This window comes from Macrobrachium nipponense, chromosome 5 (assembly GCF_015104395.2).
Source record: "Macrobrachium nipponense isolate FS-2020 chromosome 5, ASM1510439v2, whole genome shotgun sequence".
In the NCBI taxonomy this organism is placed as follows: Eukaryota; Metazoa; Arthropoda; class Malacostraca; order Decapoda; family Palaemonidae; genus Macrobrachium; species Macrobrachium nipponense.
The window spans coordinates 84,198,489-84,270,577 of NC_061107.1; positions in this window are offsets into that span (position 1 = coordinate 84,198,489).

Sequence of the window (72,089 nt, forward strand, 5' to 3'; positions counted from 1 at the left end):
CGAACCTCAAGCTCCCTTGCTATGTGGCCCCCAACCTGGACCCTCTGGCTTACGCCACAGATGCCATGTCCATAGACTGGAATCAATGGAGGAAGATATACATCTTCCCTCCAGTGAATCTTCTATTGAAAGTCCTGAGCAAACTCAGGACATTCAAGGGACAAGTAGCCCTAGTAGCTCTGGAGTGGCTTAAGAGCAATTGGTATCCTCTCCTCCTAAAACTGGGTCTCCGACCTCGACGGATCCCCAATCCAAAACTGTCCCAGTCAGTACAAATGAGGACTGTGTTCGCTTCCTCAGGAACTCTCAAAACCCTAACTTTATGGACTTCATGAAGTTTGCGGCTAAGAGAGATGCAAATATTGATCCCCAGAATATCCTTTTCTTAGAATCGGATAAGAGGGAATCAACTTTACGCCAGTACCATGCTGCTGTTAAGAAACTGGCAAATTTCCTGAAGGAAACAAACGCTCGAACCATGACAGTTAATCTAGCTATATCCTTCTTCAGATCCCTGTTTGAAAAGGGTCTAGCAGCTAGCACTATTACCACTAATAAGTCAGCTTTAAAGAAAATCTTCCAGTTTGGTTTTAAGGTAGACTTAACAGACTCCTATTTTTCATCTATTCCTAAAGCCTGTGCTAGGCTCAGACCTTCAGAAAGGCCGAGCTCAATTTCATGGTTCTTGAATGATGTTCTCAAACTGGCTTCAGATACTGACAACGATTCATGCAACTATATAATGTTGTTAAGGAAAACATTATGTTTATTAAGCCTGGCCTCAGGAGCCAGAATATCAGAACTGTCAGCTCTTTCCAGAGCATCTGGACATATAGAATTTCTCCCCTCAGGAGAAGTCCTATTATCTCCAGATCGTAGCTTTTTGGCAAAAAATGACGATCCCTTAACGAGATGGGCCGCCTGGAAGGTCCTTCCTCTTCCACAAGACCCTTCTCTTTGTCCAGTGACGACCTTACGAGCCTATCTGTCCAGGACATCATCTAGATCCTCAAGCCCCCTCTTTATGAGGGAGAAAGGTGGCACTATTTCAATAAAAGGGATTAGACAACAAATCCTGTATTTTATTAAACAAGCTAACCCTGATTCATTCCCTAGAGCCCATGACATCAGGGCAGTGGCCACCTCTATTAATTACTTCCAGCATATGAATTTCGATGAATTAAAGAAGTACACGGGCTGGAAATCGCCGACAGTCTTTAAACGTCACTACTTAAAATCCTTGGAATCTCTTAAATTTCCGGCAGTGGCAGCGGGAAACATAGTTTCCCCTGACACTGCCCAGTAGTCGTAGTCGAAGATCCAGATCTCCTTTCTATCTGCCTCACTAACATTTCCCCTAACCTTACCGTCAGGTTCAATTGTGTTTTGAGCCTTAGCTGCCTAAGAAGGCTACATATAGTGGTCTGCCCCTTATTTTTATGCTAGGGGCACCCACACTTGTAAATATTGTTACTAACTGTAATCATTTGGTGTTGTCCTCCCTTATTCTTTTGCTAGGGAGGCACACTCATATGTATTATAAGATATTCATTCAATTGACTTCAGAACTGGAGAGTTAGCCTCACACAATCTAGTTTAAGTTATCATAAGTTAGTTTAAGTGTACTTCTAAGTCCAATTTTATGTTCTAAACTAACATTTGTTACATTAGGTTAAGCTAAACCTTAGTTATGATAACTTTGTAAATATTTAAACTTGATTATATTCATTTATTTTCTTTTCTTTTTGTTTTATTGAGACCTTATTTTTATTCTTCCAATCTTGTGCTAATTCTCTGGTACTATTTCACGAAGCGACACGAACTGAGCTCAGAAAAGGGATTTTGACGAAGGAAAAATCTATTTCTGGGCAAGGGTTAGTGTCGCCCAGTGAAATCCCCCCCGTGTTTCTCCCACCCTTGCGACCAAGATTGGCCCCTAACTTCAAGGATGGCCACGAGAGGCGCTGCGGTCGGCGTGGGAGGGTGTGTAGTAGTAGTTGCTGGCGCCGGCCGTGTGTCAGCTCTCTCAGGGAGGGGGATTTTGATGAAGGAGAATTCTAAATGACAAGAGGTTCGTGGTAGTGGTCTCACTCGCCCCAGTACCATACCGACACCCTCTTTTTATTTAGGGTGAGCGAGTCAGTTATTCTGACATCCGCCTATTTTTATTTTTTCTCTGGTAATGTAGTATCATTTACCTAGAAATAATGAACTCCTCGCCCAGAAATAGATTTTTCCTTCATCAAAATCCCTTTTTTGACAAGAGGATAATACAGCAATAGGGCAGTTGATGCATTCTTATGCAATACCAGCTTGAATGAAGAGCAATGGAAGAATTTTACAATGGATTTCTATGCTTTCAGAATGTACAGGAAGAAAAACCCACATCAGAGGTTATATTTTCATTCTTTGGTTAGCAGGACTACTCAAAAGGTTATTTACATATATTAACAAAAATTTAAGCCAAGGATATGAGTGCAACTTTAAATGAGAAGGGAACTTTAGCATCGTGGAGTGCTGAGCCTTGTTTACGAATGACCACTAGTACTATTATTTAAACTATTAGATTGGCCAAAACAGTTTGTCTTCTATACTAAGTTTACATTTTACTCAAATTGCAGTTTTTTAATAATTCATGAATGGATAAACTAAAAAAGATAAAGATGGACAAAAAAACTAGCTGCTGGCCTAAGTTTGTACATTTACATAAAGTATGTTTAACTGTTTGAGTTTATCTACATAGTGTGTGTATACAGGCTAGGGTCATGTGGGCTATTAAAAAAATATTCGCAGGACAAGTCAGTATGAACAACTCAAAGAAGAGATAAAATTACTTCAAAATGGCATCCTTCTCAGTTTAAGGAATACTGAAGACCAATGTGTCATATTTGATCTGTTATAAAATTCTGCTCTTTACCAAAGATGATGGGTTTTAGAGATGCTAAATAATCACTAACAAGAATTGCTGTTTTGCCAGCATTTGCTTTTTCTTTAAAGACTACATGAGCAGGAATCCAACCTATATTAACATTTATCTGTAGATTCATATATGTATTATGATGAATGAAAACTTTATCTATTGGACACAAAAATACTTTAAGAGGATTCTCAAGTACTGCTATGGTCACTGAAATGCGTGTGTGTGTTTTGACTACATAAAATGCAGACAGTTCTATGGTGAAAACAGGATCTTTTTGGGAACAGAGAATGGGTTGGTGTGAACCTCTAAGTCTTAGTATACGTTCCAATGTGTGATATTTCTGATATTCAGGTGTTTATGTAGTACATACATCTGGCTTCCATAATTTAAAAGCTCTGGTTGCATGAGATATTTTTTTAACATCTTCTATGAACGTTTCTATTCCAAAGTTCAAGTGTGTGTGTCAAAAGATTATCCCTCATTTTTATTCCTAAGTTCAGGTGTTTATCAAAGATAATTCCTTGTTTATATTCCAAATTTTAAGTGTGTATCAAAGATTAATTTTTTGTTTTTTTATTCATCACCACGCTGCATGACCTACTCGGTCCCAATGGTTGGCCTATGGCCTAGACCTGGTACTTCATCCTAATCCTTTGGGCCAGCCCTATGAGAAGTGATAGTCAGCTCAGTGGTCTGGTTAAACTGTTTTAATATCAATAATTCTATTACAAAGCTCAAGTGTGTATCAAAGACTACCATTTTTTCTACAGCTATTGGATACATACTGACACCTAGCCATCTACTATCATTACGGCAATGTCAGGAATTTGCTGGCCATACTTCAAGGCAGTGCTAAAATATACAACAGCATACATATAAAGGAATTAATTTTAATTCAGCTTGGTAACTGGTTCACATTACTGATTTCTTGGAGAAATACTATGCCCCTTACAACACTTCCTCATATTACAACATGGGTTATTTTCTCCTTGTCCATTATATGACAATTTAACACTGAAACTATTTATTTGTCCTTTTATTACTTCCTCCCTAAATTATGCTGATGGTAGATTGTATGTTACTTTTAATTTTTTTTATACAGTATGTTGAACTTATACTTTCTATGAAATCAATAACTTGGGGGTCACAAGGTTCTGAGAGAAGATAAATTCATGACAAAAGGCAAATGTCCAAATAGTAAGAGCAGATATATATTGTCTATCCATGTACATTGCTGAATACCAGATTCAGAAACTGTAATATCTCTTTGATGCTCCACATCGACAAGTTTTAGGGAAGTGCAAAGGAAAAGCAAAATTAAAGTTTTAAAATATGGAAAAAATTTTGTACTGAATAAAGAGACAGAGAGATAGGAGAGTTATCATCCATGGAAAAGGAAGACTCACTTACATTTAGTAACATGATCTTTTTGTTAAATATTTATTAAGTCATCCACTTTGTAACAAAACATAAGGCTTATATAAGGCAACATTTGCTCTCATAAAAATAGAAACATTTTCAATTATGGAATGAAGATGGTAAAATTTAAACTTCTGGTAAAGCATTAATTTGTTCTATTATATTAACAGAGACCTATAAATCTGACAGAATAGAAAAGAATGGAATATGACAAATTTTTAACCAATTTGTATTTTCATAACTAACAAACTTGAGGTCTTAACATTATGATAATACTAGCGCCAAGCTGGAAACCGGTAGAATTAAAAATAAACTTGTGAGATCCAGGGACTATTGGCATCTATACCAGGTCACAGGGTATGTAGCACCCAGAATGCCCTTCGCGTCCCGTGACCCGACAGCTACTCTTCCAACCCAGTTTAGACTGCTAGAGGGGTGGTTAGAGGTGGGCCTTTATCTGTCAAGACCTCAGGTTTGTTAGTTATGAAAAATACAAATTGGTTAAAAATGTCAATTGTTCATATACGAAACAAACCTTCTGTCTTAACATTAGGATAGACTTACTTATTGGTGGGAGGTAAGTCTCTATAACTGACTGGGAGTTTGCCACCTTTATCCATTTCGAAAGGTAGGTGTATTCTAAGACAATGGACTATTAACCCTTGAACCAAAGATATATGAGAATCTATTGGTTCCCTCTCTGGGTGTTCCTACAATGCCATGGTTTATTACATTACGGAAGATGGAGAACTCCATTCTCATAAACCACTCCTGTACCCTGTATCTGAATCTATTATCACCCCTCTCTTTCCCTATTACTGAGAGGAGTGTGTTGCCACTGAAAAGTACATGTACTATATTCTAGATTATCTTTACAGTATGGTTGACCACCTCACCTGCATCTAGTCCGTTCCAGCTCATGATGGTACTCTCCTTCATACTGCCCGTAGGTAAAGGAGTAGAAAGAAAGTAGTAAAGAAGAAAGACCAGTCATCTCATTCGTTCTACTTTCATACCTCCATCTTAGACTAGACACAAACTGACCTGCCAAGGGTACTGGATGAGCTATACCACTTGCTGGGCCGCCACCAATACACCCAAGGAAAAAGTATCCAAGGATCTATGGGCAACATCTTTTAAATAAAAAGAAGTGAAAGTTGTTTGGCGTTGCCAAATTCCAGCTTTCAAAATTCTCTCCACAGACATATTCTTCATGAATGCCAAAGAAGTGCTCAAGCCCCTGATGTCATGAGCTCTGGTCCTCTCTCGGCTATTTGAAATTCTGTCTTCTGTCATGTATGCATTCCTGATTGTTTCTCTCAGCCAAAACGATATGGTGTTCCTGGACACTTCCGTTTTGTTCCATCCTATACTTACAAACAGCCTCCGGCACCCCGACCTAAGATGCCTTGTCCTTCTTACGTACTCTCTTAGTACTCTGACGGGACACAGAGGCATTTCTTCCTTGTCATTGTCGAAAAATTCTGCCAGAGAAGGTATGGAAAAGGAGTCGAATCTGCCATCCACTACTGACGGGTTTTGAGTTTTGGTTATGAATTCTGGGACAAACTCGAATACCATTGATTTCCAACCTCTCGAATGCTTTACCACATATGACAGACCATGCAGTTCCCCCACCCTTTTGCTTGAGGCTAGGGCCAATAAGAAGCCTGTCTTCAGGGTCAGGCTCCTATCTGTGGACTGTCTTAATGGCTCGTAGGGGGGTTTTGTAAGACTACTCAGTACCATGGTCAAATCCCAATCTGGGGCTTTTAGTTCCTGTGGCAAACAGGACTGCTCAAAACTCTTCATTAACATAGCCAACTCCCACGAAGACGAAATGTCCACACCTTCCATGCGTAAGACTGAGGCTAGAGCAGCCCTGTACCCCTTAACAGCAGATACAGACATATGCCTTTCTGTCCTGAGATATATCAGAAAATCTGCTAATTGTTGAATAGTGGTTCCGAGTGGAGACAAGTTCCCTCTACGACACCAATCACAGTACACTGACCATTTTCCTTGGTAGACTGCTGCAGATGACCTTCTGATATTTCCTGCCATCTGAGTTGCTGCTTTCTGAGAAAAGCCTCTCACTCGCAGGAGATACTTGACAGTCTCCATCCGTTGTTCCACAGAGGTAACTCTCTCAGCACGTCTATTAGGAGTCCCAACAGATCCGGAAACCATTCTGCCTTTGGCCATAAAGGCACTACCAGAGTCATTTTGAGGTTCTGAGACCGCATTACATTGTTCAGAACCTGACGGATTAAACAAAATGGAGGATATGCGTAAACGTCCAGATTGTCCCATGGGTGTTGTAGCGCATCTTCTGCTACTGCCTCTACGTCTGGGACTAATGAACAATACACTTCCAACTTTTTGTTGTACCTGGTTGCAAATAGGTCTATGATCGGCCTTTCCCACAATATGAGCATTCTGTCCATTACTTGTTGATGCAAAGACCACTCCGTTCCCAGGATCTGATCCCTCCGGCTCAACTTGTCGGCCACCATGTTTCTTTTTCCTGGGATATATCTGGCCCTGATGTCTACTAAGTTGTCTACAGCCCACTGATGAAGTTGAACTGTCATCATGTGCAACTGCCGAGATACGAGGCCTCCTTGCTTGTTTATGTAAGCTACTATGTACTATGGTGTTGTCTGACATCAATACCACTGATTGCCCCTTCACCCTCTCCCAGAATTCCTGAAGTGCCAGAAACACTGCTTTTAACTCTAACACGTTTATATGGAGTTCTCTGTCCTCGCAACTCCATTTTGCTGAAGTCATCAGCTCCTCCATGTGGGCTCCCTAACCTTCGAGTGACGCATCTGAGAACAGCAAGAGGTCCAGGGAGGGTTGCTGAAGGGGAACTCCCACTGTCAGATTGTTGTCCCGCACCCACCACAGTAGGTTTTTCCTCACCTCTGTCAACAAGGGAATTTGCTCTTATGGGTGATCTACTGTTGGCGACCAAAACTCCTTCATCCTCAATTGCAGAGATCAAAGGTGTAGCCTCCATTGTGGTACCAGCTTCTCCAGAAAGGCATTCCCCACTTGTTTGCATTGCTCTACCCTCTGGTCTGCTGGGAACACTTTGGCTTTTACTGTGTCTATAATCATACCCAGATACACCAGCCGTTGACTTGGATCCAACTTCGACTTCTCCTGATTTATCACAATGCCTAGGCTGTGACAAAACTGCAGAAGGGTCACCCTGTCCCAAAGTAATTTTTCTCTGGACTTTGCTATCACCAGCCAGTCATCTAGGTATCTTATTAGCCTGATCCCCTGAGCATGCGTCCATGTCAACACGAGAGTGAATACTCTTGTAAAAACTTGAGGAGACATTGTCAACCCGAAGCACAGGACTCTGAATTGGAAAACTTTCTCTGCAAGACTGAAGTGGAGAAATTTCCTGGAAGACTGATGGACTGGGATCTGAAAGTATGCGTCCTTCAAGTCAATTGTCAGCATAAAGTCCTTGACCTGACTGCTTGTAGAACCGTCTTTGGGGTCTCCATCCTGAATCTGGTTTTTCTTATATAAACAGATTCAATGTTGACAGATCTATTACTGTCCTCCAATCCCCATTGGCTTTAGGGACAAGGAAAATGTGGCTGTAAAACCCCTTTAACAGAATCGATACTTGTTCCACAGCCCCTTTTTCCATCATCTTCTTCACTTCCTCTTGCAGAATATAAGCCTTCTGAGGTTCCTGAGCGTAAGCAAGGTGCGGTAATGGTTGTTCTGTCAGGGGTGGGGTTACTTCGAATGGAATCAAATAACCGACTCTGAGAACATCCACCACCCACTCCTCTACTCCAAATTCCTGCCAAACCTTTCAGTGATTCGCCAGGCAACCCCCATTGGTGTGGCTGAGTGATGAGAGGCGCCCATCCTATCATCTTGAACCTCTCCCCCTTCCCCTAATACCCCTTCCTCTGTTGTCTCTATTGTGAAAGAGCAGATGAGCTAACTTCTTTGGGGAAGAGGGTCTTGTTGCTCTATTAGAGATGTTATGTCTCACTGGCTTCTTACAAGGTATTTGCTGCTACCTCACCTCAATAGGATTAGCTTGACTTCCAGATGGTTTCCTAACTGCCTGCTGTACTAATCTGTCTTTAGTGTCCATCCTTCTTCTATCTATAGCCTCTTCCAGTATGCCCTCTGGCAAGAGCAATTGAGACTCTAGGATATCCCCATTCCTCATTGCTAGCAGGGAATCCAAATCAACAGTGCGGCTTAATCTAGTCAAAGCTGCATCTCTCCTCATCAACAGGATATTTGCCCAAACATTGGCACTTAAATCTGTCAAGTACGCAATTGCTTTGGAACCTGATTGTAGCAATCTGATAAACATTGACTCATCCACTACTTTTCTCGTTACTTCTGAGGATGCAATTTTTGCCACTGCTGTTGACAAAAGGTCTAACCAAGAAGCAGTCTGAAAGACAGAAGAAGCTGTTGCTTTCAATGTAGCAGCCTCCTGACAAGTCATCGAAGGGCATTCCAGCTTAGCTTGATCCAAGATTAATCCAGGTCTTAACCTTACCACATTTGGGTTAATTTGTCTAGATAGCAAAGGAACCATTGGTGTCATATAATATTTCCTATGTTTCATCATTGGGGGGGAAATACTAAACTTAAATAATCTATTCGATCTTAAGGAATTATCCCTTCCAGCAATCCGTGCATTTACATGCGTAAAATAACAATTTGTTGAAAATTGTATTGTTCCTAACTATACAAACCTGAGGTCCTTTAACAATAGGAATATACTTTCGGCGTAGCTGGAATTACGGCCGTTGAATCTTGAACAAGGTAGTTAGGCAGTAACTACCGTGGGCCTGCCCGGATGTAAACACTTCATTTTGCCTTTCAGCCCAGGTTCAGATTAAGGGGTGGCATGAGGTGGGCATATTTGTTAAAGAACCTCAGGTTTGTATACTAGTTAGGAAAAATATAATTTTCGACAAATTGTTATTTGTTCCGATACGTAATACAAACCTTTCAGTCCTGTAACAATAGGATGACTCACTGATTGGTGGGAGGAATCTGAGTGAGCCTCTAGAACTGACTGGAGTTCTGCGCACCTAGGCTACTCCTCCTGGTCGTAAGAGCGAGGAGGAGTGCCCTGCTGCCTCTGACAGCTTGATCGGAGTATAGGGGCTGCGTGATCAAGTCAGACTTCTGGGCCTTTTCGAAATGAGTGAGGGATCGTGACTCATCCAAAAAAGGGCTGTGAAGAATATTGGCGTCGGAGCCATTAATGCAAAGTTCTGGGAAGGGTTTGCATTATTGTCAGTCTCCTTCCTCCCCTTGCTAGAGGAAGGAGTGGGATTGCTTCTATGATTCTGATAAGATACATAAAAAGGATGCTTATGTATAGGCTTACCGCATCAATCGTCCGACCAGCCAGTGTGAGTTCGAGTTCTATCCTCAACCCGAAGGACGAGGAATGGAGAGACGAGGCGTGGAAGGGGGAGAGCCAGTCACTCTCGTATCCTTCTTACCTCTACAACTGCACACACCATGGACGAGATGCAACTTGTCATGTCGAGGAGCTGGGTAAGCAAACACATCTTCCAAGCATCCACCACTGGTCCAGGGAAATGAGGTTCCAAGGACCTTTGGGCAGTCCCGGAAGGAAAGAAGGGTATGGTCGCGATGACCTATCCATCTTTCTGTCCGACATATTCTTCAGAGTGATGTCCAGTACCCATACTGGTCTATCAGTCTGCAGCAAAGTGTCTCGCGGTCTCACATCCCACTGCAGCAAAGTGTCTCGCGGTCTCGCATCCCATTGCAACGAAGTGTCCCGCGGTCTTGTATCCCACTGCAGTGAAGTGTCTCGCGGTCTCATACCCCACTGCGGCGAAGTCTCTTCGTCTCCGTAGTGGATAAAGACACAGACACTCCATGGTGGGTGTCGATGGTCATGGGTACCGGAACACGCTTGTAGGACGAAGTAATAACTGATCTGGAACAACCAATACAAAGTCCACAGCATAGTTCGTGACGGTCTCGGACAATTCGACAGCTGTCCAAGTATCCGAGGCGTAGTCACGTGACCCTCCCCTTTTGAAGGGTTAGGCCGAGAGACCATAAAAATCATCTATCTGTTGCCATCGAAGGTGAGATGGTGATTCTATCAAGGCATGTGCCCAACAGGAAAAAGTCAATTGCCTTCTAGAGACCAAGGTCCTGATGGCAAGACAGTTCTCATAGTAGTTGAATCTCAACTAAGACGAAGGTGATAGGTGAATGCAGACCTACGTCTTCACAGCTGAATCGAGAGAAGTAACTCTCAAGATTCTGAACGTAGAAAAGTCTTGCCGATGACACCAACCCACGAAGATGGCTTAATCCCTGTGATTTACAAAGGACTGAAAACACTAAACCGCTACTTCATTGCTGTTCAGTGAGAAGTCGGAGTTGCAATGAAAGCGGAGCGCTTTTCAGTAATGAAAACACAGGGATTGTACTGCCTGAAGAACCGCTTCTCATGGGCTGAATCATCATCATCATCATCTTCCCAGCTTTATCCAGGGAGGACATCTATATTACTTGGAAGTAGAGCTGGCAGGGCGGGGAACAGGCGATGTCTTCCGTTATACATCTACAATTCGGGGTGAACAATGAACAATTGCACACCTACGAATACAAGATATATTTAGAAGACGAGCTCAGATGTCCGAAGAAATCATTCCGCATTATCGCAGCGGCAGGTGCGATGCAGCGGGAGACTAGGCTACAGACTTCTGTTACCGTGCGGTAAATAGAAAGATGATAGCGAGTCTATTGAGATATCTCTGCCTGAAAATTCTCACAATCTCCAAGGCGATGCAGTAGAGATGGTCATTCACGTATGTGAGAATTCCAGCCAACCAGACCTAAGTCTGTGATTGCCGGGCAGAGATTCGGTTCGGTATCAACCATTGCAGAGGAGAGACATAATCCGACCGTGCTATCTCAGAGAGCCAGCTGGTACTGGGCTGTGGCAGGCAGCCCATACACTAATAGCTCTCACTCACTCGTCATCCTGAGTTGCCAGGTAATCCATTCCAAGAAGGAATGTGTTCGGCTAGAACCACTGAGCGCAAAAACATACTCTCGAGCATTTGCATTTAATCGAAACGGATTTCGGTGAATGCAAACGATGAGGTGGTGCTGTTGTAACAATACCATAAGTATCTCAAAATCGAAGCTGGTAACTCTTGGGAGGTTTGCAGGGCAGTCCCGAATTGCAGTTCAATTAAGAAGATACTATTCGTCTCAGTCACAACCCATAGAGTTAACTACGGTATGTGCCTACACCTCAGACAATTCAACTGATAACATAAGCATGTCGCGAGGGCAATCTATGTAGTATATTTGTAGGTTCCTGTACATAGACCTCCATCCTAAATTCTCTTCCATTCAAGGAACAAGAATAAGGACTGGAAGCCGACACCATTCTCTAACGAGAGAGCGAAGGAGAAGTTTTCCCGAAGGATGACTTCTATGGTGAACACAGGATACCGAAGACGATAGTTCAAGCCGAACTGGATGTTCCCACCCGTTCTTCTCTATCCCGGGGTTGGCCGCCTACTGAGGCGACGGACCGTAAGGTCCATCTAGAATGAGCCCCTCCAAGATATTCTTCCTTCAGCAGCAGTGCTTTTCTCGAACGCTAGAAATTCCAGAAATTCGAGCATTCGGCGAGATTCCCGATTATTGTAGTAGGAATTATCTGGGATTTTCGTCTTGCCCACTCTGGACCGTGGTTTCGCCCAAGTGTTAGCAGATCGTAGAAGACCAGAACACTCGGAGAGTGCTAGAAATTTCTAAGAATTCTAAGCACTCGGCAAAACCCCCACCAAATTGATCAGACGATCATCGGGTGGTGGTCCTCCCGATTCCCGTAGAAATCGAGGATGGGGCAAGTTCCTTCCTCAACGACGGGGACTTAGCCGGTCCCCCAAGGAACGCAGTCCCCAATGTGGAATCCTACGGAGAATGCTCTGCAGCATCCCTCCCCTTCCCTTCGCAGCCATAGGGAGAGAGGGAATAGGGGAGGAAGATTGGATACTCGCTCGCCTTCCCAGCAGAACTAGCAGTTGGAGAAGCGAGTACGAGCAGCCATCACCGTGCTGATGGCCACTCAGTCTAGGAAAACATTACCGTCTGGAGAAAACGTTTTCCCGAGGAGGGCTACGAACTCGTACTGTTGGCTAAATGTCTGCCGCCACCGTGACCGTCGTCTGGGTGGGGCTGAGCGAGCACCTGACAGGAGAGAGCCGATGCCGTCCTCCGACGCGTCCCAGTCCTCGTCGAGGTCGAAACCTCTCAAGAGGACCGAAGGGGGAGCCCACCCCAGTCTCTGAGTGCATGGTCCAGACGGACCATCACGTGAACGGCGGTGATGGTCCCTCCAAGTCTGGGAAGCGTCATTCGTCCTCACCAGCCCCCCACGATCTCCTCTAACCACTTGAGCGAGGATCTGTTGGTCCCAAGACCGAACCAGGCTCGTGGCCGGAAGTGCATTCCTCACGGACAATCCTGTTCGCCTCGTTCCTCCCGGTGAAGCCTGAGGAGGTTGAAGGGACAGGTGAGGGAGACCTGATGCTCCTACCCTGCCTACTAGCAGAACCAGTAGGCTGGGAGGACTGCAGGCGATCACCAACCCACGGTGGCGATCGAGCTGCAGGTCTGGACCAGCGGTCTTCTTGTGGAGAAACGCTGGACCAAGAACGGAGCGACGGTCTCTTCAGGAGAGCTGCTGGCGATCGGGCTGCACTGGTCGAGCGGCTAGACCGAGAGCAGGGGCGACAGTCCCGAGTGTCAGAAGAGCTGCTGCTGGTTCCCCCATCCGTCTGGTCCCGGTGGGAGCGGCGGTCAGGGGACCGGCAGAGTCCGCTGTCACGGTGGGAGAGAGAGGAGTGCGCCCCTTGAGATCACTCCTCATCGCCTCGCTCTTCCCGGTGTAGCCTGAGGAAGTTGAAGGGATAGGAGAGGTAGGCCTGACGCTCCCCGCTCACCCACCGGCAGAACCGGCATGCTGGGGGGGGGGGGGCTGCAGACGCTCGCCAACCGCGGTGGTGATTGATCTGCAGGCCTGGTTGAGCGGCTCTCCCGGGGAGAGCGGTTGGACCGAGAACCGCGGCGACGGTCCCGAGCGTCAGAAGAGCTGCTGCTGGTCCCCCTCTCTGCCCAGTACCGGTAGGAGCAGCGGTCAGGGGACCGGCAGAGTCCGCTGTCGCGGTGGGAGCGAGGCCTGTCCTCACAGCGCGTCACGTCGCTTGGACCAGCCGAGGCCTGTCCTCACATCGCATCACGCCACTTGGACCAGCTGAGGCTGTTCCAGGTGACCGAGGGGACCGCTTCCTTGCCTCAGCCCGCGGCTGGTCCAGGCGACCGAGGGGACTGCTTCCTTGCCTCAGCCGTGGCTGGTCTGGGACCGTTGCGTCAACCCTGGGTACCAGCAACTCGCCACGAGAGCGATCGCTGGCCTGGTGGGAGTCACCTGGGCGACTCCCACCAGTCTTCCGCTCTGTGCCTGGATCCTGGCACCGAGCGAACTCGGTTGCCTGGGTATTGGCTGCACGGTCACCAGCAGGTGACCGTACACTCGATACCTCTCGCGAACGAGAGGCCGAGACGGTACCTGGCGTCGAGGCAGAACCTCTAGCGCCAGGAGATGGTGTTAGCCGGTATCCCTCCAGTCCCAGTCATCTTCTTCCTTGCGGAAGGAGAGACGGGCCCCATCTCCGAAGGAACAGGAGGACCAGCGGAAGCCCCAACTGTCCCACCGCAGTGGGACAGACCCTTAGAGGTCTCTGAGTGAGACTTATTAGGGGGGGAGGAGGCTACCTTCTTCTTCTTCGGCTGGGGGGACTCAAAAGTCAAAGGGGAAGAGGCAGCAGAAGACGACAGCGACACCTTCCTCTTCTTCCTGGACTTCCTCTTCGCCAGTTTCGCAGGACAACAGACAGGTCCTCCATTCAGGACGGAGTTGGGGCAGTTGCCGAAGCAACACGGCCCAACTGCACCTGTCCAGAGGGACCTGTGGGAGTAGCAGTGGAAAGAACGCTTCCTCAAGGAGGGCTACGAAACTTCTACCTGGCAGGTGAAGCGTCTGCCACCCCCGAGACTGGTCGGTCGCGCGAACGCGACCGTCGTCTTTGTGGGGCTGTCTCTGAAAGAAAAGGATTAATCAAAAGAGGGCTGGATGGCCTGCCTCCACCGGTCTCTGCGTACATGGACTCACAGGAACGTCACGTCAACCCTGGGCACCGGACGATCGCTGGCCTGGCGAGTCACCCGAGCGACTCCTACTATCTTCCATTCCGTGCCTGGGTCCTGACATGGGGAGCGAACTCCGCAGTCTGGACCCTGGCTGCACAGTCACCTACACTGTACACTCGGTAACACTTGCAAGCGGGCGGCCAAGATGGTTCCCGGTCTGGAGGTGGAACCTTCGGAACCGGGAGAGGAAATACCAGCGGTGGCCGGTACCTTCATGGTCCCCGTCTGCTTCCTCCACGAGGAAGGAGAGATGGGCCCCGTTCCCGAAGGAACGGGAGGACCAGCGGAAGACCCACCAGAGCGAGACAGACCCTTAGAAGTCCCGTGACGAGACTTCTTGGGGGGGGGGGGGGGGAGACCACCTTCTCTTACGGCAAAGCCTTAAAAGTTGAAGGGGGGGAGGTATGAAGATATGAAGATCTCAAAGAGGAGGATGACGACACTTGACGAGCTCTCTTCCTCTTCGGTTTCTTCTTCTGCCAGACTTCTACCATCAGGAGTAGATAACCTCACAGGGCAGCGCGACAGCTTCATCCAGTGACATAACTCCCGGGTAGTAGTGGTAATGAAAATGATTATCAGCATGGGATCAGTACACACATTCGAGCTTCGGTACGCAACATGCTACGAGTCATAGGTATAATTCCAAGGTTAGGATAACTAACACGAAGAGCATCCAACCAATACTGCTGAAAACACAATCACCACTAGTCTGTAAAATAAGGAGAAAAAAAATATATTAAAGTAATGAGGATACTCCTCACACATCCAAGGGCGCCGCCCTCCGAAGTGAGAGGAGATCCCCTAACATCAGCACACCGCACGCCCATCCTCCTACCTTCTTCCAATGTTAAGTGAAAGGAAGAAGAAGAGAAATTACCATAACAACAAAACACAGACAAACCTTTGAAGTTCCTTGGTAATTCCCACGCGTAAGCGTAATTTCCGGATGAATACATGTTCCGTTACAGGATCAATATCACTTACGTTAAATACATGTCTCATCCTCACGATAAATACATATCTCGTCCTCATGCAGGTCTGAGCCAGTGTTAAAGGGCGAAAGAATGTAAATAATATATTGGCATACCTTAGCCACCGGCTCTTAACACAAGTAGAGGGGCGGTTACAAAGGCTATCACAAAAAGTGGGTTTGTATATTAATTGAAAACCAAAGGACAAACCTTTGTTTAGTATTAATATCAAACACCGTATATGCATAATTATTTAAATACAAAAAATAAACCAAAAGGATCCCACCGGGAAAAGATCAACGACCAGTCAGCCGGAGCTCACAAACACACGTCTTCATCGGAAGACAGCCGAAAGTAAAGTGGAGTGTTTACATCCGGGCAGGCTACACGGTAGTTACTGCCTAACCACCTTGTTCACGATTCAACGGCCATAATTCCAGCTACGCCGAAAGTATATTCCTATTGTTAAAGGACCGAAAGGTTTGTATTACATATCGGAACAAACAGACTCTGCATGACTTGAGCATGGTAATTCATACGATACCTTTCATAGCCTTGTTCAGTTTGCCGTGGTTGGTGCGTGGAACAGTGGATGAAGTTTTATGGGAAAGGCCAGTACAAAAGAAAGGAGACGACTCCATCTTTAGATGACCAAGTGTCATCGGCTTCTTTTGTATCGACAATACAACAGACTGCTCCATATGTTTTGTTGCCTGCTTTTTATATTTCCCATACTCCTTCAGTTTCTTCTAGCGATTCGTTATTGGAAATGACAGGAGGGGTTTTAGGTAATTTTATGCATAATTACGCTTCGTCATTCCCGGTAGGGAAAGGGGAGCATCACCATCTTTGTTCCAGGTGTTGGCTCCCGATGGGCAAAGAATGGAAGGAATGTGGTCAGTGTTAAGCCTACCAGGCGTACCAGCCTTGGAGGGTTTGCTGTCTCATTATATGGCATCACGATTCCAACAGGGCCCGACAACGTTGAATGTTCCTCATCTGCCTGGCCTGCATTTTATGGGAGCTAATGCCACGGCAACGACAACATCAATGTTTCCGGGAATGCAGAAAAGTTGGAGGTAGTTTTGCAGCACACACAGAGCTGCCAGCAGCAGCCGCTCAGTCTCTCCCTACAAGAGTGGTGACGTCACAACCTGCGTCACACACTGACATGGCAGATGCGATGATGTCACAGCCTACTGCTTCTCTATCTACTTCATTGCCTCCTGAGCCAAATACGCTTTCTGACTCGTTGGTACACACAGTCATGAAGAAATTACAAGCTCTAGAGGAGAGGATAGTTAAGAAAGACAAAAAGAAAATATGTGAGTGAATCATCTTCTTCCTCTTTTTCCTCTAGCTCAGCGTCATCGCAAAGTTCGATGACGTCACTGCGTGTACCAGTCAAGCGTTGGAGGATATGGGACTTCGTGACTGATCCTCGGACCAAGAGGAGAAGAGTGAATTCTTCTTCTTTGAGCCAGGACTGTCACATCCCGGTCAGCAACAAAGTAAAGAAGACAGTGGCTGGTAAGCTTAACGCTAACGGACGAAGTCGTTTACAGGCGTCCGAACGAGCGAAAGCATCCACGGTTGCTGGGATAGCGGCCGCCACGGAGATGCCAGCAGAGACTGCCGTTGGTAACATCAACGATGAGTGGGAAGAGTTCAACAAGGAATAAAGAACAGATACCAGTTTCGCCTGTAAGACCTTTTTAAGATACAGAGAAAGGATGATAGAGCTCCCATTAAAAGGTCAAATTGCGAGCAGAGAAAGAGTTAGGCTGCCTCATTCTCCTACTGACTATTCGAGATCTAGCTGTCAGCGGGCATCAGAGATCAAAGATGCTGCGGTCGTAGGGTTGGACGGCCATGACGCATCCGGACACTTGTCAGCGGATAGGAGTGAGCTAGCTTCTCCTGTGGCTGAACACAGTAAGTTAGAACTGGAGGAAGGAGAAAACCAGGAGTTTTTGGCTTCGTATGCGGAGGTGTTTGATTTGATTCATCAATTCAATAACCTTTCCGGGAGCACGGACACACCTGCCAGTATGCTTCCTCCGGGGATTGACATAGTGTTTAAAATGGCAATTTGTCGAAAATTGCATTTTTCCTAACTATACAAACCTGAAGTCCTTTACATATAGTCCCACCTCATGCCACCCCTCACTCTGCATTTTTTTGCATGGGCCTAAAGCAAAAGTGATTCTACACCTCTCAGGCGCGCGGCGCGTGCACTGTCGGACAAGCAGTTAACTACCGTTCTCCCCTTGTTCGAAGCTTACGACCGTTCCAGCTGCCGCTAGCTACTTCCTATTGTTAAAGGACTTCAGGTTTGTATAGTTAGGAAAAATGCAATTTTCGACAAATTGCCATTTGTTCCAACACGAATACAAACCCTCGGTCCTTTAACAATAGGAAGACTCACTTCTTGGTGGGAGGAATCTGAGTCTTTTTGGTGAACAGACTGGTGTTCGTCCAACCTTGGAATGCCTCCCTGGTCGTAAGAGCGAGGGAGGGATCCAAGCCTCTGTCCGATTGATCGGGGTGTGCACAACAGGATCAATGGTCAGACCTCTGGGCCAAGTAATAAGAGAGAGGCAAGCGTATCTCTTCGTACCAGCAAGCAAGAACTTGTTCCTGTTTGCAAGAGGCAACATAAAGTATGGGTTTGTCTCAAGCTGGCATCCACTTCCTCCCCCTTGTTGGAGGAAGTGGTGGATATATGCTCCTATCCCTGGTGAAAGGGATAGGATGGGGCTCTGTTGAGTAGCTCACCTGCATCTCATCCTTGTCCAGCAGGGTGACGACCGTGTCCCTCTACCCACAGGTAGAGGGGAGGAAAAAGATGGGAAGAGGAGCCAGTCACACTCTCATTCACTCATCCATTCTTACAGTCACACCAGGACTCAATGCTGTTCAGCCTGCGAGGGTCTGGGTTTGCTACACAATGTGTTGAGCAGCCACCACGGGTCCCAAGGAAAAAGATCCAAGGACCTGTGGGCAAAATCCCGAAGGTAGAAGGAGGTGCATGTGGTCTGGTTGGACCAGACCCCTGCCTTCAGTACCTGCGCCACGGAGAAGTTCTTGCAGACAAAGCAGCATCTCCTTCGCATCGAAGGCAAAGTCCATTAGGGGGGGGATTGTGAAGGACTCTAACCGATCGTCAGGGACCGAAGGGTTCCGAGTCTTCGCTATGAAGTTGTACGAAATCGAGCGTCACGGATCCCCATCCCCTGGATGCTTGACTTCGCAGGAAAAGTCATGCAGTTCCCTCAGAGGAAAAGAAGGGAATAGTTGCATGACCTATCCCTCTTCACGACTTCGGTGATGTCCAGTACCCATACTGGTCTGTCCGTCTGCAACGAAGAGTCGCATTCTCCTATCCCCATGCAGCGAAGTTCTCGGTAGTGGATAGGACACCGACACTCCATGGTGGGTGTCGATGGTATGGGTACTGTGACAAGCTATTAAGACGAAGTAATGATTGCTCTGTAACAACCGAACTAAGTCCACAGCGTAGTTCGTAACTGACTCGGCAAGTTGTCCAAGCATCCGAGTAAGTCACGTGACCTTCGCCCTTTAACCTCTTCATTACCGAAAGTTTGTTTGGAGGTAGGCGGGTACCACCATTCAAGTCTACTACACCGCCCCGGGTGCATAAAGGTGGTACGAAGAGTACCACCAAAACTCCTCTTTTCAGATAGGGACTTCCAATCATTCTGTAATTTCGGTTTGAAGAGTTTGGAGCAAAATAAACAGTATGACACGATGCCAGACGTATGATGAACCCAAAAAAATATTATTACTGCTTATAGTAGTGTGTAGGTGACAGATGAACTGCGTCTCAACAAAAAATCACAAAACCAGACAAGCGTAAACATGTAATAACTTCTACCCAAGTATAAAACCAGTTGCATGATCATTTACTGTATTTATTTATTTATTCACTTATTACATTTTACAAATAAAAGATATGAACACCAGATAAATTGAAGGTAAAAATAAAGCCATATAGTAACTTTATATATAAAAAACCAAACCAGAGAAAAAGCGAAAAAGCAATTTTTTCTGAGGACAAGAAACTTGAAAAATTAGTTTAGATACCCCTAAAGTTGTTTTCTGTGATGAAACTAATCTTAGAAAACGTAGAAAACGACATCGACCAATTTTTGAGAGATATACTACTATAAAATTTGCGATTTCTTAGTTGTTGCTCTTTTTTTTGTCATTACGTGCTTATTTACTGTTCTAGTTTGATAATACTTTATGTGCATGTTCCAGGTGGATATACCAATATTCTGTAAGACCGAATTTCTATTCAAGACTGTAGTTTTCTCACCGACCACCAGTGTCCCTTGTACAAGGGACACTGAGTTTCACATTTTTTTTCATAAAATCATTTATTTTCCCTGTAGGATGATAAAACTCACATAAAATATGTGTTATTATAGCGCTAATAATACCTGATAATTTCATTAGCCTGTCTTGATTAGTGTATTTTTGGCAAATATTTTTACGATCGGCACCCCTCCAAACTGGAGCCTACACTTCACTACCGAGAGATTTGGTTCGGCAGCGAACGCAATGTTTACATTCTGCTCAACCACCCGGTAAAGAAGGGGTTAAAGGGTTATGCCGAGAAACCAAACAAATAGTGTATTTGTTTGTCACAGATGCCGGACGGTGAGGTGATTATTCTCTTAAGGCATGTGCCCAACAGGCGAAAGTCAATTGCTTTCTAGCGACCGAGGTCCCTGAAGGCAAGACATTCTCATAGTAGTTGAATCTCAGCTAAGGAGAAACAACACAATGTGCCATTGAAGACGAAGGTAGACATTGAATGCAACCTACGTCTTCACAGGCGAATCGAGAGAAGGATTCTCAAGATTCTGAACCTGTGCTTACAAATGACTGAAAACGCTAACCGCTAATTCATTGTTGTCCGATGAGGAGTCGTCGTTGCAATGAAAGCGGGGCGCTTTTCAGTAATGAAAACACAGGGGAGAGCCGCCTGAAGAACTGCTTCTCATGGGCTGAACATTTGGAAGTAGAGCTGGCAGGTCGGGGAGTAGGCGATGTCTTCCGATACATCTGTTAATTCGGGGTGAACAATGAATAATTGCACCCCTATGAATACGAGATATTTTGAAGACAAACTCAGATATCTGCAAAATCATTCGCATTATCTCAGTGTGATGCAGCGGGAGACTAGTACAGACTTCTGTTACCATGCAGTAAACAGAAAGATGGAAGAGTCCAAGAGATATCTCTGTTAAAAATTCTCGCAAAGTCGAAGGCGATGAAAACGAGTATCACGGCAGTAGATGGTCATTTATGTATGCGAGAATCCCCGTTAATCAGAGACCTAAGTCTGTGATTGTTGGGCAGAGATACGGTTTGGTAGTCAATCAAAGCAGGGGAGAGAGACATAACCGACCGTGTATCTCGGAGAGCCAGCTGCAACTGAGCTGCCTCGGGCAGTTCAAATACGCAGTAGCTCTCGTTGACTTGTCATCCTGAGTTGCCAGGTAATCCATTCCACGAAGGAATGCGTTCGGCTAGAACCATTGAGCATAAATAAAAGATATGCTCAAGCAATTATATTTAAACGAAACAGATTTTGGTAAATACAAAAGCTGAGTTGGTGTTGTCGTGACAATACCATAAGTATCTAAAATCGAAACTGGTAACTCCTGGGAGGTTGCAGGCAGCCCCGAGTTGCAGTTCAATTAGGATACTAGTCGTCTCAGTCACAATCCGTAGAGTTAACTACGGTATGCGCCTACAACCCGGACAATTCAACTGCTTAACAGAATCATGTCGCGAGGGTAATATACGTAGTATATTTGTAGGTTTCTGTACAACGACCTCCATCCTAAATTCTTTTCCCCACGAGGAATGAGAATAAGGATTGGAGATCGACCACCTTCGTTCTCTAGTCAAGAGAGTGAAGAAGAAGTCTTTCCCAAAGGAAAACTTCAATGGTGAACAGAATACCAAAGACGAAAGTTCAAGCCAAACTGGATGTTCCCGTCCGTTCTTCTCTATTCCAGGTTGGTCGCCTACTGTGAGATGCTCTTCTTTCAGTAGCAGTCTTCTTCCAAATGCTAAAAATTCCAGGAATTCGAGCATTAGGCGAGGTTCCCGATTATCGTGGTAACAATTATCGGGGTTTCTCGTCTCGCTCACTTTGGACCGTGGTCTCACCTAAGTGTTCGGAGATTGTAAAAAACTCGAACACTGAGAGTGCTAGAAATTCTGCAGAATTCTAGGCACTTCGCGAAACCCCCACCGAATTCATCAAACGATTATTGTCTGGTGGTCCTCTCGATTCCCGTAGAAATCGAGGATTCCCGTAGAAATCGAGGATGGGGCAGAATCCTTCCTCAACGACCGGGGCTTACGTCAGGTAGGACCCGAAGGTCCCCCCGGTAGTGCAGTCCCCAACGTGGGAACCTACAGAGAAATCTCTGTAGGATCCCTCCCCTTTCCCTCGTAGCCGTAAGGAGAGAGGGAATGGGGGAGGAATTGGATATGTACTCACTCGCCTTCCCTATGGAACTAGCAGTTGGAGAAGAGTAGGAGCAGCCATCACCTTGCGGTGATGGCCTCTCAGTTTGGATAAACGTATTGTCAGAAAACGTTTCCCCCCTCCCCCCTGAGGAAGGTTACGAACTCGCACTGTAGGTAAGGATCTGCCGCCACTGTCAACGTTGTCTGGGTGGGGCTGATCGACACCTAACAGGAGAGAGCCGATACCCTCCTCTGATCATTCCAGTCCTCATCGAGGTCGAAACCTCTCACGAGGACCGAGGAGGGGGAGGGGGAGCGCTGCAATACTCTGTAGAAACGCCGCTGTCGCAGTAGAGGAGGTGGAATTAGCTTGTTCGACCGGCCAGACCTGAGCGAGCCATCTTGTCCGGAGACGAGAGGCTCTACCTGGTCCAAAACCGAGTCGAGAAGCTCTGATCGCGGCAAGCCCACCGTCAGTCTGGGTTCCCTTCTTCGGGCTTCAGAACGACTTGAGCCGTGACGCGGGCTCTGCTGGTGGGAGCGGCGATGTTTCCCCGAGGTCATGCTGACGAATCAGCGCAATAACCTCAGTACAATTCCTCTGAATCTCAGAAGTCACAGCATCTTGCAGAGTAGGACCGTCAAGCCCCTCGAACAAGAGCATTCCGAGAACCTCCCCCTTAAGGAGGGGGAACTGCGATAGACCCCTCTCGGATTCCTCCTGCCACTTGCGCGTACGTCCTGGTCGGTCCGAAGATCGTACCTGGTACTTACGGCGTCGTGACGGGATCGTGCGGGGCATGTCCCTCACGATCACCCCGCTGTGCCTCGCTCTTCCTGGTGCAAACCGAGGAAGTTGCAGGCACGGGAGAGGAAGACATGACGCTCCTCTTTCGCTCGCTGGCAGAACCAGCAGGCTTGGAGGGCTGCAGGCGATCGCCAACTTGCAGGCCTAGTCGAGCCGCTGGACCGAGAACAGCGGCCCCGATCTCGTGTGCAGAGGAGCTGCTGCTGGTCCCCCTATCCGCCCAGTCCCTGTGGGAGCGGCGGTCAGGAGACCTGCAGAGACCAATGTCACGGTGAGATCGGTGTGTGTCCTCGCGGCGCGTCATACCACTGGTACCAGCCGAGGCTGGCACCAACGATCGGGAGGGGGGAACCTCTTCCCAGCCTCAGCCCATGGCTGGTCAGAGACAGTCACGTCTACCAGGGTTACCAGTTGGTCGCTGCGAGAGCAGCCGCTGGCCTGGCGAGAGTCACCTGAGCGGCTCTCACCAGCTTCTGCTCCGTGCCGCAGTCCTGGCGCCGAGCGAACTCTGGCGCCAAAACTTTGGCTATACGCTCTTCCGCGGGAGATCGTATACTCGGAACCTCTCGCGAACGAGAGACCGAGCCGGACCCTGGCATAGCGGCAGCGCCGCTAACACCAGGCGAGGAAGTACCGGTGGTAGCCGGTACCCCTCTGGTCCCCGTCTTCTTCTTCCTTGCGGAAGGGGAGACGGGCCCTGTCCGGTGGGACGGGCCCTTAGAAGTTCCCGAAGGAGTCTTCTTAGGGGGGAAGGCAGCCTTCTTCTTCGGCTTGGTAGCCTTAGAAGTCGAAGGGGAAGAGGCGGCAGCAGACGACGACAACGACACCTTCCTCTTCTTCTTCGTCAGCTCCCGCAGGACAGACGTCAGATCCTCCATCCAGGACGGAGCCGGGGCAATTGCCGAAGTAACACAGCCCGGCTGCACCTGTCCGGAAGGACCTGAGTCTGGGGCAGCAGTATCATGGACAGGAACGACGTGGGCAGGAGCGGGAACAGCAGGAGCGGCAGGAGCGGCGAGAGCGGCTGGGCCAGCAGCAAGAACAGCGGTAGCGGCAGGTACGGCCGGTACGGCAGGCAAGTCAGGTAACCCAGGAGGCTTAGCTTCAGCCATCGACATCCTGGGTACCAGTGGCAGGTCCAGGGGAGGTTGGGCAGCAGAAGTCTGGGGTCGGCAGCACAAAGAACCCAGGTGGAGCGGCACACCCCTCCTGGGCACGGCAGTGATCGGTCCTTGAACGGCGGCTGTTGGCGTCACCGTCATCACATGCGGGGTATCACAAGTTGAGGAGGGGCGGCGTACCCTGGGGTAGTGTTGTGGTGGTCACCGCTCCATGGGTGACCGCCCTTGCCCCCGCCAGACGCTGAAACAAGCCCTGGACACTAGGCACGCCCTGCAGACCCAAGGACGCCCACACCTGTCCCAGGTTACTCGTTCTGCGGAAGCAACAAAAGAGTGATTAGTGGAGGGGTAACCTCACGGGGGGGAGGGGGGGTGGGCTAGCCCCACCCCGAACGAACGGGAGACCCCGAAAACAATTGTACGTCGGGGCACCGAGAGCCCTCCTCCACGCTCGACAGTTCGGGCGAGGAGAAGGATCTCCCCCGAAGGGGAAGGTGCCATTCGTGGGAGCTGAGTGGGGGGGCAGGAAAAAAGACGAAGAATCGGATACCAAAAGGAGTCGCGGGAGAGCTTTCCGACGACTTCCTGGCAGACCTTCGCTTCCCCCACCCCCGCACAGCCGTGACAATAATGTGAAAATGAAACAGAATACTGCACTTGCGATTCACTTTCACACAACATAAAGGGGAAGGATCAATCACGGGAAAGAGCGGAACCTTGATCCAAAATGAAAATTATGCAATCATAATAATATATGAAAATGAAAAAGAATACTGCACTTGCGATTTCACTTTCACACAACATTAATAGGAGAAGGATCACAATCCCGGGTAAGAGCGGAAACTTGATCCAATAATATAATGCTATCATAAAAAAATATGAAAATGGGAAGGATCAATTCCCGGGTAAGAGCGGAAATTGATCCAAAATGAAAATTGATGCAATTAAATAATAAATGAAAATGAAAAAGAATACTGTAATTGCAATTCCACTTTCATTGCATTCTATTATACAAAATAAGAGGTTCGTGCCGAGCGCCTTCACTCTCTTGGCAACGAACGCACAGGGCAAAAATATAATGAAATGAGTACTTACATTTTAATTACACACTTTCGCCCAAAATACATGACTCGGCGCTCCCGCCCTCGGCACCGAGACATGATTCAAGGGTATCAATTTCATGAAAAGAGCGGAAACCGCCGCATCTACGGCGATAGCTCCATCTTGACCCATAATTAAGTAATGAAAATGAAAACAGAGTACTTACAGTTTCATTTTCAACTCAAACCGTTAGTAGAAAACACAATATAAACAAAGCATACGACGATGAAGCGGGCAGAGAGCGATGACGAACACGTCCTTCACACCCGCGGCCGAAAGCAAAAGTGATTCTTCACCTCTCAGGCGCGCGGCGCGCGCACTGTCGGACAAGCAGTTAACTACCGTTTTCCCCTTGTTCGAAGCTACGACCGTTCCAGCTGCCGCTAGCTACTTCCTATTGTTAAAGGACCGAGGGTTTGTATTCGTGTCGGAACAAATCTTGAACAAGGAAGCCCACTCACTCCAGGGCATTTCCTTTGCCTCTTCCAAGAACCCGAAGAAATTTCTGTTGGTGAAGCATAATTCTTCATCTCACAACGTACGCACACCTATCAGATCACAACCACACTGAGAACACCCAGAGAAAGAAAACCACACTGAGAACACCCAGAGAAAGAAAAAGTAAAAAGGGAAAAAAATGAATAAAATCGAGCAAACTAAAACCAGCTTTAAAACAGATAGAAAGTAATCATGTCCTATCTTAAAGGTGGTAGGAAAGTAACTGTCGGTCACAGGACGCCAAGGGCATTCTGGGTACTACATACCCTGTGACCTGGTATAGATGCCAATAGTCCCTGGATCTCACAAGATTATTTTTAATCCTACCGGTTTCCAGCTTGGCGCTATCCTAATGTTAAGATCGAAGGTTTGTTTTGTATATGAAAAAATAAAATTTAATCCACAGGCCAAGCGTTAGTTCCTGAGGTCATTCAGAGCTGAAAGGGAAATTTAGAGTAAAAAGACTTTAAATGAGTGACAGGAAGAAAACCTAGCAGTTGCACTGTAAAATAATTGTAATGGCAGGGTGGAAAGTAAGATGGAAGAAAGAGAATACAAATGGAGGTACAGTACGACAAATGCAAGGCGTTGTAGCTAGGGACCAAAGGGACACTGCAAAAAATCTTAAGTAATGTCTACAGTGCACGGTGTGCAGTGCACTAACAGAACTACCCCCTATATGGAATAATCTGATGAAGCTGAAGCACAAGGGGTTGATTCTTCACCTTCGGTTTACTGAGCACCATTGGTTTTACACAATACTGAGCAGATCTTTCCGGGAATGTCTTTGGTGAGGATGAGCAAGATAATTAGTACATACATAGAATGCACAATTGCCCTTTCCCATTACATAATCTGAGTGCGAACACAAAGTTAACTAAACATACACCACCCACAAAGTATCTTGGGATAAGAGTTTTCATGCTTCCCTTTAGATTTCCTTTTTGATTTCTACATTTATTCATCTGCAAGTAAACATTACTACATTTAAGATTATCAATCCTCCTAAAAGGTACATCTCTGGTGTGAGAACACTAGACAACTGACAATGCATATATTTCCTAATTCCCCTTGTCAACTATAATTTTAAGGTTTTGTGAAATTTATGAACAGGATAAGCTTTCAATTTCTGATGCATAACACTATAGGATACAAGATATTGTCTTTCTTCACACTAAACAGGAAATATTCCCACTACTATACCCAAAACTTAAGGAGGGTGAGATTCAATAATAAAAACCAATGAATCTCAAATATAACAATTTGTCGAAAAATGATATTGTTATGATACAATAAAGTTTTGTACATACTTACCCGGCAGATATATACTTAGCTATAGTCTCCGACGTCCCCAACAGAATTTCAAATTTTGCGGCACACGCTACAGGTAGGTCAGGTGATCTATCCTCCCGCCGCTGGGTGTCGGGACTAGGAACCATTCCCGTTTCCTAATCAGATTTTCTCTTCCACCTGTCCTGAGGGAAGCTGGGCAGGCCATTAATCGTATATATCTGCCGGGTAAGTATGTACAAAACTTTATTGTATCACAACAATATCATTTTTGTACATGCAACTTCCCCGGCAGTTATATACTTAGCTGATTGGCACCCTTGGTGGAGGGTAAGAGACAGCTAAATAATAAAAATAGAAACTGGAAACAACACATGTTATAGGTCAAAGACCTTGGTTCCTACCTGATTGGGCAGAAGACTTCATGGACACTGTCTAAGAGTCTGCTTTGCCTCAAGAGCTTCAGCGAGGTAGTGACCTATGACTGAGAGCTCTTCTGGATCTTGTCAATGGGGACATACCCACTTACATGACAGAACCTTGTTAGGATCTTTGTCCATGGGGGCTAACTCACTTACATGACAAACATTTGCCTCTGGCACTATCAAGGAGCACAAAACCAATCCCGACCACCAGACCAACTCTAACCCGTGCTAGAGCTAACAATTGAAAGGGGTTACCACTTAACCCTCTTTCAAACAAATATAAAAACACAACACCAAATTAAAAATAAAATTAAGCTAAACTAACAAGGATTAGTCTCAGCTCCCTGTCCCAGCACTGAAATTGCAGATACGTAGGGCCCCAACGAGAAGCACTTATCATAAGTCAATCTCACGTCTCTCATGTAGAAAGATGCAAACACTGAGTTGCATCGCCAGTATGTAGAGGCTACATTACTGTTCAGCGACATTCTTCTGAAATGCCAGAGATGTCGCAATGGCCCTTACTTCATGTGCTTTAACTCTAAGGAGTTTAAACTGTTCATCATCGCACGTCACATGCGCCTCTGTTATGACGCTCCTCATAAAGAACACCAGAGCATTTTTAGAAATGGGTCTTCTGGGATCTCTCACAGAACACCAGAGCCTCTTTAGGTTGCCCTTAATCTTCTTTTTTCTTCTTTCCAGGTAGAATTTAAGGGTCCTGACAGGGCACAGGGATCTCTCTATCTCTCTTCCCACTAAGGGCGAGAGCCCTTTGACCTCAAAACTTCAAGGCCAGGGTTAGGAGGGATTCTCGTTCTTCGCTAAGAACAAAAGTTTAAAAGAGCAGATTGCCGACTCTCCTTTAAACCCTACTCTAGCATCCAGAGCCTGAAGCTCGCTAACTCTTCTAGCAGTTGCCAGCGCTATAAGAAACAGAGACTTTCTAGTCAGGTCCCTGACGGATGCCTGTTGAGGGGGTTCGAACTTGTCCGATACTAGGAACTTGAGAACCACATCTAAGTTCCAACTAGACGGTCTAGAGTACTAATTCTTAGTCGTCTCAAAAGATCTGATAAGATCATGCAGATCTTATCCTCTGCGATATTCAGGTCCCTGTTCCTGAACACCGCGGATAGCATGCTACAATAACATTTAATCGTAGAGACAGCTAAGCTGCATTCTTCTCTTAAAAAGAGAAGGAAGTCAGCAATTATGGTCACAGAGGTATTGGATGAGGATAATTACTTCGTCCTGCACCATCTCCGAAACACTTCCCACTCAGACTGGTAGACTCGCAAGGTTGATGACCTGCTGGCTCTGGCGATCGCACTAGCAGCCTTGCGCGAAAGCCTCTCGCTCTGACAAATCTCTCGATAGTCTGAAGGTAGTCAGGCAGAGAGCGGGGAGGTTTTAGTGAAACCTGTCGAAGTGGGGTTGTCTGAGCAGATCTCTCCTGAGTGGAAGAGATCTGGGGAAGTCCACCGTCCATTCCAGTACCTCTGTGAACCATTCCTGAGCGGGCCAAAAATCTTGAATGGGGGAAACGCGTAGCCGCCTATCCCTGTCCAGTCTAGAAGGAGTGCGTCTACCGTTATTGCTCTTGGATCCGAAATAGAGGAGCAAAAGTTGTCCAGTCTCTTTTTCTAATTCATGGCAAAAAAGGTCTATGTGTGGTCTGCCCCCAAAGGCTCCACAACATCTGGCAAACGTCTTGATGGAGAGTCCATTCTGTGGGGAGGACTTGATCTCTCCTGCTCAGCAGGTCCGCCCTTAAGTTCTCTCCCTGAACAAATCTGGTGAGAAGTGTAATTTCTCTCTCCTCTGCCCACAGCAACTGGTCTCTTGCTCTTTCATACAGGGAGACGTAATGAGTCCCTCCCTGTTTCCTTATATATGCCAGAGCCGTGGTGTTGTACGAGTTGACCTGGACCACCGAGTTTCTGACTTCTGGTTCGAAACTCCTCAGAGCCAGGAAGACTATATTCAACTCCTCCTTGTTGATGTGCCAGTTCACCTGGTCCCCCTTCCAGGTGCCTGACACTTCTTTCGCCCCTAGTGTTGCTCCCCATCCCTACTCTGAGGCTTCTGAGAACGACACTAGGTGCGGTTCCAGCTTTTAGAAGAGACAAGCCCTTGTTCATTCTGAGTGGGGAAAACCACCAACTCAGCTCCTTTTTACCCCTTCCAGGATCGGGAAGGTGTCCGCAGCGAAGTTCTTGGTACACTCGAACTAAGTCTACACCGTAGTTCGTAACTGACCCTGACGCTCTGACAGCTGCCGACTGACTGCGTTCGGTATCGAGGTAAGTTGTCCAAGAATTCGAGCAAGTCACGTGACCTTCACCTTTGAAGGGTTACGCCAAGAGACCATCAAAAACGTATATTTATTTGTCACCGATGATGGACGGCGAGGTGTTGATTCTGTTCAGGCATGTGCCCAACAGGTGAAAGTCAATTGCCTTCTAGAGACCAAGGTTCCTGATGGCAAGACATTCTCATAGTAGTTGAATCTCAGCTAAGGAGAAACAACACTATGTGCCGTAGAAAACGAAGGAGGACAGAGAATGCAATGTACTTCTTCACAGCCGAATCGAGAGAAAAATTATCAATTCTGAACCCGTGCTTACCAATGACTGAAAACGCTAACCTCTATTTCATTGCTGTCCGGTGAGAAGTCGTAATTGCTATGAAAGCGGGGCGTTTTTCAGTAAAGAAAAAACCTCAGGAAGTACTGCCTGCTGAACTGCTTCTCATGGGTTGAACATTTGGAAGCAGAGCTGTCAGGCCTGGGAATAGGCGATGTCTTCCAATACATCTGTTAATTCGGGGTGAACAATGAACAATTGCACACCTACGAATAAGAGATATTTTGAAGACAAACTACGATGTCTGAAGAAAAAAATTCCGCATTATCGCAGTGCAATCCAGCGGTAGACTAGTACAAACTTCTGCTACAGTGCGGTAAACAGAAAAAAGAAAGAGTCCAAGAGATATCTCTGTTGAAAATTTCTCGCAATGTCAAAGGCGATGAAACCGAGCATCACAGCAGTAGATGGTCATTCATGTATGCGAGAATCCCCGTTAATCAGAGACCTAAGTACATGATTGTTGGGCAGAGATACGGTTTGGCAGCCAATCAAGCAGGTGAGAGATAAGCAACCGACCGTGCATCTCGGAGAGCCAGCTGGTACTGAGCTGTTATCGCAGTGACAGCAGACTCATAATCTGTTAGCTCTCGCCGACTCGTCATCCTGAGTTGCCATGTAATCCATTCCACGAAGGAATGCGCTAGGCTAGCCCCATCGAGCATAAAAATACGCTCGAGCAATTATATTTAAGCGAAAACGGATTTCGGTAAATACAAAAGCTGAGTTGGTGTTGTCGTGACAATACCATAAGTATCTAAAATCGAAACTGGTAACTCCTGGGAGGTTGCAGGGAGCCCCGATTAGCAGTTCAATTAGGATACTAGTTGTCTCGGTCACCATCCGTAGAGGTAACTATGGTTTGCGCCTACACCCCAGACAGTTCAACTGCTTAACAAAATCATGTCGCGAAGGTAAAATACGTAGTATTTCTGGGCTCAGTTCGTGTCGCTGCGCGAAATATCCTTTAATCCATTATTTCTAAGGTAAATGTACTAACACATACCAGAGAATAAATAAAATAAAGAAAAGGTCAGTACAACTGACTCGCTCACCCTCCAAGAGGGTGTCGGTATGAACACTATGGCGAGTGAGACCACTACCACGAACCGCTTGCCAATAGAAATCTCCCACTACAAAATCCCCACTAGAGGGGAGCCGACCCACAGAGTGGGCAGCAACTACTACTACTCCATCCCATGCTGCCGACTGCTGCGCCTCTGGTGGCCATCCTTTTCAGTTAGCGCACAGCATATACACGTGCCCTTTTTTGCTCTGTGTTTTTGTGCCCTTTTTTCTTGGATTTATTCGTCATGGAGCGTACAGCCATCGCAGCAGCTAAGTTAAGTAATCAGTGATTATTGCTATTTGGTTTTTTCCGGCCGTGAGTCAGTATTTGCCGTTTTTTAGGTATAAATACGAGCTCTAGGTCGGAAGCATGGCAGCATGGTTCTGCCTCGTGGCGGGTTCGTTCTTGGTCTTCCATACCCAGAACCTTCCCTTATTTCGTTACGCTCTATTATTAGTTATCCATTTTATGTTAAGGGTACAGCCTACTGGGTTTATGTCATGCATGCATGTCTTTTTCACCTTGCGTAGGCATCTTCCATCCAGACCCTAGCCACAGCTCTTAGTATCGGCCCCGGCTAGCTTTGAGTGGTAGACTTTCTTTCGAGTTAGTCGTACACTCCTGGATTTTTTCTCCTACTATTTTATTTTCTTTCTTTACGTTTAGTGATTTTGATTATTTATGTTTTATGTTAGTGTACGGCGTCTGGCTTCACGTAGCCTAGGTTATGTTTTATTGGACTATGCTTCCGCTCTTCAGTTCGGTTGCTTCTCTATAGCATCTCTCTGATTAGTCGGTTGTTTTATCCTAGGCTGTATTGTTTCATTGTATTATGTTACCGCTCCGTGGTCACTACGTGATCACGGAGCAGCCAGACGCCTGTCCAGTCACCTTTCCCTCCTCCCGCTCTTCCATAGGGCCGGGGGGGAGGGTTGGTCTGCCCACGCTCGCTCCACATACCCGGGCCTGCCTCCCTCTCTCCCTAGGCGGAGGGAGTAGGGGGGCTGGACAGACCCAGACTGGACTCGACCTCTCTAGCTTCACGGCACGCTCGGATGACTAAAGGGGGGGGGACTGGCCTTTCCCCCCTCCGTCGTTACTCCGTCGCTCCGTTGCTAGTGCGAGTCTGTTTGCCCTCTCGCCCTTTCCCACCTTACTGGTGCTCTTTATCTACCGGAGCTCCGGCATCCACGTGGAAAGGTGCTAGTTCACCCTGACGGGCGGACTGCGGCATACAGTTGGTCTTGACTAACCACTCCGTCGCGCTGATATCGCGACACGAACTCCGCCACGCACCGGACCTAGTCCGGTACGTTCGATGTCTATAGGTTTAAGAATTAGTATTTAATTTAAACTATATTAAGTTTAATTTAAGCTACCTTAAGCCAATCCCTCCGTTGCCTGCTCACACCGGATCTCTCCGGGGTTATAGCCTATTCAGGCGATAAGGGAGGGGTTATGCCCAAAATTTTTTCGCGCTCCGGCATGCAGCGGAGTTCTTTTAACCTCTAGCCTGTAAGTGATATCTTTTAGGATGCTCATGTATCTTTTCACTTACAGACCACCAACTGTGAGCATCCGGATGTAATGCCATCTCCAGGACCCCTGTGGGCATGAAGTCTGCAGATCCCATGCTCCATGCGCGACTCCGCACGGGAACCTTCAAGTCTGGTTTCACGAGACCTGCACGATTTGCTATGATCTGGTGAGCCAGCTCTTAGACGGGTAAGTATGGGTTTCCAACTCCGTTAGCTAATCCCTACAAGATTATAGTTCTTAAGTTTAATTTTAATCTCTTATTTTAAACTTAAGCTTGTTTTATATGGGATCTCGATCCTCTATAATTTTAGTTTAACCTATTACTTAAGTTTTAATTTTAAGTTTAAACTTAAAAAACTAACAAATACCCTCTCTTCCAGGCTCCCGCTGTTAGAGACACCGCCCTGGCCACCCTGCGGGCTTGGGTCGGCGGTTTTGGCAAGAACGCCGCCAAGGGACAGCCCTACATCCTTGAGAAGAGGTTGGCGGTCCTGATCTTCCCCGGCGGCAAGTCAACGGGTTACGTCGACCCAGCAGAGGCAGCCCCGACTATAGCGGCAATTCAGCAGCAGCTCGCCGCTTCGTTGACTGAACCAGGCCAGGACATCTCGTCGGAAGTCGCGACACTGGACTTAAATATTGAACCGATGGTAGGTGTTGACGACCTGTTGGTCGAAGGTGAGTAAACGTTTCGGACGCCCAAGGGCTTCCCTTGGGCGCCACATGGATTCTCTACTCCTGCAAACTCTCCAGCTTCCTTCCAAGGCTTTACAGGAGCTGAGCTCCTTTATACTTCTCCTGATGCCTCCGTTAGACCTAAGGTCAAAGGACAAACGGTAGTTAAAACCCTGAGTAAGACGTCGTCGTCGTCTAAAAAGATGTCGTCGGCGTCAACATCTCGCAAGTCTCCGGCTACAAACCCCGGAGCAGAGAGGTCTAGAGCTTCTGGGTCCGGCTCCAAATCCTCAAGGAGTAGATCCTCCAAGGAGAGATCACATACTCCAGTGGAGTCAGCCGTTTCTCCCCTTCCTTTGGTTCCTGTTCAGAGCTACCCGACCACCTCCGCAGCAGCTCCGGCTTTGGATCCCAATGCTGGCCTGTTGCAACACATGGGGGATTTGGTTGGTTCTCTCAAGAACAGTATGGAACAGATGTTCTCCCGGTTGTCCGATAGGATTAACTCCCAGGATAACATTATCGCCGGACTAAGCCAGGCTCCGCTAGCTACTCCCCCACCTTTCGGCACAGGTATAGCTCAGCTGCCACCACATGACTCTCTGCCTCCGTTCTCTATGAACAACCCCTGGAGGGTGGCGTCATACCAACCGCCGTTCATCGGCTACGCCAGGCTCACTGCCGCTGCCATGACGCGAGATGACAAGGTCCCTAAAGAGACAGTCCTCTATTCACGTGACCAGGCTCAGAGAGAATGGCTCAGGTGCTTAGAGGACATGGATTGTTCGAATACGAAGATACAACCCTTTAAGAGTCCGTTCACCATCTTCACAATGGAAGAGGGAACTCCGCTTCCTTTCCTTACCAAGATTGCTACGGTCACTATCCCAGCGGCCCAAAAAGGGGGAGTCGTTACCGCAGCTAAAGGAAGCGGACCCTACATCTCCTTTACTTCCCTCAACCGGAGATTTGTGGGAAGACCTGCCCAACACTTTTTCGGCGGGCAAACTCAAACCAGACTGTGCTATGGAGCAGTTTGGTGAGAAGCTGCCTAGACTTCCAGACAGCCTCATTCAGGCAGAGTTTGATGCCAAGTCTAGGCTGGCCAGGTCTATCAACACCATGGCCATGACAGAAGTGGCTACCATTTCTTATGGTTCCGAGCCACTATTCAAGCTGATCACCAAGTCACTGACTCAAACGGTACAGTCTGACATGTTCGAGTTCGCCACAGCCAGAACGAATTGTCGGAAGCATGTCCTCCAGGAAGCAACTATTCGGCATGAACCGAATAAGTTGCTTTCATCAAACATCTGGGGAGCAGACCTCTTCCCAGATGCAATGGTAAAGGAGGTCCAGGCGGAGGCTACAAGGCTTAACCAAAGCCTTAAGGATCGTTGGGGTCTCACTGCAAAGAGACGCCAAGATCAAGCAGTGAGGGGTAAGGCTCAGAAGAAACCAGACGTTTCCAGCCTTACCAAAAGAAACAGCAACGCTTTGCCCAGCCTGTTTCGGCTGTTCCGTTGGTGCAGGCGGCCCAACCCTCTACCTCCAAGGCCCAATCACAGCCTATTTATGTGATTTTCCCCACCAGCCTCAACCTTCCACCTCTTACGCTGTCTCCCAGCCTTGCAATCAAGTGTTCGAAGGCCAGGCCTTTCAGCAGTATGACCGCTCGGGTAGGGGGAGGCAGAGGTAAGCGATCCTTTCGTCAGAGAGGATCAGGAAGGTCCCTTAATAGAGGAAAACACTTCCGGGGAGGCCGCGGAGGCTACCAACATCAATGAGAACTTCCAGGTAGGAGGGAGGCTGTTTCTCTTCCGCCACCGGTGGGGATTCAGCAAATGGGCACAAAGCATTGTGTCGAAAGGCCTGGGTTGGAGTTGGGTGGCGAATCCGCCCCACCCAGACCTTTCCTTCAACTTCCATCCAAAGAATTGACGGAGTATGCGGAGGACCTCCTTCAGAAAGGAGCAATAGCGAGAGTCAACAGATTAAGTTTCAAGGGCGGCTTGTTCAGTGTTCCAAAGAAAGGCTCACAAAAAAAAGGGTAATCTTAGACTTGTCCCGTTTAAACTTGGCCATTCGCTGCGACAAGTTCAAGATGCTCACCATCTCGCAGGTGCGGACCTTACTTCCCCGTGGGGCCGTCACCACCTCTATCGATCTTACAGACGCATACTATCATATCCCTATTGCAAGGACACTTTCGCCCGTATCTGGGCTTCAAGATAGGAGATCAGGCATTCTCCTTCAAGGTAGTTCCCTTCGGTCTCAACGTAGCACCCAGGGTGTTCACGAAGTTGGCGGAAGTAGTCATCCAACAACTAAGATCGCAAGGGATCATGGTAGTAGCGTATCTCGACGATTGGCTAATTTGGGCTCCAACAGTCGAGGAATGTCGCAAAGCAACACTGAAAGTAATCCAGTTCCTGGAATATCTAGGGTTCAAGATAAACAGGACCAAATCGAGACTCACTCCGGAGTCAAACTTTCAGTGGCTGGGCATTCAATGGAATCTATCCTCCCATACTCTGTCGATTCCATCAGCCAAGAGAAAAGAAATAGCGAAGTCAGTAAAGCAACTTCTAGGACACAAACTTGCTTCAAGGAGAACCCAGGAAAGGATTCTGGGTTCACTCCAGTTTGCATCAGTGACAAACATCTTGATGAAAGCCAAACTGAAAGACCTAACCAGAATCTGGCGCTCACGAGCAAATGTCAGGTCCAGGGACAAATTATCATCAGTCCCTCAGATTCTAATCGGAATCGTCTACGCCCTTGTCCGAAAGTCAGAACTTGTCAATATCAGTACCCTTCAGTTTCCTCCTCCGGGGATTACCATCCACACGGACGCTTCATTAAGCGGTTGGGGAGGATATTCTCAGTTCAAGAAGGTTCAAGGAACCTGGTCACCCCAGTTCCCTCAGCTTCACATAAACGTACTGGAAGCAATGGCAGTGTTCTTGACTCTAAAAAGGTTACGTCCACCAAAGAACTCCCACATAAAGCTAGTCTTAGACAGCGCAGTGGTAGTCCATTGTGTAAACAGAGGAGGCTCCAAGTCACGTCATCTGAATCATGTCATGGTAGCCATCTTCTCCCTGGCGGACAAGTTCAGTTGGCACCTCTCCTCCACCCATATAGCTGGAGTGAGAAACGTCATAGCAGATGCTCTATCCCGATCAGTTCCTCTGGAGTCGGAATGGTCACTGGACAACAGTTCGTTCCAGTGGATACTTCAGAGGGTTCCAGATCTACAAGTGGATCTATTCGCATCCCAAGCGAACCACAAACTCCCATGTTATGTGGCCCCCAACCTGGACCCTCTGGCCTATGCCACGGACGCCCTGTCCATAGACTGGAACAACTGGGAGAAGATTTATGTCTTCCCTCCAGTGAATCTTCTCCTGAAGGTGCTGAACAAACTCAGGACGTTCAAGGGTCAAGTGGCTCTAGTAGCCCCAGACTGGCCGAAGAGCAATTGGTACCCTCTCATTCTGGAACTGGGTCTTCGTCCTCTTTCGAATTCCCAATCCCAGGCTCTCCCAGTCAGTGCAAACGAAGACTGTGTTCGCTTCCTCAGGAATTCTCAAAACCCTAACTTTATGGATTTCATGAAGTTTGCGGCTAAAAGAGATGCGAATATTGATCCTCAAAATATTCTCTTCTTGGAATCTGATAAAAGAGATTCAACTTTGAGACAGTATGATGCTGCAGTCAAAAAGTTAGCAACCTTCCTGAGAGAATCAGATATTAGAATCATGACAATCAATTCAGCTATATCCTTTTTCAGATCTTTAGTTTGAAAAAGGCTTAGCAGCTAGCACTATTACGACAAACAAGTCAGCCTTAAAAAAGATTTTTCAATTTGGTTTCAGCATAGACTTGACAGACTCTTACTTCTCGTCTATTCCCAAGGCTTGTGCTAGACTTAGACCTTCAGTGAGGCCTACGTCAGTATCATGGTTCTTAATGATGTTCTAAAGCTGGCTTCAGAAACAGATAATAACACATGTTCATTTATAATGCTCTTAAGAAAAACTCTATTTTTATTAAGCTTGGCTTCAGGAGCTAGAATTTCAGAACTGTCGGCATTATCCAGAGATCCGGATCATGTTGAATTTCTTCCCACAGGGGAAGTTCTACTTTCTCCGGAACGTAGTTTTATAGCAAAGAATGAAGATCCTTTGATGAGGTGGGAACCGTGGAAGGTTGTACCCCTTCCACAAGATATTTCTCTTTGCCCAGTATCAACCTTACGAGCCTTTCTGTCCAGGACATCCTCATCCTCATCGGGTCCTCTCTTTAAGAGAGAAAAAGGTGGTACTTTATCTATTAAAGGCATCAGGCAACAGATCCTGTACTTTATTAAGCAAGCCAATCCTGATTCCTTCCCTAAAGCACATGATGTCAGGGCAGTAGCCACCTCAATTAACTATTTCCAACACATGAATTTCGATGATTTGAAAAAATATACTGGATGGAAATCGCCGACAGTATTTAAGCGTCATTACTTAAAGTCCTTGGAAGCTCTGAAATTTTCAGCAGTTGCGGCGGGTAACATAGTTTTCCCCGACTCGGCTTAATCTTTAGTAGAAGATCCAGTTCTCCTTTCTACCTATCTCACCCAACAGTTCGTCTATACCTGCCATGTTCATCTACGTTTACCTTGAGTCTTAGCTGCTCTTATGATGGTATAGTGAGTGCCCTTATTTTTTTGCTAGGGTCACTCACAATTGATTGTATATAATGATCTCTTTGATGTGATCCCCTTATTTTTATGCTAGGGTGACACATCGTATTTACAATGGTTACGGGTTTTGTATACTAAGTCATATACATTCCTTTATTATATTATTATTGAAGTTTGTTCTATTCAGTTTATTGTTATAATTGCTTTGATTCTTTGTACATAATAAACTATCACCTGATTACTAATCTCAACATATATTCATGTAAGCCCTGTATATATATGTTAAATTTAAGTTAATTTTAAGAAATATTATTAACCTTAAGTTAATTTTAAGTAATATTTCTATTTTGTATCATTGTGTATATGTATATCTATTAGCAATTATATTTCTTCATTTTATGTTATCTTTTATTGGAGACCCTTTTTTGTCTGTTTTATTTTGTTCTTTACAATCTTGTGCTATTTCTCTGGTACGATTTCGTGCAGCGACACGAACTGAGCCCAGAAAAGGGATTTTGACGTAAGGAAAAATCTATTTCTGGGCGATTGGTTCGTGTCGCCAGCGAAATCCCGCCCTGCCCATCCCATCGCTCAAGATTGTCTGCTAACTTCAGGATGGCCACCAGAGGCGCAGCAGTCGGCAGCATGGGATGGAGTAGTAGTAGTTGCTGCCCACTCTGTGGGTCGGCTCCCCTCTAGTGGGGATTTTGTAGTGGGAGATTTCTATTGGCAAGCGGTTCGTGGTAGTGGTCTCACTCGCCATAGTGTTCATACCGACACCCTCTTGGAGGGTGAGCGAGTCAGTTGTACTGACCTTTTCTTTATTTTATTTATTCTCTGGTATGTGTTAGTACATTTACCTTAGAAATAATAGATTAAAGGATATTTCGCTGGCGACACGAACCAATCGCCCAGAAATAGATTTTTCCTTACGTCAAAATCCCTTTTTTGTAGGTTTCTGTACGACTACCTCCATCCTACATTCTTTTTCCTACGAGGAATGAGAGTAAGGATTGGAGATCAACCACCTTCATTCTCTAGTCAAGAGAATGAAGAAGAAGTCTTTCCCGAAGGAAAGCTTCAATTGTGAACAGAGTACCGAAGACGACAGTTCAAGCTTATCTTATTGGGCAGAAGACTTCATGGACACTGTCTATGAGTCTGCTTTGCCTCAAGAGCCTCAGCGAGGTAGTGACCTATGACTGAGAGCTCTTCTGGATCTTGTCAATGGGGGCTTAGCCGCTTACGCGACAGAACCTTATTAGGATCTTTGTCAATGGGGACTAGCCCACTTACATGACAAAGCCTTTTTGGATCTTGTCAATGGAGGCTTACCCACTTACATGACAGAACCTTTTGGATCTTGTCAATGGGGGCAAACCCACTTACATGACAGAACCTATTCTTAGAATATGGTATTTTTATAATAAAATAAGGTTTCACACATACTTACCGAACAATTACATAGCTATAAGCTTCTTGCCTTACGGCAGTCGAAATTCCAAATTTCTCGGCGCTGCTGACGTGTAGGTGATACAACCCTGTCCACTTTTGGGGATCCCCGGTACTATTGAGCTTTGTGGGGAGGAGGGAGGGCTTTAATCATGTAATTGTTCGGTAAGTATGTGTGAAACCTTATTTTATTATGAAAATACCATTTTCACACATGAAACTTACTGAACAATTACACAGCTGAATCCACATTACCCGGCTGGTGGGTATATGGACTTTTAATGCAAATAAGAAAAAACTCACATTGCAAGAATGTTGTAGTACCTTACCTCATGAGAGAGCAGCTGCAGGAGAATACTGCCTCTCGTCAGCGCTCTCATCACTTGTAGGGAACGTGGCAGTAGTGGCCAGGATCGTTCCTACTACTAGTGGGTATTCTGCAACCATGGAGGTTCACCGATGGTTGATCAGAATGAAATAATATTCGCCCTTGCCCTGGGCTATGACCAGATAAAAATACACTTAACCATAAAAAAAATAAACCAAACCCTACCATAAAAACTGGAGGGTACTCCTGGTACCATGTACCCCCAGGCTTCCCCAAAACTCGACCACCTTCTAATCAAGACGAAGAGATAGTCAAAAGGAAGGGGAATTGGACCAAATCCCCCTATGCTTCCTTTCCCAACACCATGCCCATCACCGACAAAGGTCCTAAACGACAACAATTATCAAACTTTGCTTCCACATCCTTCAGGTAATGGAGAGCAAAAACCGATCTCGACCTCCAGAACGTAGCTTGCAAAATAGATGCTAGCAACATATTACGTATGTCTAAAAGCCATGGAAGTCGCTACTGCCCTAACCTTGTGGGCTTTAACTTTACACACCTGCAGAGTCTGATCTCTTACTGACGTGTGTGCTTCCTGAATCAGGCTCCTTAAAAAGAATGAAATTGCGTTCTTAGACATAGGATGGCTCGGATCTTTAACTGAACACCACAGTCGGTTCGAACTTCCTCTCAAAGGCTCTGTTTTATGAATATAAAATTTCAGTGCTCTCACCGGACACAAAGAACGTTCTTCGTCCTCTTCTCCTACTAATCCTGACAAGCTTCGAATGGAGAAGAAACGAGGCCATGGTCTCAAAGGATCTTCATTCTTCGCTAAAAAATCCTGAGTATAGGCACACACAGCTTCGTCTTGTGTGAATCCTATCTCTTTACTCATTGATTGCAGCTCGCTGATTCTACCAGCTGAAGCTAAGGCGACTAAGAATAACGTCTTCTCAGTAAGATCCTTCAAAGAAGCCGAATTAAGAGGTTCAAAATTTGCTTTAGAGAGCCAGGACAATACTACGTCTAAATTCCAGTCCACTAAACCTGGTCTCCTTGTCCTAGAGGACTCAAAAGATTTAATCAAGTCGCTGATATCCGAGTTATTAGATATATTTAAGTTTCTATGTTTAAAAACTGATGCCAACATGGATCTGTATCCTTTTATTGTTGAAGTCGATAACTTCCTAACGTCTCTCAGATATATTAGGAAGTTTGCTATCTCTTGTATAGAGGTTTTAGAAGTAGTTGTGTGACTTTCTCTGCACCAATTTCTAAAAACTCCCCATTTTGACTGATAGAGTTTGGCCGAAGAGACTCTTCTACAGTTAGCAATAGCCTCTCCCACTCTTCTTGAAAAACCTTTCGCTCTGACCAGGTACCGGACAGTCTGAATCCTGTCAGAGCGAGATACGACAACCCCTGGTGATTTCTGTCGAAATGGGGCTGTTTGAGTAGCGATGGAATTTGTGGCAGAAGCCTGGGGAAGTCTACTAACATCCTCAGGAGATCTGGGAACCACTCCTTTCTGGGCCAAAAAGGAGCTATTAGAGTTATCGTAACGTTCTGGTGACTCTGGAACTTGTTTAATACCTCTCTGATCATCGCAAATGGTGGAAATGCGTAAACATTCAGACCTGACCAGTCGAGAAGCATTGCATCCGTTTTCCAGGCTAACGGGTCCTGAACCAGAGAACAGAATAGAGGAAGCTTGTTGTTCCTGGACGTCGCAAAGAGGTCTATCGTTGGTTGTCCCCACAACCGCCATAGATCCTGACAAACTCTGATATCCAATGTCCACTCCATCGGAAGAACCTGATGCGCACGACTGAGTTCGTCTGCTAAAACGTTGAGCTTCCCTTGCACATACCTGGGGAAGAGAGTCACTTTGCGCATTCGCCCACAGAAGAAGATGCTCCGTCATTCTGTACAGGGAGAACGAATGTGTCAATCCCTGTTTTCTTATATATGACACCACAACTTTCTTCCCTTCGACTAGAGGGGTGAAACTTTGAAGCCCAAGAAAAATTGCTTTCAGCTCCTTTATGTTGATATGAAGACCTCTCTTCTGTTCCGTCCAGATGCCTGATGTCTTCTCTTTCCCCAACAGGGCTCCCAATCCTGAGTCCGATGCGTCGGCATAAAATTCTAGCTCTGGGTTCGCTCTTTTGAGGGACAAACCCTCCTGAGCTCTTTCCACCTCCAACCTCCAACGAAGATCTTCCTTGATTTCCTCGGAGATCGGAATAGTAATAGTCAAATCCGGTTGAATTTTTCGGTCCCAACTGGCCTTTAGGTAGAATTGTAGCGTCCTCATGTGAAGATGACCAAGTGTAACAAAAGTCTCCACCGAAGCGAGAGTCGCTAACAGGCTCACCCACTCCAGAGCCGTGCAGGACAAGCGGTTTAACAGCTTCTGTACAGCCGCAAGGAGAGAGACTATTCTCCTCGGGGAGAGAAAAACCCGAAAAGCTTGTGAGTCCAGAATCATCCCCAAATATGGAATCCTCTGACTCTGTACTAACTGTGACTTCTCTAAATTCATTACTAATCCCAGTTGCTGTGTTAATATTAGTTTCCGATTTAAATCCCTCACACACTGGAGACTGGAGTCGGACCTTAGAAGCCAGTCGTCCAGATAAAAAGCAATATTGATTCCCATCAAATGTAACCATCGACTTACCGGGGCCAGGACTCAAGTAAATACTTGTGGGGCTGTCGAAAGTCCGAAACAGAGCACTCTGAACTGATAAACTCTGCCGTTGAAAACGAACCGTAGATATTTCCTGGAGCTCCGATGAATAGGTACATGGAAATATACATCTTTCATATCAAGCGATACCATCCAGTCTCCTGGTCGAAGAGCTGACATGACCGACCGGTTGGTTTCCATACGAAACTTCGTCTTCAGAACAAAGCTATTGAGTTCACTCACATCCAGGACAGGCCTCCAGCACCCCGATGACTTGGGGACTACGAACAGCCTGTTGTAAAAGCCCGGTGAGATGTCTTCCACTATTTCTATGGCCTTCTTGGAAATCAGGGCTTCTACTTCCTTGGCAAGAGCCAAAGCTCTTTCTGATCCCTGCGAGTATGCTGTCAAGGCAATGGGAATACTCGACAGTGGTGGATCTGCCCACTGTTCTGCCCCTCTTCGACTCCATTCCCGCCAAAACAGGTGGAGTCTTGCTCCTACAGGTGTGAGAGGGTAAAAATCCCTACTTGTCCGACTGTCTCGAGGGTGGTTTCTTACTGGCTGTGGCTTGTGGACGCAAATTAGTCCTTGGTCTGGGTTGCCATCTAGACTTTCCTCCCCGAAAAGGTTGCTTCTGAAGAGGTGACCCTTTAGCTCCTGTAGGTGGTGTCTCCTTGGGGCGTCGCATCGACGAACGAGTCAGTAAGTCGTTGGTAGACTTTTTCTCTAGATCTGCGAGAACTTGCTGAATAACCTGTTCAGGGAATAAATGCGACTTACATAAAGGCGCCAACATGAGAGCAGACTTCTGGTTATAAGTGACTCCCTTGGAGGTGAAAGAGCACCAAAGTTCTCTCTTTTTAAGGATACCCAGAGTAAAAAGAGATGCAAGCTCCCCTGAGCCATCCCTGACTGCCTTGTCGGCACACGATAATACATCAAGCCAGTCTGTCGCCAAGCTATCCTCCAGAGATTGTCAATCCTCTATTTTCCTTGCTAATGCAGCAATAGTCTAGTCTAAGAAGCTGAAAACTTCTATTACCTTAAATAGATTCTTAATCAGGTGGTCGAAATCAGGCGAAGAGAAGAAAATTTTTGCTGACGAAAACGCTGTCCTTCTGTTAGCATACACCAAACCTGAGAAATCCCCTTGGGCGGAGGCAGCGACTCCCAAAGAGGGTAATTCTCGGTAGCATAAAATTCATGTCTTCTGTAACTTGGACGGTGGGACAGCGAAGGCGGCTTTACCAGACTCCCTCTTCCTCTCCAGCCACTTCTCTGCTTCTTTGAAGACTCTTTTCGCCGACTGCGAAAGCACCAGGTTAGGTAAACTCGCCGAAAGTACTTTCCTATCCTTAACAAAGGTAGAAGGAGGCGAAGATAGAGGAGCTGGCTCGAATTCCGCATAAGAAGCCAACAAAAACTTCATCAAGTTGGAGTAAGCAGAAGCCGCTTTCGATTCTTGTTCCGACTGATCCTCCCCATCCGACGTTGTCGACTGCTGTGCTTCTTCATCCGTATAAGACTTAACTTTCTTCAACGACTTAACTAAGTCCTGAAGCTGTCTTAACGGTTCCAAAAATGCTTCTTCTTTGTTGTTCGCATCATCTCCCGATGGTGCGGGCGAAGGAGACAACTTCCTTGATGAAAACTTGCGAGTCGAACTCTCTCTCTCGTTAGCTGGCGAACGAGTCAAAACTTTCCTTGTTTCAGTTGGCGAGACAAAACTATGCGAGTCTGACACTGATACCTCGCGAGATCGTTTGCGAACAGCACCCGAACCTCTACTAGGCAAAAGATAAACAGGGTTCTCCCTAAAGCTACATGAGGGTTGAGGACTCTTTTTCCCTCCCTCTCTTCACAGGTGATGACGAACTATCCAATGGCACTGCGCGCCTTTTCAACGGGCGTGACACTTCACTCCACTTTTTTCGCCTGGTATCGGGCGAACACACCTCCGAATCCGACGACAAACCTACACCAGACACATCTACACCTTTCCAATGGTGTCTCTTTACAGAAATAGAGTCGAAATTCACGACTGAGTCAACAGCCGCCTGTGGGAAAACCCCTCCAGTCTCCCTTCGACTCACGGTATGTCTTCTCCCAGGTGCTGGGGAGCGGGACAGTGACCTCGGTCTAGGAGACGTGGAGGGACGGACAGCCGCCTCCTCGGATACGACACTTGCACTTTTCACTTCACCAGACTTAATCACAAATTCACGAAAAGATGTATCTAAATCCATGACAGATTTAGCAAGCAGCTCAAATTTCCTATCCATTTTATTTTCTAATTGGGCAATGGTGTCGAAATCAGAAGCATGGGGAACCTGAGCCGGAGTAAGATGTACTGAAGTAGGAGGACTATCAATAGGAGAGATGTTTGACAAAATAGGAGAAGACAAAGCGGGCTTCTTTGCCTCTGATGGCAAAGGAGTTGACTCTAATCTAGCCCTACTACCAGCCCTAATGGCTGCCTTTCTTTTCCTATCTTTTTCCATCTTATCAAGGTGAGACAAAAAACTCTTCCATCCTTGATCATCTAGATCTTCACATTCATTACATGTACGCTCTTTAATACACTCTTGCCCCCTACATTTCATGCACTTTGAGTGTGGGTCATAACATAATTTGGCTAATCTAGTTTTGCAGCCTTCGCTGCAAAACCTAACAGATGAACCTGAATCTGACATAACTCACACTAAACAGATGAATAAAGAAAGCAGCTATGCCGTCAAACACAAAAAACAACCAAGAAAATTGTACTTCACCAAATCGGGTGTCAAACAAAAATAGCGAACAGTTGACTGCAGCAAAATGCACGGGTGTTTCACCGTGGCCGGCAGGAAACGAATTGTCAAGCAAAGCTCAGTAGTACCGGGGATCCCCGAAAGTGGGCAGGGTTGTATCACCTTCACGTCAGCAGTGCCCATTAGCGCCGAGAAATTTGGAATTTTGACTGCCGTTCGGTAAGTTTCATGTGTGAAATCGAGCATTTGGCGAGGTTCCCGAATACAGTAATACCTTGGGTTACGAATTTAATCCGTTCCAGAACCTGCTTCGTAACCTAAAAAATTCGTAACCCAAATGGATTTTCCCATAAGAATGTTATAAAAAGCAAATAATGCGTTCCATCCGACCATGAATAACCATTTCAATTCATATTTTTCCATTTATTTTTGTTCACTAAGGTTGAAAATTCGTGTAGGAATTACATAAAATTATAAAATTGAAGAATGAAATTAAATATAAACACTAGATTTAATATGCATACACAGTAAAACCTGAACTTTACCTTTGGCGAGTGTGGCTGCTGGCTTGACGGAGACGGGAGGAGGGGAAGGGTGAGGAGGAGAGGGTTAGGGCTTGGGGGGGAAATCTCCCTCCGTGAACACTTCTGGAAGACTTTCTGGTTCTTTCTCTAGAGAGCACCGTTCACTACGATCACTAATTTTACGCTTACGCAACACTATGTTGTCTTTCACAATTTTGAAAAAATATTTTTCTATGAGCACATTTTCTACATCGTCGAGAATATAAGGCCGTTGTTTCGTCAATACTGTGACACCTTTTGATGCTTTACTGGCTTTAATTTCTTCATTTTTCTTCAAAATAGTGCAGATCGTTGATTGCGACCGCTTGAAGAATGCTGCAATGTCTTTCACGCACTCGCCTTTATCATGCATTTGGATAATTTCCTTCTTCATTTCGACTGTAATCATCTCCTTCTTTCTTATGCTTTCCTTCTTGCTGCTTGCCTTCGTCATCTTGGGAGCCATTGTCTTTAGTATTTGGGTAATAGTAATGTATAAGCACTATCACGGAAACACAACACGTGCGCAAATCACTAAGCAAATTTGAGAGCGTATCACGGACAGATGCGTTCAATCTTACCGCCAGCGAGATATTGAAAGAGTTATGGTTTAAAAAGGGTCAAGGGATGCGTAGGAGGAAGTCACGTGACCCTCGTTAAGTTTTGGCCGAAAAAATGCATTCGCAGATCCCACGCTCATCCGATGTAAACAAAGCAGGCGTTAAGTTTTGGCCGAAAAAAATGCGTTCGCAGATCCCACGCTCATCCGATGTAAACAAATCAGGCGGCCTCCCATGATGGAAATTCGCGCATTCGTATTCCAAGCGAAATTCGTATTCCAGAATGAGGGCGTCACTTCGTAAGTTAAAAAATTCGTATACTAATCGGTTCGTAACCCAAAGTATTACTGTATTGTAAAAATTATCGGGGATTCTCGTCTAGCTCACTTTGGACCATGGTTTTGCTTAAGTGTTAAGAGATTGTAAAAAACTCGAACACTGCGAGTGCTAGAAATTCCGAAGAATCTAAAGCACTCGGCGAAACCCCCACCGAATTTGTTAGACGATCATCGGTTGGTGGTTCTCTCGATTCCCGTAGAAATCGAGGATGGGGCAGGATCCCTCCTCAATGACTGGGCTTACGCCAGGTAGGACCCGAAGATCCCCACCCGGCCGCGCAGTTCTCCACGTAGTAGATGCTTTTCTGTCCGAAGAAGGGCGCCTACCAGGAGAAAGGCACCTGCTGCTAGCCTGGTGCCTACCAGGAGAAAGGCGCCTGCTGCTAGCCTGGCGCCTGGCCACTGGAGAGATCCTGGCAGGAGGAAGGTGCTTGCTGCTAGGCTGGCGCCAGCCAGGAGAGGAGCTTCTATTCAATGGAGAGCACCTGGCAGGAGAAAGGATCCTGTTGGGATCCTGGCGCTTGTCAGGAGAGGCGCTTCTGTACATTGAAGAGCGCCTAGCAGGAGAAGGGATCCTGCTAGGATCCTGGCACCTGTCAGGAGAGGTGCTTCTGTACACTGAAGAGCGCCTAGCAGGAGAAGGGATCCTGCTAGGATCCTGGCACCTGTCAGGAGAGGCGCTTCTGTACACTGAAGAGCGCCTAGCAGGAGAAGGGATCCTGCTTGGATCCTGGCGCCTGTCAGGAGAGGCGCTTCTGTACACTGAAGAGCGCCTAGCAGGAGAAGATCCTGGCACCTGTCAGGAGAGGCGCTTCTGTACACTGAAGAGCGCCTAGCAGGAGAAGGGATCCTGCTGGGATCCTGGCGCCTGTCAAAAGAGAGCAGCTTGCTAGAAGACAAGCGCCTGACGTCCGGAGAAGAGCGCCTATGACGGGTTGGGATCCTGGAAGGGGAGGATCCTCCTTCCGACGGAGGGTGCCTGGACGAGAAACGCCTACCAGGAGAAGAGCACCTGCTAGGAGAGGATCTCCTGTCAAGAGTAGAGCGCCTACTCGAAGTCGAGAGCTTAACTGGAGAAGCGCGCCTATCAGGAGAGGAGCGCCTGCTGCTGGAAGGGAGCAAGCTTGATGAAGGACGCTTACACTTCCTTAGGATGCCTTTACTGTGGCGATCCGAGGCAGCCTGGGACGCATCAACAGGATCTGCCGAAGGGACGCCTGACCGTTGGGGATGCTCTACATCCTCCTTGCGGCTGTCGACATTCCTCCTCCCCTGGTCCTGGGAGTTTGGAAGAGGTCTAGGCCTAGGAGCAATGCGGAGCCGGTCAGACACCCCCTCCACTACACTGGGAACACTGCACACACACAAAAAAAACCTCCCACAGCCCTCTTACCTTCCATTGCAAGCAACTGCAATTCCATCTTGCGAATCTCGGCTTTCATGCCAGAAATATATAAATCAAACTCACTTCGTTTGTTTGTTTCAAAGAAGAAGAAAGAGACTTCTTCCTCATTCAAAATCTCACATTCAGTACAAGGATTATTAATAGACAATTCATTAATAAGTGATCTATAGAAATACAAAACAAACTTCAACAATGAAGGTTCTCTTAAGAATCCTCATCATATCTTCATGTCAAAAGTTTCGTGTTAATGATGGTCATTCAGTGACTGCATACAGTCTTACAACAAAGTGGTAGTTCCTTGAAAAAACAAAAATTAAATTACTTTTCTACAGTGCGAGGATCTACTGAACCCTTCGGTAGTCTTACGTCACACATTCATCGCCCATATTCTAAAAACTGTACTAGCGTCTGACGCATTAGAGAATCATAAAAAGGAAATGCAAATAAAAAGTAAACAAAAGCGTATGCCAAGCCAACGCTCCAATACGTCACCAAAAGACAGTCAAAAGATCCACAGCAAGCGAAAAACGAAATCCAAATCAGGAGGAACCAACAACGGGTGTTATTGGAACCAGCGACAGAGAAAATCTGATTAGGAAACGGGAATGGTTCCTAGTCCTGCCACCCAGCGGCGGGAGGATAGATCACCTGACCTACCTGTAGGGTGTGCCGCGAAATTTGAAATTCTGGCGGGGACGTCGGAGACTATAGCTAAGTATATATCTGCCGGGGAAGTTGCATGTACAAAATTGTATTTTTCCAAACTATACAAACCCAAGGTTCTTTACAATAGGAATGTAACTTGCGGCAGCTGGAACCGGTCGTAAGCTTCGAACAAGCGAGTTCAGTAGTTAACTGCTTGTCCGACAGTGCGCGAACCGCGCGACTGGGAGGTGAAGAACCACTTTGCTTTAGGCCCAGGAAAACGCAGAGTGAGGGATGGCATGAGGTGGGACCTCAGGTTTGTATAGTTAGGAAAAATAAAATTTTCGACAAATTGTTATGTGTTCCGATACGAATATAAACCATCGGTCCTTTACAACAAGAAGACTCACTTCTTGGTGGGAGGAGTCTGAGTCTTAAGAACAGACTGGTGTTCACCAAACCTTGGATTCCCTCCCTGGTAGTAAGAGCAGGAGGACGGATCCTAGCCTCTGCCCAATGATCGGGGTATGTACTGCAGGATCAATGGTCAGACCTCTGGACCCAAGTAATAAGAGGGAGGCAAGTGTACCTCTTAAAACTAGCAAGCAAGAACTTGTTCTTATTGCAAGAGGCAATATGAAGTCATGGGTTTGTCTCTTGTTGGCTTCCACTTCCCCCCCTTTGTTGAGGGAAGTGGTGGATATTTGCTCCTATCCCTAATGAAAGGAATAGGATGGAGCTCGGTCGAGTAGCTCACCTGCATCGTATCCTGCTCCAGCGTAGTGATGACCGCGTCCCTCTGCCCACAGGTAGAGGGGGAGATAAAGATGGGGAAGAGAGGCCAGGCACACACTCATTCACTCATCCATTTATGCAGTCACACAAGGATGCGATGCTGTTCTGTCCGCTCGGGTGCTGGGTAAGCTACACAACCTGTTGAGCAGCCACCACGGGTCCCAAGGAAAGTGGCCAAGGACCTGTGGGCAATATCCCGAAGGTAGAAGGAGGTAAAGGTGGTCTGGTTAGACCAGACCCCTGCCTTCAGGACCTGCGCCACGGAGAAGTTCTTGCAGAACGCAAGGGAAGGACCAATACCTCCGACTTCGTGGGCTCTCGGACGAAGGGTACGGATGTCGTCGCTACCATCAGCTTCGTACGCCCTCCTGATTACTTCACACAGCCAGAAAGAAAGAGTGTTCTTGGATACTTCTCTCTTGGTCACCCCAGTGCTAACGAAGAGGTGTCAACACTCAGGCCTGAGGTGTCGAGTTCTCTTCAGATAGCGCCGTAGCGCCCTCACAGGACAAAGCAGCATCTCCTCCGTATCGTTGTCAGTGAAGTCCATTAGAGAGGGGATTGTGAAAGACTCGTACTGGTCGTCAGGGACCGAAGGATTTTGAGTCTTAGCTACGAAGTTCGGGACAAAATCAAGCGTCACAGATCCCCATCCCCTGGTATGCTTGATGTTGAAGGATAAGCCATGAAGTTCCCCTACTCTCTTCGCCGATGCCAGGGCCAGCAAGAAGAGGGTCTTGAGGGTAAGATCCCTGTCTGACGACTCTCGGAGTGGCTCGAAGGGGCTTCGAGTCAGACTCCTAAGGACGAGAGTCACATCCCACCCCGGGGGCCTGAGTTCCCTGGGTGGGCAAGACCCCTCAAAGCTCCTCATTAGCAAGGAGATCTCAAACGAATTCGAGATATCCACTCCCCTTAGTTTCAGGATTAGGGCCAGGGTGGCTCTATATCCTTTGACTGTGGGGACAGAGAGGAGCTTGTCTAGGCGAAGAAACATGAGGAAATCTGCTACCTGCTGAAGAGTGGCTCTGAGAGGAGATAGACCCCGTCTTCAACACCAACCACAGAAGACAGCCCATTTTCCCTGGTACACAGCTGCAGAGGACTGTCTGACGTGCCCAGCCATCTCTGTTGCTGCTCGGCGAGAAAAGCCTCTCGCTCGCAAGAGATGGTGGATAACAGCCACCCGTGAAGATGTAGAGACTGGACTGTCTGGTGGTACCGTTCTATGTGTGGCTGGACGAGAAGATTGTGCCAAGGGGGAATCTCTCTCGGTGCTTCTGCAAGCAGAGCCAGCAGGTCTGGGTACCAAATGGCCCCAGGAGCCACCAGGATCATCCGGAGATTCGGGGTGGCCAGCACTCGGCTGATCACCTTGCGAATCAGGAAGAACAGGGGAAAGCCGTACGCGAAGAGGTTGTCCAACGGGTGTTGAAGAGCGTCCTCTGCAGCTGCCCACGGGTCCGGCACAGTCGAGTAGAAAACCTGAAGTTTCCTGTTGTGCCGGGTGGCGAACAGATCCACTACTGGACACCCCCACAGGTTGAAGAGCCTTTCCGCCACGTCTGGGTGTAGGGACCATTCGGTCCCTATCACCTGATCCCAACGGCTGAGCTTGTCTGCTACTACATTCCTCTTGCCTGGAATGTAGCGGGCTAACAGCTCTACCGAGTGAGCCACGGCCCACTCGTGCACCTGCAGCGTCAAGTGGTGCAACGGGAGGGACACTAGGCCCCCGTTTGTTGATGTATGCCACTACCGTGGTATTGTCGCACATCAACACCACCGAGTGTTCCATCAAGTGGTCCTGGAACTCTTGGAGACCGAGGAACACTGCCTTGAGCTCCAGGGCATTGATGTGAAGGTGCTTGTCGTGATGATCCCACACTCCTGCAGCCAGCAACTCCTCCAGGTATGCGCCCCATCCCTCGGTAGACGCGTCTGAAAACAGCAACATCTCTGGGGGGGGGAGTGCGGAGAGGCACTCCAGAGGTTCCTGTCGTCCAGCCACCAGGCTAGGTCCTGCCTCACCTCCTCCGTGAGGGACACGGGGAAGTATGGTGGGTCTTCTGCCTGTGACCAACTCTCCTTTAGTCTCCACTGAAGAGACCGCAGGTGAAGACGCCCGTGAGGGACTAACTTCTCGAGTGATGACAGGTGGCCGATCACGACTTGCCACTGCTGAGCTGACTGTTCCTGCCGAGACAGGAACTGGTCGGCTGCCTCCCTGAATCTGCTGATCCCCGAGTCCGCGGGGAAGACTTGCCCTGCTATCGTGTCAATCAGCATACCCAAGTACTTCATCCTCTGCTTGGGCTCAAGGTCAGACTTCTCGAAGTTCACCACGATCCCCAGATTGCAGCAGAACTTGAGGAGTCGATCCCTGTCCCGGACTAACCAGTCGTCGAGATACCTCAGAGGACGAATCCCTGACGAGTGGGCCCAAGCAGACACCAGAGTGAACACTTGCGTGAACACCCGTGGGGCGGTTGGGAGACCGAAGCAAAATGCCCTGAATTGGTACACCGTCCCATCGAGGATGAAGCGGAGGTACTTCCTGGAGGATTGAGGGACGGGTATCTGGAAATACGCGTCCTTCAAATCCACAGAAAGCATGAAATCATTCTCCCTGATAGAGCCAAGCACGGAATGTGGTCTCCATCGTGAACTGAGACTGGCGAACGAATCAGTTCAGGGGAGAGAGATCTATCACTGGGCGCCAGCCCCCCCGAAGACTTCTCCACCAGGAAAAGATGGCTGTAGAAGCCCGGTGACAGATCCCTGACGATCTCCACAGCTCCTTTGCTCAGCATGGCTTGGACTTCCTGTTGAAGGGCTACGTCCTTTGGTGTTCCAGGAACGTAGGTCTGAAGATGGACCAGGTTGGAGGTGAGGGGTGGCCGAGACTCGAAGGGTAGTAGATGCCCCTCCCGAAGGACATCTACTATCCAGGTCTCCGCTCCATAGCGCTGCCATGTTGCCCAATGGCTCGCCAGGCACCCCACCCAACTTCCGGCAGCTGGTGAGGGGGAACGCCATCCCTAGCGTTTCCCACCTCTCTTTGACTTCTTCCCAGCTCCCTGTCGTGGGAAGGAGGGCTGGGAGGAGGGCTCCTGGCAGAAGTGGAAGGCAGAGTCTTTCCCCGGGGCTTCGATGATGCGATCGTCTTAGCAGCCGAGGAAGCGCTAACCAAGCTCTTGGGCTTGGCCGCAGTTGATCGAGGCTGCCCAGATGCCATCGAGATTGCCTGGTGTACCAGACGGTCACTGTCATCAGTGCGCCGTCGTTCCACCGCAGTGTCCACCATCTCTCCTGGGAAGAGAGAGGAGGAACTCCGCACTGGTCCGTTGCGAAGACCCAGTGCCGCCTCACGCCCAGCTGCCCTGGTCACTCGGGTGAGGACTGCGTCCCTACGCCGAAGTACCAGGTTGGCCCACAGGTTTGCCGTCTGGTGGGCGAGGTAAGAGATGGCTCTACCTCCAGACTGGCACAGCCTCCCGAAAGCCGGGTCACCTTCAGGAGTGATATTTCTCGAGGTGGCTGCAACCTTGGACACCGTGAGGGACCACAGGTCCAACCAGGAGACTGCCTGGAAAGCCGCCACGGCGGTGGATTCCGGTGCAAGTTCCTCTTGCTGCAAGAACCACAAGTTCTCCGACAGGACCTGCCCCCAGAGTTAGCCTAGCTAGCTCTGGGTTAACCTGTTTGGGCAGCTTCGGATCCTCCGTAGGCACGTAGAACCTCCTCTGTCGCAGTATAGGCGGGGGAAGTAGCTTGGACGACCTACCAGACTGTAGCGAACCCTCCTGTCCGGAGACAAGCGAGTCCACCAGGCCCAGCATAGAGTCGGGCAGCTCTGATTGCAGCAGACCCACCGTCGTCTTGGGTTCCTTCTTAGGACCCCAAAACGACTCGAGCCGGGACGTGGGCTCAGAAGGTGGGAGCGGCAATCCCTTCCCGAGGTCGTTGTGCTGACGAATCAGCGCAATGACCTCTGCAAACAACCTCTGGATCTCGGGAGTGACTGCGTCTTGAGGAGTTGGACCGTCAAGCCCCTCCAACAAGAACGCCTCTCGAGACCCTCCTCCTTCAGAAGGAGGAACAGCGACAGACCCCTCCTGGCCTCCTCCTGCCACTTGCGCGTACGACCTGGTCGGTCCTAAGACCGTGCCTGGCTCATAGGGCATCGTGGTGCTCCTCACGATTGCTCCGTGTCGCCTCGCCCTCCCCGGTGTAACCCGAAGAAGTTGAAGGAACCGGAGAGGAAGACCTGACGCTCCCCCCTCGCTCACCGGCAGAACCGGTGTGCTTGGGGGGCTGCAGCCGATTGCCAACCCGCGGTGGTGATCGAGCTGCAGGCTTGGTCGCGCAGCTCTCCTGGGGAGAGCGGCTGGACCGAGAACAGCGGCTCCGTTCCCGTGCGTCAGAGGAGCTATTGCTGGCCTCCCTACCCGCCCGGTCCCGATGGGAGCGGCGGTCAGGAGACCTGCAGAGACCACTGTCGCGGTGGGAGCGGTGCCTGTCCTCACGGTACGTCGAACCACCGGAACCAGCCGAGGCTGGTTTCTGCGATCGAGGGGACCTCTTCCTAGCCTCGGCCTGTGGCCAGTCTGGGACCGTCACGTCAACCCTGGTAGCCTGCGGCTTGCTACGAGAGCGATCGCTGGCCTGGCGGGAGCCACCTGAGCGACTTGCCAGTCTTCCGCTCTGTGCCTCGGTCCTGGTGCCGAGCGAACTCGGAAGACTGGATTTTGGCTACACGGTCAACCGCGGGCGACCCCATACCCGGTACCTCTCGCGAACGAGAGGTCGAGACGGAACCTGATGTAGTGGCAGAGCCCCTAGCACCAGGTGAGAAGGTACCAGTGTTAGCTGGTAACCCTCTGATCCCTGTCTTCTTCTTCCTTGCGGAAGGAGAGATGGGCCCCGCTCCCAAAGGAGCAGGAGGACCAGCGGAAGAAGCCCCCATCCCACTGGAGTGAGACGGGCCCTTAGAAGCTCCCGAAGGAGACTTCTTAGGGGGGGGGGGAGGCAGCCTTCTTCTTCCTTGGCTTAGAAGCCTTGGAAGTCGAAGGGGAAGAGGCAGCAGCAGGCGACGACGAAGAAAACGACGAAGACGACAACGACACCTTCCTCTTCTTCTTCGTCAGCTCCCTCAGGACAGACGTCAGGTCCATCCATCCAGGATGGAGCCAGGGCTATTGCCGAAGCAACACAGGCCGGCTGCACCTGTCTGGAAGGACCCGCGACTGGGGCAACAACACTGCAGGCAGGGACGACGTCGGCAGGGGCTCGTCCAGGCACGGCAGGTATGGCAGGAGCAGCAGGTACAGCAGGAGACGGGGCAGCAGCCAGCGACATCCTGGGCACCAGTGGCAGATCCAGGGGCGAACTCTTAGGGCACCGAAAGTCGGGGGCTGGGGCGAGAGCGACAAACCCGGGTGGAGGCGGCACGCCCCTCCTCGGAAAGACAGCAATCGGAGCCTGCACAGCAGCTGAAGGAGTCACCGAAGCCACATGCTGAGTATAGACCAGGTGAGGAGGGGCGGCATGCCCCGGGGTCGAGACGGTGGTGGTGGTGGTAGTCACCGGTCCATGGGTGACCGGAGCAGCACCCGCCAGATGATGCAGCAGCCCCCAAACGCTCGGTGTGCCCTAGAGACCTAGCGAGAACCATACCTGGCCGAGGTCGTCGCCCGCAGCAGAAGCATCTGAGGAGGCCGCAGGAGTTGAGATGGCGGCAGGAAGGAAAACAACGTGCCTGTGACCAAAGGAGTCGCCGGAGAGCTTTCCGAGGACTCCTTGGCAGGCTTACGTCACTTCCTCCTACCCTCGTAGAGCGCCCACTGCTCCTCTGACCAGGAATTACATACATCACAGGGCTCGGCCCGAGAGCATTCACGCCCCCGCCACCGAGCACATAATACATGGGGATCCACTTCAGGAAAGGAGCGGAAGGCCCCGCACTTACGGCCCTCCACACCAGGGCAAACTCTGCGGCTGATGGGGGGGCGCGGGGACAGCTCCAATTCACGGGAATCCATAATGAAAATGATAACAAAAATACAAAGTACATGTACTTACAGTATTTCCACACACACAAACAAACCAAGTTTGAGGAAAAAACACAAAGCATACGACGAATAAGCGGGCAGAGAGATATGCAGAACATCCATCAACCACTGCAGCCGAAAGCAAAGTGGTTCTTCACCTCCAAGTGGTGAGCGCACTGTCGGACAAGCAGTTAACTACCGAACTCCCTTGATCAAAGCTTACAACCGGTTCCAGCTGCCGCAAGTTACATTCCTATTGTAAAGGACCGATGGTTTGTATTTGTATCGGAACAACTGGTATTTTAACACCATTAATAAATAATCTGTTAATAAAATGTATGGCTGATCATGTACTTTGTAGCATCTCCAGCAGAAACTGATAAATTGGCCACTAATATTTGCCAGGCAATGTAGTATGGCTTCATAAGAATGGCTAAAGTATCTACCTGACAGGTACTGTTAAAACTGACAGTAAATCAATAACAGTTGTGCAGTGCAAACAATCTATTCTGATAGTGGTGATCAGCAAATCATATTAAATTCCAGTGATTTCTGAACCAGTGAAAACAGTCATGTGATGAAAGTAATTGTGGTTTCAGGTTGTGGAACCTAAAACATGTCGCATCCAAGTACAGAGTGAAATTGTGAAGAATATCAATATAAAATGTTTTCCTGACATTGTACTGTGAATCTTGATTCTAGTTGTGACACTTAAGACATAAAATAAAGTAGCAATGAATATTATCCCTATTATCACATGGTACTCCACATTAAAGAATAGACATGCTGGAAGCAAAACATAAAAGCATTCAAAGCAATTACTGAACTCTACTGTTTTAGAAATTGGAAAAGACTACAACTACACACATAACAAAATAATAAAGAAAATACTGCAAGTAATATTGCAAGCCCAAGTACATGCCTGGCCTTTCAAATATACAGTGTTAATAATAGCTAAATATATCGAGTCCCAAATTAAAAGTAAACACAATAAGCAAAATGGAAAGACTGATTGATTCAAATGTAGTGAGATTTTTCATTATCATCTAAAGACTGCTACAAAATAGCAAGAGGCCTTTAAAACTACTATATATGACACTGGGTAAAGCTGTCACTCTTCAGCAATTCTACTAGAATATGCACCCCTTGTGATTTGTCTTTGTGGGGTAAATTGAAGAAAAACAGGATTTTAATGAACTTACCTGCTCTAAGGAATTAAAGCTTAGGTCATCAAGTGACTGGGAATCCTCCTCATCTGACCGTGACACATCTTTCAAAAGATCCAACTCAGCAAGTAACCTGATGTACCACATTGATCTGAAATAAATATTAAATATTCTTCATTCAATATGGAGTAAGAATACACTGTTCTAAGATTCTGTATATCAAAGATATATCATTAAATCAGCATGTGAGTTATCACATAAGAACACTATATGCAATGGAACAATTACAGTCTTGTCAGAAGTCAAGCCAGTAATGGGTCATTATCCTGACCAACCATTACTCTCCTATTCTTTCACATGTGCAATTTGTCTTGGAGATTTCTGCTAATTGTCCAGTCTCTACACACTACAGGACATTGTAATATCACCTTCCTAATGCACTCCAGCCATGCAGCACAGTATTTTGTAGTTATACTTCTTTAAAATATCTCCCATTTCTTTCAAGTGTCTATGTCTACTGCAGAAAGGCAATTACTACTCTTATCCTTACTACCTTTTTAAAACTAGCTCTGCAATCCAGTGTGTCACCAATTCTGAAACACATGAACATACAAAACCCTACCTTTTAAATGATGGAAGGAAAGGTTCTGCATCTTGAAGCATTGAAAAAAGTGCTTTCTGGACTTCATCAAACCACATTTCATTGACCTTCTCCGAACGTATTCTTAGTATTAATCTTTTGACAATGCTGTCATCCATGGCAACTCTTGGACTAGCCTGCAAAGGGTAAGGAAAATTACCTCCACTTAATGATCTTTGTATTTTCTGAGCTTGCACCTGAAAAAACTTTTTAAAGTACTATACTCAAGCCATTTATAAAATGCCTTTACTTTGCAAAAGTCTCTCATAAATATTCTAACCATAAAATGCTATCAATAACCCTTTTTCATATACAACAGAAAAAAATTTATTGCATTTACAATGAAACTGCTTATACCTACAGAGAAATCTGGAATGCTTTTCACCAAGAAAAATAAAAAACATTGAGAGTATGAACATGGTATCTTTGCACAATGTAGTTTATATCGTCTAGCTTGGGATAAATAACAGAAAAGAGTACGCCAATAGTCTTTGAAGAGAACTATTACTATATATAATACTTGCTTTGACAATCTGTGCAAATTGGAAAGAAAAGAAGACATTATATCAATCATGTTTGAACAGCAGATCTACATAGTTCATATATGACAGTTTATTATGGCACAAGTTAGAATTCATAAATCAAACTACTGACCAAGAAAACTAATTTCAATTAAAAATCAAAACAAAAACATATCTGAATTCATTAAATTCGTTAAATAACTCTACCATTACATAAAATCACATCTTTATGATGAAATAAAGTTTTATATATACTCACCAAGTAATTACAGTGCTTTAGTTTCACTCATCGGTAGCTAAAATTTTGAAATTCGCGAGTCATGCTATTTTATTTTGGGCAGGTGACTAACCACGCCCACTTTTGGGGAATGAGAGGAACAACAAGCAAAAGAGCTTCAATTTGTTAATGTCCTTTTGTTGTAAATTGTATTTTTCCTAACTATACAAACCTGAGGTCCTTTAACACATGCAATGTCCTTCAGCGCAGCTGGAACCGGTCGTAAGCTTTCGAACAAGGTGGTTCGGTAGTTAAGGGGGCCGGCCGGAACCCCTATATATGGTGGTATAGGGCGAAAAATGCAAAGTCATGAAAAAATTCATGGAGCTTCATATGGCAATTGAGAATACGTATACAAAATATTTCGTCAAAATCCCTGTTACTTTCGTAGTTACAGGGTAATTAGTAAACATAACTCAATAAGCCTAAAACATTCATCCGTACAAGAAAATGCAATATTTCTTCTGTTATCGTAAATTTTGATAATTATTGGCAAAGAAATTGTGAGAAATGGCATCTGTAGAGATTCCGTGGCTCGCATAAGCGAGTATCTGGTTCAATCATGAATCAGTTGGACCATAGACTTCAAGTAGATTACACGTTCGAGTTTCACCTCGTGACATTCGCTTGCTTTTACGTATGTTTATGCATGTTTCGGCAAGAAGTTCATCATGCCAATGAGGAAAAGACAAGGAAAACATCTCGCTAACATACAGACTAAGAAAAATCGTTCAAGTATTATTACAGAATATCATAATATACGCGTAGTTAGTGAAGAGAGAGGGGAGGGTTGCTTAGTAACGCCCCCTTCTTGCCTGACAGCACACGTCACACTGTGCCCAAGGCTACGATCTTTGAGCAAAGAGATCTTCATTTATGATAAATAACATAGTTTTGGTTTTTTAACATCCAAAATGGAATATGAAATTCATAATAATCATGCTTTATCAAATTGTCTTTTTAAAAAGAGAGCACACCTTCGAGTCTCACCTCTGACATTCTCTTGCATTTACGTGTGTTTATCTTTGTTTCGGCAATAATGTCATCATGCCAAAGAGGAAAATACAAGGAAAACATCTCGCTAACATACAGAAGAAAATTCGCTGTAATAAGCCGAGTTAGTGAAGGGGAGAGAGGGGGTTACGTAGGAAGGAGTGCCCCATCTTGCCTCAAGCAGTGCCCCAGGCTACGATATATGAGCAAAGGGATCATCATTTATGATTAAATTATGATAAATAAAATAGTTTTGGTTTATTAATACACAAAAAAGAAATATACATTCATAATAATCATTATTTATTAACATTGTCTTTATAGAAATACGAAGGAAAACTTTGAACGCCCGAATCTCAAAACTATACTTATTGACCTTCAAAATCTATCTTCCTCACTTAGTTTTGAAGTTATAACATTGGAATTTTGTATATAACTCAGAAAGACATTATAGAACAATCAAATAGAGCCCTTTTTTCAAATTTTTGTTTCGTCTTTTTTTTTATAAATTTTTTTCTCGTGATTTATAGGGTTTATTTTTTTACCATATAGAAAAATTCACATCTAACAAAAAAATGACTTTTAGAAAAAAAAAACTCTCCATTTGATTGGAGGTCTACATCAGGTCTATATATGGTAGTAATCCCAGGTCTTAATATTAAATATCAAAGGAGGAGATAGAATTTGAAAAATGGTTATTTTCGGGATAAATTGCCCTGGCGTCACAAAACCGAAGGTCAGAGGCGAAAATCATATGCGGTTTGGAGATGTCCCAAGTCACCTTATTAAAAATATTTGCCAAAAATACACTAATCAAGACAGGCTAATGAAATTTTCAGGCATTATTAGCACTATAATAATGCATATTCTCTGTGATTTTTATCATCCTACAGGGAAAATTAATGATTTTATGAAAAAAAATGTGAAAAAACGGAAATTTCCGGGCCCTCGTACTGAAGGTTATTTGGTGATTGGTGAGAAACTACAGTCTTGAATAGAAATTCGGTCTGACAGAATGTTGGTATATCCACCTGGAACATGCACAAAAAAAAAATTATCAAAATAGAACAGTAAATAAGCACATTATAACAAAAAAAAGAGCAACAACTTCGTAAGTTCAGCGAAAGCCCCGCCGAAAAATCAGACTATAGCTAGGAAGAAATATTCAGGAAAAATTCAAATCTCGATTTAGGGACAAAACCTTTTGAGAGTTTGTAGTTGTTATGTCACTTGATAGCCTAAAACATCTAAAAATTATATTATTTAGGACAATCAAAGAAACCTCCCCCCCCAGTCCCCCCCCCAAAAAAAAAAAAAAGTGGGTTTTTTTTTTCTTTGATTGTCCTAAATAATATAATTTTTAGATGTTTTAGGCTATCAAGTGACATAATAATGATATAATTTTTAGATGTTTTAGGCTATCAAGTGACATAATAACTACACTCTCTCAAAAGGTTTTGTCCCTAAATCCAGATTTGAATTTTTCCTGAATATTTCTTCCTAGCTATAGTCTGATTTTTTGGCGGGGCTTTCGCTGAACTTACGAAGTTGTTGCTCTTTTTTTTGTTATAACGTGCTTATTTACTGTTCTATTTTGATAATTTTTTTTTGTGCATGTTCCAGGTGGATATACCAACATTCTGTCAGACCAAATTTCTATTCAAGACTAGTTTCTCAACAATCACCAAATAACCTTCAGTACGAGGGGCCCGGAAATTTCCGTTTTTTCACATATTTTTTCATAAAATCATTAATTTTCCCTGTAGGATGATAAAACTCACAGGGAATATGCATTATTATAGTGCTAATAATGCCTGAAAATTTCATTAGCCTGTCTTGATTAGTGTATTTTTGGCAAATATTTTTTACGATCGGCACCCCCCAAAGTGGAGCCTACCCTTGTATGAATGTCAAAGTCCTGTCGTTAAAAATCGGCATTAGCCGGCCGGCCCCCTTAACTGCTTGTCCAATAGTCGGGAGTCCCGCCCGACTGTGAGGTAAACATTCACTTTGCTTTAGGCCCAGGAACGGAGTGAGGGGTGGCATGAGGTGGGACTATGTGTGAAGGACCTCAGGTTTGTATAGTTAGGAAAAATTACAATTTGTTGTAAATTGTATTTTTCCTAACTATACAAACCTGAGGTCCTTTAACATATGGAATGTACTTCAGCGCAGCTGGAACTGGTCGTAAGCTTTCGAACAAGGTGGTTCGGTAGTTAACTGCTTGTCCAATAGTCGGGAGTCCCGCCTGACTGGGAGGTAAACATTCACTTTGCTTTAGGCCCAGGAACAGAGTGAGGGGTGGCATGAGGTGGGACTAAATGTAAAGGACCTCAGGTTTATATAGTTAGGAAAAATACAATTTACGACAAATTGTGATTTGTTCTGACACGTAATACAAACCCTCGGTCCTTTAACATATGGAAGACTCACTTATTGGTGGGTGGAATCTGAGTCTTATGAACTGACTGGTGTTCATCCAACCTTGGTTCCCTCCCTGGTCGTAAGAGTAGAGGGAGGGATCCTAGCCTCTGCCCAACTGATTGGGATGTGCACCGCAGGATCAGTGGTCAGACCTCTGGACCAAATTCATAATAGCAAGCAAGAACTAGTTCCTACTCAAGAGCCAAATATAAGGTCTTGGGTTTGTCTCTTGTTGGCATCCACTCCCCTTTTGTTAGGGGAGTGGTGGATAACCTGTCCTATCCCTAATGAAAGGGATAGGACGGAGCCCAGTCGCGTAGCTTACCTGCATCGGCCTCCTGTCCAGCGCGGTGATGACTGCAGCCCTCTGCCCACAGGTAGAGGAGAGAAAGGAGGAGGAAGAGAAGCCAGTCACACTCTCATTCACTCGTCCATTCATGCAGTCTCACAAGGATGCGATGCTGTCTTGTCCGGCGAAGGAGCTAGGTAAGCTACACAACTTGTTGAGCAGCCACCAAGGGTCCCAAGGAAAAAGTGTCCGAGGACCTGTGGGCGATATCCCGAAGGTAGAAAGATGTGAAGGTGGTCTGGTTGGCCCAAACCCCTGCCTTCAGCACCTGTGCCGCGGAGAAGTTCATGCGGAATGCAAGGGTTGGACCAATACCTCTGACTTCGTGGGCTCTCGGACAAAGAGTACCGGTGTCGTCACTCCTATCCGAAGCGTACGCCTTCCTGATCACCTCACGAAGCCAGAAAGAAAGAGTGTTCTTGGACACTTCCTTCTTGGTAACCCGGGTACTAACGAAGAGGCGTCAACACTTAGGCCTGAGGTGGCGAGTTCTCTTGAGATAGCGCCATAGCACCCTCTCAGCACAAGCAGCATCAAGCAGCATCTCATCCACATCATTGCTGGTGAAGTCCTTCAGGGAGGGGATTGTGAATGACTCAAACAGGTTGTCAGGGACCGAAGGGTTCTGAGTTTTCACTACGAAGTTCAGGACAAAATCGAGCATCACCGATCCCCATCCCCTCTTGTGCTTTACATCGAGAGAAAGACCATGCAGTTCCCCTACTCTCTTCGCCGATGCCAGGGCCAGCAGAAAGTCGGTCTTGAGGGTCAGATCCTTGTCTGATGACTCCCGGAGTGGCTTGAAGGGTTTTCGAGTCAAACTCCTAAGGACGAGAGTCATGTCCCACCCCAGGGGCCTGAGTTCCCTGGGTGGGCAAGACCTCTCGAAGCTCTTCATCAGGAGAGAGATCTCCATGGAGGTGGAAATGTCCACTCCCCGGAGCTAAAGGACTAGGGCCAGGGCGGCTCTGTAGCCTTTAACTGCGGAGACGGAGAGGAGCTTCTCTCGGCAAAGGAAGACGAGGAAATCCGCTACCTGCTGAAGAGTGGCTCTGAGAGGAGAGACCCCATCCATGACACCAACCACAGAAGACGGACCAATTCCCCTGGTACACCGCTGCAGAGGACTGCCTGAGGTACCCAGCCATCTCTGTTGCTGCTTGGCGAGAAAAGCCTCTCGCTCGCAAAAGATGGTGGTTGGCACAGTAGGTTGTGCCAGGGGGGAATCTCTCTCGGTGCCTCAGCTAGAAGAGCCAGCAGGTCCAGATACCAGTCCATTTGGGTGCCACCAGAATCATCCGAAGATTCGCGGTGACCAGCACCCTGCTGATCCCCTTGCGAATCAGACAGAACGGGGGAAAGGCGTAGAACGTAGATGAAGAGGTTGTCCCATGGATGTTGAGGAATGTCCTCTGCAGCTGTCCATGGGTCCAGCACAACTGAGTAGAAAACCTCGAGTTTCCTGTTGTGTCGGGTGGTGAACAGATCCACGACTGGGTGAAGGGACCATTCGGTCCCTATCACCTGATTCCGACGGCTGAGCTTGTCTGCCACTACATTCCTCTTGCCTGGAATGTATCTGGCTGACAGCTCTACCGAGTGAGCTACGGCCCACTCGTGCACCTGCATCGTCGACTGGTGCAACAGGAGGGACACTAGGCCCCTCTGTTTGTTGACGTATGCCATTACCGTGGTGCTGTCGCTCATCAACACCACTGAGTGTCCCATCACCCGTTCCCGGAACTCTTGGAGAGCGAGGAACACTGCCTTGAGCTCCAGGATGTTGATGTGAAGGTGCTTGTCGTGATGGTCCCACACACCTGCAACCAGCAACTCCTGGTGTGCGCCCCATCCCTCAGTCGACGCGTCTGAGAAGAGCAGTACAGTGGGCCCCCCGTATTCGCGTTCTCCGGATTCGCGGACTCACTGATTCGCGGATTTTTTTCTGGACCATATCTAACCATTATTTGCGGTGAATTCGCCTATTCGCGGGATTTTCCAACGATAAATAATCACTAATTAGTGTATTTTGATGTTATTTTCATGCCTAAATACATTTTTATGATACAAAAAAAATTTACTGATTTTAAAATATTAATATTGATCAATACTGTATCAGTAAGTTCAATAAGATTACATGATATCACATAATAACTAATAATTCTCTCTCTCTCCCTTACCGGGATGTATGCTTTTTGTGTGATAATTGATTTACTAATTTTCTAATATTAATATTCTACATTGAATTAGTAAGATTTTAGTTTAGGTCTCCTCTCTCTCTCTCTCTCTCTCTCTCGTCTCTCTCTGTCTCTCCCTCTCTCTCTCTCTCGCTCTCTCTCTCTCCATCTCTCTCGGTCTTTCTCTTCTCTCTCTCTCTCTCTACTGATGAATGAAGATTTTTTTAACTGGTACACGGTATGTATAATAGGTTTATTAATATTTTCATATGATAATAATAATAATAATAATAATAATAATAATAATAATAATAATAATTTGTAATTACAAAAATCATATGTGAAAGTATTTTACAAATGCTACAATAATCTCTCTCTCTCTCTCTCTCTCTCTCATCTCTCTCTCTCTCTCTCTCTCTCTCTCTCTCTCTCACAAAGATGTATATTTTTTGGATGATGATACTATTTTCAAAATCAATATTAATGGTAAACTGGCAATAATTTAAATTCATTAAAGAAAATACTAAAGTGAATAAGCAAGATTTTAGTTTATAAATACAAAATTATGTAAGAATGAAAGAAAATGCATTTGATTTCCAGGGAGCCAAGCAGAGTTGGCTGGGGTCCAACAACTGTTGCCCTCTCGATGATCACGTATTTTCTCTCTCTCTCTCTCTCTCTCTCTCTCTCTCTCTCTCTCTCTTACTGAGATGAGAATTTCTATGGTACGTGTGTATGTTTATTAATATTTTCGCATAATGATAATAATAGTAATATAATTTATTTCAAAATTCATGTTATAGTATTTTATAGAAGTACAATAATCTATCCATTTCAGTCTTTTAAATAAGGATAACCCTCCCCCCCCCTCTCTCTCTCTCTCTCTCTCTCTCTCTCTTTTACCACACGAGATAGTGTGTCTTAGTGGTAACTCTCGCCCTCTGTTTGGGCTGGAAATGTATGAATAAGTGTGTCTTTAAGGACATTACTACATTTTATGGTAAAATAATAATATACAGCACTAGTTTACAAATAATATTTTCTGGGCTCAGCTCGTGTCGCTGCGCGAAATATCCTTTAATCTATTATTTCTAGGGTAAATGTACTAACACATACCAGAGAATAAATAAATAAAGAAAAAGGTCAGTATAACTGACTCGCTCACCCCCCCAGAGGGTGTCGGTATGAACACTATGGCGAGTGAGATCACTACCACGAGCCAAATGCCAATAGAATTCTCCCACTACAAAATCCCCCAAGAGGAGAGCCGACCCACAGAGTGGGCAGCACCAACTACTACTACTCCATCCCATGCTGCCGACTGCTGCGCCTCTGGTGGACATCCTTTTCAGTTAGCGCACACGATACACACGTGCCATTTTCTTCTCTGTGTTTTTGTGCCCTTTCCTTTGGATTTTATTACCATGGAGCGTGCAGCCATCGCAGCAGCTAAGTTAACCCTCTTACGCCGGAGCCCTAAAAATCAAAACGTCTCCCGTATGCCGGGCCTGGTTTGGAGTGAGCGCGGAAGTGGAAAAAATAATTTTTTCAAAAAATTACAGCGCGCGTACTTTTGAAGATTAAGTGTTCATTTTTGGCTCCTTTTTTTTGTCATTGCCTGAAGTTTAGAATGCAACCATCAGAAATGAAAAATAATATCATTATCATATGTAAATAATGCGGTATATGGTAGCGAAAAAAAAAAAATTTCATACATAATTGTATTCAAATCACGCTGTGCAGAAAACGGTCAAAGCTAACCAGTTACTTTTTTTTGCGTTGTGTATTGTACACTAAAATTGCGATCATTTGTATATATACATTGTAAAACAATAAAAGCAACACCGGAAAAATATTATCACAAAATGATGTACGAATTACGTAACGAGCGGACGTAAAAAAATGTTATTTTCAAAAATTCACCGTAATTCTAAATAATGTTCTAGAGACTTCCAATTTGTTTCAAAATTAAGACAAATGATTGAATATTACGATACTGTAAGAGTTTTAGATTAGAATTGCAGATTTCGACCATTTCGGACGAGTTAAATTTGACCGAATGTCGAAATTTAATATATATATTTTTTTTATATGGACATATTTTCGAAGATGAAAAAGCTACAACCTTCAATTAGTTTTTTATTGTATTCTTCATGAATTTGCACACATTTTGATATATGAAACTCTATAAAAAGGCTAATATGAAAAGGAGCAAATATTAGGATAATGCCATGTACGTATTTCGAGACTTGCAGCCGCGAATCGGCGCGCGAGTGAAGGTAAATATATTTTTCAAAATTCACCATAAATCACAATATTGTTTTAGAGACTTCAAATTTGTTTCAAATGAAGAAAAATGACAGAATATTACTAGCCGTAAGAGTTTTAGCTTACAATTGCGTTTTTCAACTATTTCGGTAGAGTCAAATTTGACCGAACGTGTTTTTTTTTCTATTTATCGTGATTTAATAGCAAATATTTCGAAAAAAAAAAAGAGAAAAGCTACAAAAACCGTAAAAAAAAAGCAATCATTTTAGTTGTATTCTTCATGAAATTACGCACATTTTCATATATCAACTTATGTAACAGCTAATTTTAATGGTGCAAACATTTCGACAATCGCACAAAAAAATTCTGATTTTTTTTTTTCGGAAGTTACCGCGCGAACGTAATGTTTTTTTTTTTCATAAATTCACCATAAATCGAAATATTGTGCTAGAGACTTCCAAGTCGTTGCAAAATGAAGGTAAATGATTGAATATTACTAGAATATAAGAGTTTTAGCTTACAATTGCGTTTTTCGACCATTTCGATAGAGTCAAAGTTGACCGAAAGTTGAAATTTTTGCACTTAACGTTATTTATATGAAAATATTTCAAAACTGATAAAAGCTACAACCATGGGTTGTTTTTTGTTGTATTGTGCATGAAATTGCGCACATTTTCATATATAAAACTTTATGTAACGGCAAATTTAAAAGGGTGCAAACATTAGGACAATCGCACGAAAAAATTTATCGGAAGAGTTATCGCACGAAACGTAAGGAAAAAGTTTTTCATAAACATTCACCATAAATCGAAATATTGTGCTAGAGACGTCCAATTTGTTGCAAAATGAAGGCAAATGATTGAATATTACTATAATGTAAGAGTTTTAGCTTACAATTGCGTTTCTCGACCATTCTGTAGAGTCAAAGTTGACCGAAGGTTGAAATTTTTGCACTTATCGTTATTTATATGAAAATATTTCAAAACTGATAAAAGCTACAATCATGAGTATTTTTTAGTTGTATTGTGCATAAAATTGCGCACATTTTCATATATAATACTTCATGTAAAGGATAATTTAAAATGGTGCAATAATTATGTCAAAGTGACGAAATAATTTCCGAGATGTGTCACTGATACTTTTTAGTGCGATAAGAAGAAATTCGCGCTTGCGCGCCTGCGTAGCGATTTGTAAACAAAACACGCCTTGATCCGTGAACTCCCACCCAGCATCCGCCAAGGCGCGTGATACAAAAGTTTTCGGCTGGTAGGCCTATAAGTATTTTTCTGCGAATTTTTAAAAAAACTTTTTTGAGCCGACGTATGATACGTCCAATCGGCATACGGGAGACATTTTGACTCGACCGTTTAATACGTCCAATCGGCGTAAGAGGGTTTTAATTGTACTCATGTTTATTGCTATTGGTTTTTTCCGGCCCTGAGCACGTATTTGCCGTTTTTTTTAGGTATAGAAATACGATCTCTAGGTCGGAAGCATGGCAGCATGGTTCTGCCTCGTGGTGGGTCCGTTCTGGGTCGCCCATACCCAGAACATCCCTTGCTTTTTGTACGCTCTATTTTAATTATCCGCTTTGTTTAGGGTACGGTCTACACGGTTTTGTCATGCATGCATGTCTTTTTACCGTTAGTTTAGGCTCTTCCATCCATACCCTAGCCACGGCTCTTAGTATCGGCCTCGGCTAGCTTTGAGTGGTAGCCTTGCCTTCGGGTTAGTCGTACACTCCTGGATTTTTTTCTCCTACTATTTTGTTTTTCTTTCTTTCATTTTATTATTCATTTGTATTTATTTCTGTGATATTTGTTAGGTTAGTTAGGCGTCTGGCTCACTTAGCCTAGGTCATGGCCCATTGGGCCTTTATGTTCCGCTTTTCAGCTCGGTTGCTTCCGATAGCATCTCTCTGATCAGTTGGTTATGTTCTAGGCTTGTTTTTGTTGTTCTTATCGCCCCGTGGTCACTATGTGATCACGAGGCAGCCAGACGCCTGTCCAGTCCCACCTTTCCCCCCTCTCTTCCATAGGGTCGGGGGGGGTGGTTAGGCCTGCCCATGCTCGCTCCACATACCCGAGCCTGCCTCCCTCTCTCCCCCCATGCGGAGGGGGTAGAGGGACGGGACAGACCCAGACTGGACTCGACCTCTCCGGCTTCTCGGTCCGGTCGGATGGTAAGGTGGGGGGGACTGGCCTTTCCCCCCCCTCCATTACTACTCCGTCGCTCCGTTACTAGCCCGAGTCTGTATGCCCCTTGCTCTTTCCCACCTTACTAGGGCTCCTTTAACCACCGAAGACCTGGCATCCAGCGGAAAGGTGCTAGTCTACCCCACGGGGTGGACCGGAACATGCAGTCGGTCCCTTCTAACCTCTCCGTTTCACTGAGTTATACACTCCGCCACGAACGCACTGGACTTAGTCCGGATACGTTCGAGCTTTTAGGTTTAAGATCTATTATGTTAAACTAGTAAGTTTATCTTAAGTACCTTAAACCATCCCCCCTCCCTTCATGTTTCACCGGATACCTCCGGGGTTATAGCCTATTCAGGCGATTAAGGGAGGGGCTATGCCCAAATTTTTTCCGAGCTCCGGCATGCAACGGAGTTCTTCTGTCCTTTAGCCTGTAAGTGATATTCTTTAAGATACTCATGTGTCTTTTCACTTACAGACCACCAACTGTGAGCATCCGGGATGCGCCGCCACACTTCAAGACCCATGTGGACACGAAGTTTGCCGGTCCCATGCTCCATGCGCGACTCCGCACGGGGACATCCAGTCTGGTACCATGAACGTGTACCATATGTTACGATCTGGTGAGGCCAGCTTTTAGACGGGGTAAGTTATTCCATCTCCGGTAGCTGGTCCTCATCTGTTATAGTGCTTAAGTTTTACATCAATCACTCTAACTTAAGGTAAATTCAAGGGGCCTTATAGCCCCTATAATTTTTAAGTTTATGCTTTAAGGTTGAGCTTTAGTTTTAAGTTATTCTTAAATCTAATCAATACCCTCTCTCCTTCCAGGCGCCGGCCGTGAGGGATACCGCACTGGCAACCCTGCGGGCCTGGTCGGCGGTTTTCGGAAGAACGCCGCCAAGGGTATGCCCTACATCCTGGTAGAAAAGGTTGGCGGTACTAATCTTCCCCGAGGCAAGGCGACAGGAATACGTCGACCCAGTAGAGGCGGCCCCGACTATCGCCTTCATCCAGCAACAGCTGGCTGCCTCATTGACTGACCAAGGCCAGGACATCTCCTCGGAGTCGCGACGTTGGATATTAATGTAGAACCTATGTAGGTGTGGACGACCTGTTGGTCGAGGTAGGTAAGGTGGACACCCAAAGGATACCCTTGGGTGCAACTGCTTCTTCTACTCCTGCAACCTCTCCATCCTTCCAAGGCTTTACGGGTAACGAATTATATACTCCTCCTGACGCTTCAGTTAGACCCAGGTCAAGGGTCAAGCAGTGAAATCCTTGACGAAGACGTCGTCGTCGTCTAAGAAGACGGCTTCGGCGTCATCCTCTTCTCGTAAGTCTCCGCTAGGAATCCCGGAGCAGAGAGATCTAAAGCTTCTGGGTCCGGCTCTAAGTCCCTCGAGGAGTAAAATCCTCCAGAGAGAGATCTCACACTGCTGGCGGAGTCGTTCAGTTCCGCTACCCTTGGTTCCAATTCAGAGCCACCCTCCACCTCCGCAGCAGCTCCGGCTTTGGACTCCAATGCTGGTCTGTTACAACAGGTGGGCGACCTGGTTGGGTCTCTGAAAAGTAGCATGGAACAAATGATCTCTCGGTTGTCGGATAGGATTACCTCTCAAGACAGCATTATAGCCGGACTGAGCCAAGCTCCTCTAGGCTCTCCTCCACCTTTCAATACAGGTGGAGCCCAGCTTCCCCCGTATGACTCTCTACCTCCGTTCTCAATGAACAACCCTTGAGAGTAGCGTCCATACGCCCCCTTCCAAGACGGACTCATTTCTATCCCGGAATGTGGAACTCGGAGGATCGAGGACTTCGAGTTCTACCCGGAAGACCTTCAGCCTCCGTTCATCGGCTACGCAAGGCTCACCACCCCGCCTCAGCCATGACTCGGGATGATAAAGTACCAAGGAGACAGTCCTCTATTCACGTGACCAGGCTCAGAGAGAATGGCTCAGGTGTCTAGAGGACATGGATTGTTCCAATAACGAAAATCCAACCTTTCAAGAGTCCGTTTACGATCTTTTACGATGGATGAGAGTAGTACCGCTCCTTTCCCCCCCCCTGACAAAGATCGCGACGTCTACCATTCCACCAGCGGCCCAGAAGGGGGACCCCATGCCTCAACTGAAGGAAGCAGATCCTACATCTCCGTTACTTCCTTCAGCCGGAGAATTGTGGGAAGACTTACCTAACACCTTCTCAGCTGGCAAACTCAAACCGGACTGTGCTATGGAGCAGTTTGGTGAGAAGCTACCTAGGCTTCCAGATAGCCTTATTCAGGCAGAATTTGACGCCAAATCGCGGTTAGCCAGATCTATTAATTCCTATGGCTATGACCGAGGTGGCTACCATAGCCTATGGGTCAGAACCGCTCTTCAAGCTTATGACCAAATCCCTGACTCAAACGGTACAGTCAGATATGTTTTAGAGTTTGCCACTGCTAGGACGACATTGTAGGAAGCATGTCCTACAAGAAGCAACTATTCGGCACGAGCCGAATAGGTTACTTGCGTCGAGCATCTGGGAGCAGACCTCTTCCCAGAGCGATGGTGAAAGGAGGTTCGTCAGAGGCTACGAGGTTGAACCAGAGCCTTAAGGACCGTTGGGGTGGGGCTTACGGCCAAGAGACGACAAGATCTAGCAGCTAGGGGTAAGGGTCAAAGGAAACCTAGACGTTTCCAGCCCTACCAGAAAAAGCAGCCACGCTTTTCTCAGCAAGTTCCGGCTGTTCCCTTAGTGCAAACAGCCCAACCTTCCACCTCAAAGGCTCAATCACAGCCGATTTACGTATCTCCTCCCCACATCAGCCTCAGTAAGCCCTCCACCTCTTACGCCCTCTCTCTCCAGCTTACCATCAAGCCTTCGAGAGTCAAGCTTCACAGAAGTAGGTGACCGCTCGGGTAAGGGAGGCGAGGTAAGCGATCCTTTCGTGGGAGAGGATCGGGAGGTCCCTTTAATAGGGGAAAACATTTCAGGGGAGGCCGAGGAGGCTACCAGAACCAATGAGGAATTTCAGGTAAGGAGGAGGCTGTTTCACTTTCGCCACCACCGGTGGAACTTCAGCAAGTGGGCTCAGAGCATTGTGTCAAAAGGCCTGGGTTGGAGCTGTTAACGAACCCACCCCCATCCGACCTTTCCGCCAACTTCCTTCCAAGGAACTGACGGAGTATGCGGAGGATCTCCTTCAGAAAGGAGCTATAGCGAGAGTCAAAAGGTTAAAATTTCAAGGACGCTTGTTCAGCGTGCCAAAGAAAGGCTCACAAAAAAGAAGGGTAAATCTTAGACTTGTCCCGCTTAAACTTAGCCATTCGCTGCGACAAGTTCAAGATGCTCACGATCTCGCAGGTACGGACCTTACTTCCCCGTGGGGCCGTCACCACCTCTATCGATCTTACAGACGCTTACTATCATATCCCTATTGCAAGACACTTCCGTCCGTATCTGGGCTTCAAGATAGGAGACCAGACATTCTCCTTCAAGGTAGTTCC